Below are 70,080 nucleotides of genomic sequence, written 5' to 3'. Positions count from 1 at the left end.
CATTGTTTTAACTGAAGGCCAAACTCGTAACTAAGATACTCTTCTCCACGATCAAATCGTAGAAACTTTATTTTCTTGTTACGATGATTTTCGCTTCACTCTGAAATTATATGAACTTTTCAAATGTTTCAGACTTCTGTTTCATTAAGTAGATATACCCATATCTGCTCAAATCATCTGTGAAGGTCAGAAAATAATGATACCTGCTACGAGCCTCAATATTCATCGGACCACATACATCCGTATGTATGATTTCCAACAAATCTGTTGCTCTCTCCATAGTTCCGGAGAACGGCGTTTTAGTCATCTTGCCCATGAGGCACGGTTCGCAAGCATCAAGTGATTCATAATCAAGTGATTCCAAAATCCCATCAGTATGGAGTTTCTTCATGCGCTTTACACCAATATGACCTAAACGGCAGTGCCACAAATAAGTTGCACTATCATTATTAACTTTGCATCTTTTGGCTTCAATATTATGAATGTGTGTATCACTACGATCGAGATCCAACAAACCATTTTCGTTGGTGTGTATGACCATAGAAGGTTTTATTCATGTAAACAGAACAACAATTGTTCTCTAACTTAAATGAATAACCGTATTGCAATAAACATGATCAAATCATATTCATGCTCAACGCAAACACCAAATAACACTTATTTAGTTTCAACACTAATCCCGAAAGTATAGGGAGTGTGCGATGATGATCATATCAATCTTGGAACTACTTCCAACACACATCGTCACCTCGCCTTTTACTAGTCTCTGTTTATTCTGCAACTCCGTTTTTCGAGTTACTACTCTTTAGCAACTGAACCAGTATCAAATACTGAGGGGTTGCTATAAACACTAGTAAGTACACATCAATAACATGTATATCCAATATACCTTTGTTCACTTTGCCATCCTTCTTATCCACCAAATACTTGGGGCAGTTCCGCCTCCAGTGACCAGTTCCTTTGCAGTAGAAGCACTTAGTCTCAGGCTTAGGACCAGACTTAGGCTTCTTCACTTGAGCAGCAACTTGCTTGCGGTTCTACTTGAAGTTCCCCTTCTATCCCTTTGCCCTTTTCTTGAAACTAGTGGTCTTGTTAACCATCAACACTTGATGTTTTTCTTGATTTCTACCTTCGTCGATTTCAGCATCACGAAGAGCTTGGGAATTACTTTCGTCATCCCTTGCATACTATAGTTCATCACGAAGTTCTACTAACTTGGTGATGGTGACTAGAGAATTCTGTCAATCACTATTTTATCTGGAAGATTAACTCCCACTTGATTCAAGCGATTGTAGTACCCAGACAATCTGAGCACATGCTCACTAGTTGAGCGATTCTCCTCCATCTTTTAGCTATAGAACTTGTTGGAGACTTCATATCTCTCAACTCGGGTATTTGCTTGAAATATTAACTTCAACTCCTGGAACATCTCATATGGTCCATGACGTTCAAAACGTCTTTGAAGTCCCGATTCTAAGCCGTTAAGCATGGTGCACTAAACTATCAAGTAGTCATCATATTGAGCTAGCCAAACGTTCATAACGTCTGCATCTGCTCCTGCAATAGGTCTGTCACCTAGCGGTGCATCAAGGACATAATTTTTCTGTGCAGCAATGAGGATAATCCTCAGATCACGGATCCAATCCGCATCTTTGCTACTAACATCTTTCAACATAATTTTTCTCTAGGAACATATCAGAAATAAACAGGGAAGCAACAACGCGAGCTATTGATCTACAACATAATTTGCAAAATACTATCAGGACTAAGTTCATGATAAATTTAAGTTCAATTAATCATATTACTTAAGAACTCCCACTTAGATAGACATCTCTCTAATCATCTAAGTGATTACGTGATCCAAAGCAACTAAACCATGTCCGATTAACACGTGAGATGGAGTAGTTTCAATGGTGAACATCATTATGTTGATCATATCTACTATATGATTCACGCTCGAACTTTCGGTCTCTGTGTTCCGAGGCCATATCTGTATATGCTAGGCTCATCAAGTTTAACCCGAGTATTCCGCGTGTGCAACTGTTTTGCACCCGTTGTATTTGAACATAGAGCCTATCACACCCGATTAACACGTGGTGTCTCAGCACGAAGAACTTTTGCAACGGTGCATACTCAGGGAGAACACTTTTATCTTGAAATTTTAGTGAGAGATCATCTTATAATGCTACCGTCAATCAAAGCAAGATAAGATGCATAAAGGATTAACATCACATGCAATCATTATAAGTGATATGATATGGCCATCATCATCTTGTGCTTGTGATCTCCATCTCCGAAGCACCATGCTTGTGATCTCTATCTCCGAAGCACCGTGCTTGTGATCTCCATCTCCGAAGCACCGTCATGATCGCCATCGTCACCGGCGCGACACCTTGATATCCATCGTAGCATCGTTGTCGTCTCGCCAACTTATTACTTTTACGACTATCGCTACCGCTTAGTGATAAAGTAAAACTATTACATGGCGATTGCATCTCATACAATAAAGCGACAACCATATGGCTCCTGCCAGTTGCCGATAACTCGGTTACAAAACATGATCATCTCATACAACACATTATATCACATCATGTCTTGACCATATCACATCACAACATGCCCTGCAAAAACAAGTTAGACGTCCTCTACTTTGTTGTTGCAAGTTTTACGTGGCTGCTACGGGCTTAGCAAGAACCGTTCTTACCTACGCATCAAAACCACAACGATAGTTTGTCAAGTTGGTGCTGTTTTAACCTTCGCAAGGACCGGGCGTAGCCACACTCGGTTCAACTAAAGTGAGAGAGACAGACACCCGCCAGTCACCTTTAAGCAACGAGTGCTCCGAACGGTGAAACCAGTCTCGCGTAAGCGTACGCGTAATGTCGGTCCGGGCCGCTTCATCTCACAATACCGCTGAACCAAAGTATGACATGCTGGTAAGCAGTATGACTTATATCGCCCACAACTCACTTGTGTTCTACTCGTGCATAGCATCAACGCATAAAACCAGGCTCGGATGCCACTGTTGGGGAACGTAGTAATTTCAAAAATTTCCTGCGCACACACAAGATCATGGTGATGCATAGCAACGAGAGGGGAAAGTGTTGTCCATGTACCCTCGTAGACCGACAGCGGAAGCGTTATCACAACGCGGTTGATGTAGTCGTACGTCTTCACGATCCGACCGATCAAGTACCGAACGCACGGCACCTCCGAGTTCTACACACGTTCAGCTCGATGACGTCCCTCGAACTCCGATCCAGCCGAGTGTTGAGGGAGAGTTTCGTCAGCACGACGGCGTGGTGACGATGATGATGTTCCACCGACGCAGGGCTTCGCCTAAGCTCCGCAATGGTATTATCGAGGTGTAATATGGTGGAGGGGGGCACCGCACACGGCTAAGAGATCTCAAGGGTCAATTGTTGTGTCTATGGGGTGCCCCCCTGCCCCCGTATATAAAGGAGCAAGGAGGAGGCAGCCGGCCAAGGGAGAGGCGCGCCAAAGGGGGGAGTCCTACTCCCACCGGGAGTAGGACTCCTCCTTTCCTTGTGGGAGTAGGAGAAGGGAAGGGGGAAGGAGAAAGAAGGAAGGGGGCGCCCCCCCTCCCTAGTCCAATTCGGACTAGCCCATGGGGAGGGGTGCGGCCACCCTTTGGGGTCTTTCTCTCCTTTCCCGTATGGCCCATTAAGGCCCAATACGAATTCCCGTAACTCTCCGGTACTCCGAAAAATACCCGAATCACTCGGAACCTTTCCGAAGTCCGAATATAGTCGTCCAATATATCGATCTTTACGTCTCGGCCATTTCGAGACTCCTCGTCATGTCCCCGATCTCATCCGGGACTCCGAACTCCTTCGGTACATCAAAACTCAATAAAACTGTCATCGTAACGTTAAGCGTGCGGACCCTTCGGGTTCGAGAACTATGTAGACATGACCGAGACACCTCTCCGGTCAATAACCAATAGCGGGACCTGGATGCCCATATTGGCTCCCACATATTCTACGAAGATCTTTATCGGTCAGACCGCATAACAACATACGTTGTTCCCTTTGTCATCGGTATGTTACTTGCCCGAGATTCGATCGTCGGTATCTCGATACCTAGTTCAATCTCGTTACCGGCAAGTCTCTTTACTCGTTCCGTAATACATCATCCCGTAACTAACTCATTAGTCACAATGCTTGCAAGGCTTATAGTGATGTGCATTACCGAGTGGGCCCAGAGATACCTCTCCGACAATCGGAGTGACAAATCCTAATCTCGAAATACGCCAACCCAACAAGTACCTTTGGAGACACCTATAGAGCACCTTTATAATCACCCAGTTACGTTGTGACGTTTGGTAGCACACAAAGTGTTCCTCCGGTAAACGGGAGTTGCATAATCTCATAGTCATAGGAACATGTATAAGTCATGAAGAAAGCAATAGCAACATACTAAACGATCGGGTGCTAAGCTAATGTAATGGGTCATGTCAATCACGTCATTCTCCTAATGAGGTGATCCCGTTAATCAAATGACAACTCATGTCTATGGCTAGGAAACATAACCATCTTTGATTAACGAGCTAGTCAAGTAGAGGCATACTAGTGACACTTTGTTTGTCTATGTATTCACACATGTATTATGTTTCCGGTTAATACAATTCTAGCATGAATAATAAACATTTATCATGATATAAGGAAATATATAATACTTTATTATTGCCTCTAGGGCATATTTCCTTCAGTCGGTGGAGCAACATGGGGCCCACGAGGGTGGAGGGTGCGCCTGGGGGGGGGGGGGTAGGCGCGCCCCCTACCTTGTGGCTTCCTGGTTGATGTCTTGACGTAGGGTCCAAGTCCTCTAGATCACGTTCGTTCTGAAAATCACGTTCCCAAAGGTTTCATTCCGTTTGGACTCCGTTTAATATTCTTTTTCTGCGAAACTCTGAAATAGGCAAAAAACAGCAATTTTGGGCTGGGCCTCCGGTTAATAGGTTAGTCCCAAAAATAATATAAAAGTGTATAATAAAGCCCAATAATGTCCAAAACAGAATATAATATAGCATGGAGCAATAAAAAATTATAGATACGTTGGAGATGTATCACGCCTGCTGATACCTTGCCGCCCGCAGTGCAGCTTCGCGGCGGCGTTCCTCCCCCAGCACGAGGTCCATCCCCCGCATGGCGTCCTGCTGCGTTTCATCAAACGCCAGGACCTGTGTGGAGCGATGCTTGACCTCATGAGGGAGGACCGCTTCTGCTCCATAGACGAGGAAGAACTGGGTCTCGCCCGTTGGCTTGGTGGCGGTGGTGTGGATGGACCGCAACACGGACTGGAGCTCATCGTACCAGCCCCTGCCGCAGGCCTCGAGCTTCTTCTTGAAGGTCCTGGTCTTGAGGCCCCTCAGGACCTCTGCGTTGGCGCATTCGGCCTGTCCATTGCTCCGGGGGTGCGCCACCGAAGCGTAGCAGATCTGCGTTCCAAGGTTAGCACAATATGTCCTGAAGAGATTACTAGTGAACTGGGAGTCGTTATCAGTGATGATGCGGTTGGGGACCCCGAAACGGCTCACGAGACCCTTGGTGAACTTGACCGCGGAGCCAGCTGGGATGGTGCGGACGGCTTCTATCTCCGCCCACTTGGTGAACTTGTCGATGGCGACGTAGAGGTAGCGGTAGCCCCCGGGCGCTCGAGGGAACGGGCCCAAGATATCCAGCCCCCAGACCGCGAACGGACATGTGAGTGGGATGGTCTGGAGGCCCTGAGCCGGCTGATGAATCTGCTTGGCGTGGAACTGGCAGGCCTCGCATGACTTCACCAGTTCAGTCACGTCGTTGAGTGTCGTGGGCCAGTAGAATCCACTGCGAAACGCCTTGCCGATGAGGGTTTGTGATGACGAGTGGTGCCCGCAGTCCCGGCCGTGTATGCCGGCCAGCAGCTCTCTTCCTTGCTCCCTGGAGATGCAACGTAGGGAAACATCATTTGGCCGCTTCCTGTATAACTCACCGTCATGGATGCAATATGCCGTGGCTTGTCGGGCCACACGCTCCATGTCTTCCTCCTCTTCCGGCAGTGTCCCTTGCGTCAGGTATTCCTTGAATTCCTTGATCCAACATCTCTCCTGAGGTTCGAGCGCCAAGAGCAAGCGCGCTCCCGAGGCCGGGCCGCAGGCCGGGGCTCCTGAGGCAGGTGGTTGAGGGAGCTCCTCGCGAGGCAGCGCTGTTCTTGAGAGCGGTGGCGTTGTTGATGGCTTGAAGAGCCGCTCCTCAAAGACGCCAGGCTCTTGGGGTAGCCGCTTGGATGCTCTTCTGGCGATGTCGTCAGCTTCCTTGTTGGTGCCACGGGGCACATGCTGTAACTCCAGACCCGAGAACTGCTTCTCCATCTTGCGCACCTCCGCGAGGTATGCCTCCATGTGCTCGTCCTTTGGATCATAAACCTTGTTGGAGAAGTTGTCGAGGAGCTGCGAGTCGCCCTTGATGGTGAGACGCCTCACCCCCAGGGCCACCGCAGCCCTGAGGCCAGCTATGAGGCCTTCGTACTCTGCTATGTTGTTGGAGACCTTCTCGCCCTGCTGGAAGCAGAGCTGCACGACGTAGTAGAGCTTGTCCTGGGTGGACGAGATGAGCACCGCTCTAGCCCCCGCGCCCTGGCGTGAGAATGCGCCGTTGAAGTACATGACCCAGCCATCCGGTGCTTCGCTTCCCGGAGATAGGGATTGGTCCTCACCTGCTTCGAGTTCTGGTGCGTCGGTCCATTCAGCCACAAAGTCTGCGAGCGTGGCCCCCTTGATGACCCTGGTTGTGCTGAACTCCAAGTCGAACGCTTGCAGCTCGATGTTCCATTCAGCGACTCGCCCGGCAGCATTGGGGCTCCTGAGCACTCTTTCCAGTGGGTAAGCCGAGACGACCTTGATGGGGTGACCCTGGAAGTAGTGGCGTAGCTTGCGCGAGGCCACCAGGAGCGCGAGCAGGATCTTCTGAGGCATGGGGTACCGTGCCCTCGCATCCCGCAGCATTGTGCTGATGAAGTACACCGGGTGCTCGACGAGGGCGGGAGAGCTGACGAAGTCTTCGGCTTTCGGGAGCTGAGGTGTCTCTGCGAGGGCTTTGGCTTCAGGGGCATGGTGGTCCACTGAAGCAGCTGCTGCTTCAGGAGCTTCGCCTTGGTGTCGCGCCGCTTCGCCCGGCCTGGTGGTTCCCCCTGGCGGGTCCTTGATCTGGCGCTCTTCTCTGAGGGCCACCAGCGCTGCGCTGGCGGAGTGGGGTGTGGCAGACAGGTAGAGCATCAAGGGCTAGAGGGGTCGAGGCGCCACCATCACTGGCGGGCTGGTCAGGTATCTCTTGAGGTCTTGAAACGCTTGGTCGGCTTCCGGAGTCCACTCGAATGGGCCCTTTTTCTTCATCAGCTTGAAGAACGGTAGGGCACGCTCTCCCAGCTTGGAGATAAAGCGGCCCAACGCAGTCACACGACCAGTAAGCTTCTGCATCTCCTTGAGGGTCTGTGGCGGGCTCATCTCTTCGATTGCCTTGACCTTCTCTGGGTTCGCCTCGATCCCTCTGTGGGATACGAGGAAACCCAGCAGCTTGCCGGAAGGGACACCAAACACGCACTTCTCCGGGTTGAGCCGTAAGTTCACCTGGCGTAGGCTTGCAAAAGTCTCCTCCAGATCTTGGATCAAGGTTCTCGCCTCCCGAGACTTCACCACGATGTCGTCGACGTAGGCCTCCGCGTTTCTCCCGAGTTGCCACCCTAAGGCAATGTGCATCAGCCGCTGAAAGGTCGCGCCCGCGTTGCGCAGTCCGAAAGGCATGCAAGTATAGCAGTACACCCCACATGGGGTCAGGAAGGCGGTCTTCTCCACATCTTCTACCGCCATCTTGATCTGGTGGTAGCCCGAGAACGCATCTAGGAAGCACAGCAAATCGCACTATGCGGTAGTGTCGATGATCTGGTCGATGCGTGGAAGCGGGAACGGATCTTGGGGGCAGGCTTTGTTGAGGTTGGTGAAGTCGACACACATGCGCTCCTTCCCGCCTTTCTTCGGCACAACAACGGGGTTTGCCAGCCACTCAGGGTACCGAACTTCGCGAATGGCACCCGCCGCCTCTAGCTTGCGGGTTTCTTGGACGATGAAGGTCTGCTTCTCCGTGGACTGTCGTCTCGCCCGCTGCTTCATAGGGCGTACATTGGGGCACACCCTTAAGTGATGCTGAATCACCTCTCTCGGGACCCCCACCAGCTGCTTGGGTTCCCATGCGAATATCTCCTTGTTTGCACGCAAGAACTTCACCAACGCTTCCTCTTGGTCAGGGTCGAGGTCGGCACCTATGGTAAAGGTGGCTCCTGAGGACCCGTCCTCATCGATGGGCACCTGCTTGGTTTCTGCCTTGTCTTGGGTGAACATCTGCTTCCTTTTGGTTGGTGCGGCTCCCTTGGCCTCGGAGGCGCCTGCGCAGGCGGGCCGCGCCACCACGGTGGTCTTCAAAGCAAGCTTGAGCGCCAGCAGAGCCTCCTTGGTGTCCCCCTCGACGGTGAGGACGCCCTTGCTCCCAGGCATCTTGTAAGCCGGATGGGTTGCTGCCATAAACTGGGCCAGAGCTGGGTACCCGAGGATGGCGTTGTACGGGAGGCCGATGCGGGCGATGTCGAAGTCGACCAGCTCGGTGCGGTAATTGTCACGTGTGCCGAAGGTGACAGGAAGGCAGATCTGCCCCAGGGAGTGGGCCGTGTCGCCGCCAACTCCTGAGAAGGGCTTGCTGAGGCGGAGCCGCTCGAGTGGTACGTGAAGGAGGCCGAAGGCTTCCACAGAGAGCACGTTGAGGCCGGCGCCGCCATCGATGAGGGTCTTGGTGACGGCCACTTTGCAGATGGTGGGAGTGCAAAGCATTGGGAGCATACCCGAGCTGGCGGTGGAGACGGGATGATCCCTTGAGTCGAAGGTGAGGTCGGCCTCAGGCGCGGCCCAGCCTGGCGGGGTCCCCGGGCGCTTGGAAGCAGCGCCGATCTGGCGAAGGAACGACTTGATGTGACGGTCTGAGGGCGGCGCTTGCGAGCCGCCGAGGAGGGCCGCGACCGCCTGGGGTGCCGGTGCCGCGAAGCGCGCGACGAAGAGATCGCGCAGCTCCTCCCAAGATGCCACTGTGGATCTGGGGCGGTTGAGCAGCCAGGCGCGCGGCACACCGGTCAGGGCCATGGGAAGCCAGTTGGCCATGACCTTGTCGTTGCCTCTGGCCTCGAGGACGGCTTCCTCGTACGCTAGCAGGAAGGCCACCGGATCCGCCACGCCGTCGTAGCGCTGCAGCATCTCCGGCTTGAACTTGGATGGCCATTGCACCCGCCGCAAGGCGGGAGCAAGGGCTCGGAGCCCCCTGGCCCCGTCGCCGGCATCGGTCGCCGGAGCGGGAAGCGCTGCGCTCGCCATGGGGGCGGAGCACGGTGGCAGCATGGAGCAGATCAACGGAAGGAAAACTCCGGCGCACCCCTACCTCGCGCGCCAAATGTTGGATCCCAGGTTCCGGCAAAACCCTTAAGGTTCGAACTCTAGGGTGCGCGCGAAGATCTCCCCCTCGCAGATCACGCCCTCTCATGCTTCGCGATTCCTAGGCTAGCTCGACGAACTCGCAACACAAGGGACACAAGATTTATACTGGTTCGGGCCACCGTTGTGATGTAATACCCTACTCCAGTGTGTGGTGGTGGATTGCCTCTTGGGCTGAGGATGAACAGTACAAGGGAAAGAACAGCCTCCTGAGGAGAGGTGTTCTTGTGCTTGGTGAACTTGTGTGGGTGAGGATGATCTGAATCAGTTGCCTCCTATGGTGGTGGCTAGTCCTATTTATAGAGGCCCCGGTCCTCTTCCCAAATATTGAGCGGGAAGGGATCCCACAATGGCCAATTTGAAAGGGGACAACTAGTACAGCTTATCCTGACAAAAGCAGTCTTCGCCTGCCAAAGGCTCTGGTGGTGACGCCGTCTTGGGCTCCACGGTGACCTCCGTCCTGTTGTCCTGCTGGTCTTGGTCTCGTTGCACCGATAGGGAAACCTTTGCTTGATGCCTCGGTACTCCTCGCCTGCGCTTGCCCCCTTAGCACCAAAGAGGAAACAAGGACACTCTGCATGCTGGCGCCCGCCTGGCCTCGCTCGTCATGGCTCACGTCACTGGAACCTCGCGAGGTTTGCCTTGCCTTGATCTCTCCGCCCCTCACGAGCCAGCCTGGTGAGGCCGCTCCCGAGGAGGTCTTGTGTCGTGCCTCTCGCGAGGCTTGGCCCCTCGCGAGGGTCTTGAAAGCTTGTTGGTGAAGATGGGCCGTACGGGCCCGCTCGCAGATCCACGCCGTGGGCCGCAGGCAGGCAAGTCTGGGGACCCCCGTTCCCAGAACGCCGACATGGTTGTATGTTCAAAACATCAAGGCTACCATTCTGATACATCAAATGAGGCACACAAGCCATCGGGGTTCTCTGTTGAAAACATAGTAATAACTTCATAGTTAGCAATGATGTACTAGTTTTAGAAGTATGCAAAAGATGCACGGACGTCGTAATAGTAAAACATCTTACCAGGGCATCTCCATGGAAGTTACCGTAGTTCAACACGTGCACTAGTGGCACGTATTGACCATAATGTTGACGAGTTTGATTGTAGATATTGTAATTCTCAAGATCAGTACAAAATGCGATCAGATGATTTTTCTCCTGATAAGTTAATTCGGAGCCTTCGGTGTAGCAGGTTCTGTCTACCATCTTCCGCACATTCTTTGAAGAATGAAAATAAGCTGTCAATGGAAATAAGCTGTCAACTATTTTGAAATAAACAATATAAATTAGCTAATAACTATGTTTGAGAAACTCACATAGCGGTAGAATTGGAGGCGTATCAACAAGGACCCAAATGTCCATATTGTCTTGCTCGATTTCAGGATCGCCAAGATCCATGGTGACAAGAATGCCCGTCCCTGCATATTATTGAGTCCCCTCCAAGCGTGCCTTTTCCAGTCAGTCTCCCCTCATACCGCGATATAGGGAGACCTATCTTCTTAAGGCCAGGAATGAAGTCAACACAAAACCCAATGACATCCTCTGTTTGATGGCCCATGGAGATGCTTCCTTCTGGCCTAGCACGGTTACGGACATATTTCTTTAGGACTCCCATGAACCTCTCAAAGGGGAACATATTGTGTAGAAATACAGGGCCCAGAATGACAATCTCGTCGACTAGATGAACTAGGACATGCGTCATGATATTGAAGAAGGATGGTGGGAACACCAACTCGAAACTGGCAAGACATTGCGCCACATCACTCCTTAGCCTTGGTATGATTTCTGGATCGATCACCTTCTGAGAGATTGCATTGAGGAATGCACATAGCTTCACAATGGCTAATCAGACGTTTTCCGGTAGAAGCCCCCTCAATGCAACCGGGAGCAGTTGCGTCATAATCACGTGGCAGTCATGAGACTTTAGGTTCTGGAACTTTTTCTCTGGCATATTTATTATTCCCTTTATATTCGACGAGAAGCCAGTCGGGACCTTCATACCGAGCAGGCATTCAAAGAAGATTTCCTCTCTTCTTTGGTAAGAGCGTAGCTGGCAGGACCTTCATACTGCTTTGGAGGCATGCTGTCTTTTTCGTGCAAACATTGCAGGTCCTCCCGTGCCTCAGGTGTATCTTTTGTCTTCCCATACACGCCCAAGAAGCCTAGCAGGTTCACACAAAGGTTCTTCGTCACGTGCATCACGTCGATTGAAGAGCGGACCTCTAGGTCTTTCCAGTAGGGTAGGTCCCAAAATATAGATTTCTTCTTCCACATGGGTGCGCGTCCCTCAGCGTCATTCGGAACAGCTAGTCCGCCGGGACCCTTTCCAAAGATTACGTGTAAATCATTGACCATAGCAAGTACGTGATCACCGGTACGCATGGCGGGCTTCTTTCGGTGATCTGCCTCGCCTTTGAAATGCTTGCCTTTCTTTCGACATTGATGGTTGGTCGGAAGAAATCGACGATGGCCTAGGTACACATTCTTCCTACATTTGTCCAGGTATATACTTTCAGTGTCATCTAAACAGTGCGTGCATGCGTGGTATCCCTTGTTTGTCTGTCCTGAAAGGTTACTGAGAGCGGATCAATCGTTGATGGTTACAAACAGCAACGCGTGCAGGTTAAATTCCTCCTGTTTGTGCTCATCCCACACAGGTACACCGTTTCCATTCCACAGCTGTAAAAGTTCTTCAACTAATGGCCTTAGGTACACATCAATGTCGTTGCCGGGTTTCTTAGGGCCTTGGATGAGAACTGGCATCACAATGAACTTCCGCTTCATGCACATCCAAGAAGGAAGGTTATACATACATAGAGTCACGGGCCAGGTGCTGTGATTGTTGCTCTGCTCCCCGAAAGGATTAATGCCATCCGCGCTTAAACCAAACCATACGTTCCTTGGGTCACCTGCAAACTCAGCCCAGTACTTTCTCTCGATTTTTCTCCACTGTGACCCGTCAGCGGGTGCTCTCAACTTCCCATCTTTCTTACGGCCCTCTCTGTGCCATCGCATCAACTTGGCATGCTCTTCATTTCTGAACAGACATTTCAACCGTGGTATTATAGGAGCATACCACATCACCTTCGCGGGAACCCTCTTCCTGGGGGGCTCGCCGTCAACATCACCAGGGTCATCTCGTCTGATCTTATACCGCAATGCATCGCATACCGGGCATGCGTTCAAATCCTCGTACGCACCACGGTAGAGGATGCAGTCATCAGGGCATGCATGTATCTTCTGCACCTCCAATCCTAGAGGGCATACGACCTTCTTTGCTACGTACGTACTGTCGGGCAATTCGTTATCCTTTGGAAGCTTCTTCTTCAATATTTTCAGTAGCTTCTCAAATCCTTTGTCAGGCACAGCATTCTCTGCCTTCCACTGCAGCAATTCTAGTACGGTACCAAGCTTTGTGTTGCCATCTTCGCAATTGGGGTATAACCCTTTTTGTGATCCTCTAACATGCGATCGAACTTCAGCTTCTCCTTTTGACTTTCGCATTGTGTCATTGCATCGACAATGACCCGGCGGAGATCATCATCATCGGGCACATCGTCTGGTTCCTCTTGATCTTCAGCAGCTTCCCTCGTTGCAGCATCACGTATTCAGGGGCACATAGTTGTCATCGTCCTCTTCTTCTTCGCTGTCTTCCATCATAACCCCTATTTCTCCGTGCCTCGTCCAAACATTATAGTGTGGCATGAAACCCTTATAAAGCAGGTGGGTGTGAAGGATTTTCCGGTCAGAGTAAGACTTCGTATTCCCACAATTAGGGCATGGACAACACATAAAATCATTCTGCTTGTTTGCCTCAGCCACTTCGAGGAAATTATGCACGCCCTTAATGTACTCAGAGGTGTGTCTGTCACCGTACATCCATTGCCGGTTCATCTGCGTGCATTATATATAATTATGTGTGTCAAAAGTAAGAAAATTAGACAAGTATCTATCTAAAGTAAGAATTTTTTTTCTTTCAGAAAGAAGATAAGAACAAGAGGCTCACCACGGTGCCGGCGACGAGATCGGCGCGTGCGATCGACGACGCTGAAGACGGGGACGGGGCGTGACGGACCGCTAAACCTAGACAAATCTCGGGAAAAATGGAGCTCGGAGGTCGAGCTTCGAGAGGAGAAAACTTAACTAGTGTGGCTCGGGCATTCCATCAAACACCTCATGTGCATAGGAGGTGAGCTAGAGCACCCAAATGCCCTCCCCTCGCCGGCCAGAAAAAACAAAGCACTGTGGAGTGCTCTGCTGCGGTGATGTGGTATATATAGGCAACTTATTTGTCCCGGTTCGTGGCTGGAACCGGGACTAAAGCTCCCCCTTCTGTCCCGGTTTTAGGCACGAACCGGAACAAATGGCTGTGGGCCAAGAGCGGGGACTATTTGTCCCGGTTCGTGCCCAGAACCGGGACAAATGGGTCCAGACGAACCGGGACCAATGCCCACGAGGCCCCGACCGGCCCCCTGGGCTCACGAACCGGGACTAATGCCCCCCATGGGTTCCGGTTCGTGTAGAACCGGGACTAATGGGCTGGGTAGGCCCGAACCAAAGCCCTGGATCATACTCATTTACATCATATTCATGTTAGTGGCACTCACAACCAAAAATCACTTTGTTGTCATCTACCTACTTGAGAGTGAGCAGGGATTAAACTTGGGGATGTTTATACTCCCCAAACATATTTATAACTTTTGCTTGTTCCATGTCATATTTTTGCTCAAATATCTGTCCAAATACAACAAACAAAAAAAACCATTTTAATCTAGTATATTTTTTGTGTACATCACATATGAACATATATATTCATGAAATTTTGTACATGTATATATATACACTACAAATATATGCTTATGTGTGTGTATTTATTTATTTATTTGACTTTTTAGTATGGAAATAGTACTTTTGCTGAAAAATAAATGAAGGGATCCCGGAAGCTCGGCCTCCATACGGACTTTTCGGTGATCATGCTGCACGCGCTCGGTTCTTGAAACGCACGCGGAGCCCGCCCTTCATCTTCAGTGTCACCGCCATCTCGTGCTCCGGTGCCATGTCCATGCTCCCGGCAGGCACCAGTACTTCAACGGTGAACCTCCTAACCACGGCTGCCGCGACGACTTTCATCTGCAGGTACGACATCTCCTTTCCGAGACACGCGCGCGGCCCCGCGTTGAACACCGGGTACCGTGCCGCCTCCGCCGACACGAACCGGCCGCGTCCGTCGAGCCACCGTTCCGGGCGGAACACGCGGCAGTCGTCGCCCCACACCCTCGCCGACCTGCCCATCGCGTACGCTGAGTAGTCGGCGAACCACCCGGCGCGCACGACCGTGCCATCCGGCAGCACGTCATCGTGGACGGCCACGCGGGAGACCATGGGCACCGGGGGGTACAGCCGCATAGTCTCCGTGATCGCCGCGTGCAGGTAGTGCATTCCTTTTAGCTCGTCGTACCCGTCTTCGCTCTCGACGTCGCCATCGGCGAGGCGGCCCACGTCGGCGTCGGCTTCTCTTGACGGCGCCAGCGCCAGCGACGTGACCTCCTCGTAGACGCGGCGCTCGCAACGCGGGTTGGCGGCAAGGAACCAGAAGAACCACGTGAGAGCGGAGGACGTGGTGTCCTTCCCGGCGAGGACGAAGGTCACGACGGTGTCCCGCAGGAACCGGCGCTTCGCTTCCGGCGAGGCAAAGATTCGGCCGAGCTCACTGGCTTCGTCTTCCTCCATCGCTGCCTTGAAGCGCGATAGCAAGTCCGGTTCGTCCTCACTATTTCCACTCTGACGCTGCTGCTTCGACTGCAGTATCGCCGTCACGTACTCGTCCACGACGGCGATTGCCAGGCGGAGCCGCCGCTCGCTGCCGACATCGAGCAGCTTCATGACCCTCCACCCGAGGGTCGTGGGGTGTAATATACGGCCGAAGGAGATATCGACGGCATCATCGAACGCGGCGAAGAAGGCCCCGTGCCGGTGATCATCCAGCAGCGCCGACGACCTATCGTCGTCCACGCCGAACGCGACGCTGCAGATGTTATCGAACGTGAAGCGTCTGAGCACGTCCTGCAGGTCAACAGCCTCGCCGGAGTCGGCAGCGGCAGCGAGAAACGGGACAAGGCGGCGGTGGATGTGGTCCCTGAGGACGCGACTAGAGAATCGGCGGAGCAGACGGGAGGAGAAGGAGTAGGAGGCGAGCTTGCGCTGGAGGGTCCAGAGGCGGCCGTTGGCGAGGAAGAGGCCGTCGCCGAGGAGGTCCGCGAACGCCGCCCGGATGCGCGCGCCCTTGACGTAGCTGGGGAAGTTGGCGCGCACGATGTGGTCGATGACCTCCGGGTTGGCCGTGTCGACGCCGCAGTAGCCGAGGCCGCCGAGTGGGCCGAGCACCTGCATGGTGGAGGCCGGGGCGGCGGCGAGGAGGTCGGCTGTCCAGTCGAGGAAGCGGTGGCCGTTGCGCAGGAAAGCGACGAGGTTGCCAAGAACGGGGTTCGATTGCGGGCGGTGGTTGCCGGGCCCGGTCGCTCCGTTCGCGGCAACCTGGAGGCTTCGCCTTCGCCGGTGATGTCGGAGGAAAAGGACGACGGAGACGAGGAGGAGGAGGAGAAGGTTGTAGGAGTAGAAGTGGAGAAGCGGTGGGTCAACCGCGTCGATGTCCATGCATGCATGCAAGAGAAGGTAAACTTTCTTTTCCTTTTTTGAGATGAGAAAAAAAGAGGTCAGCTTAGTTTATGGTGCACCCGATGTTTTGCCTTGCTTTTATGGTGCTCGCGAGTTAACTATGCATACACGTTGAAAGAATTGAGTAGACTCTTGACGTACGCAGCCGGAAGGAGCTGACAAGTTTTGCATGTTTTGTTTTCAAAAAGAGTTGTACACGTTGCCTCTGAATTGTAAGGGCATCTCTAGCGCGTGATCCGCAAATTTTTCTCCTGCATTCTGTTCGCACAGGGATCGATCCACGGACACGGATGCGGGAGGTCGCCAGCCTACATACATTTTAAACACTTTGGTAACAAATCGAACAAAATTCGTGCAAACACAACGGATTTCATATATACCAGATTACATTCATGCAAACACGGCGGATTTATGTTAGATTTCAAACATTTAGAACAAAAAAATTGTTTTGACCCGACCCTAAACCTATTTTATGGCGGTGGCCGGCGTCCAAGACCTTGTAGTCCACCGTCCGCCATCTTTATGACCACCGGCGATAATACCGATGAAGTGAAGTTGCGGTCTCCGGCGAGGAAGAGTAGAACACGGGCGACGGACCGGCCCACATGGGACATAAGGCCCTACCGCCCCCCGTGCCCTACTCATCATCAGAGGAGTCCACGCCTTGTCCGTCGCCAGTGGACATGAGGTCCAGGATGAAAATGGCGGCGTCCGCGCTGTCATCATCCCACAGGGCCGCCTAATGGTCGTCGGCGACGCGTAGGAGGGGCAGCTCGCGTTGTTCTCGTACGCGATCACCTGTAGATGCGCCTCCGCGGCGGCTGCTTCCTGGCGTTCGGGGATTGGGTGCGACATATGCCAAAGGATGGCTTATCATGATGGGAGCGAGTAGAACGTCGTCGGTGCCTGGAAGCGGGATGAGGCGTAGACACGTACGTCGGCGAACTTTACCCAGGTTCGGGGCTCTCCGTGGAGATAACACCCCTAGTCCTGCTCTGCGGGGTCGCCGCATGATCACTAAGGCACTAGTAGTACAATGGTGCTCCTTGAGCTGTTTGGTAGAGGTGGAAGAAGGCAAGCACGCTCTCTCCTCCTCTAGGTGTGAGTCTAGTTCTAACAGGTTGGAACCCTTTGCATGGGTGCCCTGGGGGGTTTATATAGGCCTACCCCGCAGGGGTACATTGATAATCTGCCGGGTGCAGGACCCGGCTGTAAGTGTCTCTGGCCGCCGGCTTCTCCGCCGGCTGCTGGGGCCCGCCGCCTGGTGGGCCGACGGGTCTGGTACGGAGCCGACAGGCCGCTCCCGCCGCTCGCGGGTCTTGTCGGCTGCTGATCACTGTAGCCGTGATGCTAATGACGCAGGCTTGGTCGGGGAGCGTGGCTACAGTCCCGCCGCCTGGCGGGCGATTACTGTAGCCACACCGCGTCTCATCTGGTTCATGGCGCACGGGGCCCGAGGGAGGGATAAGCCGCCTGCTGGAAGCCGGCTTCCCTCGGGTCCGGCTGCCCTGGCTTCCTCCATCTTCAGGGCTCTCACTGCCTGGTAGGGCCCGCCGCCTGCAAGCCGTACCGACAGGCCGTCATGGGAATAGGGCTCCGCCTGTCAGGAGTGACGTTTAGGGGGGAGAGGCAACAGTGTCGCGTCTTGCGGAGATCTCCGCCTGTACGGGGCACTGTGGCCATGCCCGGCCCTGGATTCGGGGGGATAGGCTACGCTGTAGCCATACCCTGTCTTGTCTCCTTGATGAGGGCGCAGACTTTAAGGGCGCCACGGGCCGACTGCTAGGGGCCGGCCTCTCTGGAGGCTGCCTACTAGGAGTCGGCCTGTTGTGATGCCATCTTCTGGAACTCGGCCGCCTTCTGACAGTCGGCCGTTCGGCCAACCGGCCGCGGGAAGGCCGGGATCCATCTTGACGTCTTGAGGGCGCAGCCGGCCCTGATGTCTTGAAAGGTTCGGGGGCTCGGGTTAGGCTACCCGTGGCCCATTACTCCGACAGTAGTCCCCGAAGCTGGTGAGGGGCCACGGTTGAGGAGCCGGGGAGCCTCAACAGTTTCCTCCTCCGGGTGCTCCGAAGGAAGCTCCATCCGACTTCTGGGGAGCCGGTCGGCAGGAGTCGGGTACGTCTAGCCGGATCCTTCTGGAATTTCGAATGCATCGGCAGGAACCAGGTGGCGTGCTTGCTAAGCTTCTCGGCCCGCCGCCCGTCGTGGGCGTGCCACATGGCACCAGCCAGCCGGGTCGGCCTGCCAGCCCACGCGCGTGACGGGACGCGGCCGCAGGCCGGGCCCGCCACCATCGGATCTCGGCCTGCGAGCGGATCCGCTGCGGCCGAGGCGGGCGGTTGGGTTTCCCCGCGGAGTTACTGCGCGCAGTAACCCGCGCGGTAAAGGCGGGAGCGTGGGGTCGTGGGCACAGTTAATCCCACGATCCCACGCCCACCCCCTCGGCTTCGTAGCCCGTAGGCTATAAGTAGGGAGAGGAGAGGGAGCGGCGAAGCACGCGCGCCCCTCCACCCCACTCTCCCTTCTTCTTCTTCCTCTCGCCACAGCGCCCCGAGCCCCGCCGAAGCGCTGCCGCAGTTCGTCTCCGTCGAGTCCGTCCGTCAACCTCTCGCCCCCATGGCACGCTCCGGAGCCTGGGACGGCTCCACAGTCCACGAAGATCACATCGACTTCCTCCGCCAGACACGGCGGCTGCCCGGCAAGGACTACGTGAGGGTTCGCCTCGCGCCGGAGGGGGAGATCTCGCCGGCGCCGGAGGAGGGCGAGCGGGTCGTCTTCCGCTCGCACTGCCTGCGCGGCCTCGGCCTGCCGGCGAGTGGCTTCTTCCGGGCCTTCCTCGAATTCTACAATATCCAGCCGCACCACCTCACCCCGAACACGGTGGTGCTGCTGTCCGCCTTCGTCACTCTGTGTGAAGGCTTCCTCGGTGTCATCCCCACTATCGAGCTTTGGGGGGAGTTTTTCTACACCAAGCTTGGCACCGTCGTTGCGGGCGTGCCGGCTCAGTGCGGCGCCTTCATCGCGGTGCGGAGGCCGGGAGGCGACAATCCATTTCCTCCCATCACGTTGATCCAGTCGGTGAAGATGTGGCAGCAGTCGTACTTCTACGTGAAGAGCATCTTCGCGGAGGGTGACTGGGCCAACCTGCCGGCTTACGCTGCCGGCCCGCCAGCCGGAAGGCGGCCCAACTGGTCGTACCAGGCCAAGACACTGTCGCCTTCTGGAGCCGCCGCCATCGCGCGGCTCTGGGTGCTGGTACAGTCGGAGGGCCTGACCGGGCCCAACTTACTGTCTGCCTTCGTGGCGCGCCGGGTGCTCCCGCTCCAGGGCCGCCCTCACATGATCTGTCAGATGAGCGGGCATCGGGACCCAAGCCGGCTGTGCACCAAGGAGATGCCTCACGCAGAGGTAGCTCATATGGTGAACTACCTTGCGAACTGCAAGCTCACGGAAGAGTGGCGGTTCGGCAAGGAGCCGTATTCTCGCGCCGACCCCCCGCCTATGGTAATTACCTTTCCTTCTCTCTCTCTTCTTTTTGCCGAGTTCCGTTTGTCCAACCTGACCAACCGGCTCTTCGAGCAGAGCTCCCTCCTCCAGCCGGCAGCCGGCGCCGCGGGGCCGAAGCGTCAATTTCTCCCCGACCGGGTGGAGAGTGATGTGGATGACCCCGACTTGGGGGCGGCGGCCTTGGAGGACGACGCCGAGGGAGGGGGTGGCACAGCAGGCGGCTCAGGGCTCGGAGCCGGCCTCGAGGACTGGCCAGACGACGACACGGGGGAAGTCGTCCCGCACTGCCAGCTGGGGTCCGACCAGCTGGACGCGAGCTCGTGTGACGCGTCGGCAGCCCGAGGTGGCGCGAAAAAGCGCAGGGCCGCGCCGAGCCTGTTCAGCAGCCGACCGAAGAAGCCCAAGGGCTCGGCCGCGGCGACCAAGCGGGATGAAGCGGCCGCGAAAGCCATCCGCTTCCGCAAGGCGGTGAAGGAGCCGCAGCTGGTTTCCGCGTAAATACTGTCTTCCTCTCGTACTTTCTCCTTCCTTGTTGATCTCGTCTGAGTTTCTTCGCTTCGCTTCCCTTGATCTAGGGCCCCGCTCTCTCTTGAGAAGTTGGCCGCCGCCTCCATCGTGGGGTCGGCGGAGACTTCCACCACCACCCGGCGGATCGATCCGGCCGCCGACCTCCGGGAGGCGACGGAGCAGAACGCGCGGGAGGCACGCGAGGAGCAGGAAGCCGCCCGCTTGGAGAAGGCGGAGGCAGACAGGGCGGAGGCCGCCGCTTTGAAGAGGCTGGCAGAGGCCGAGGCCGCCACCGCGGCGAAGAAGCAGGCCGAGGAAGCCGCACGCCGTCAGTCGGCGATGTTTGTCACCCCCCTGAACTCTGCGCCGCCACCACCGGAGTTCGTGGCGCAGACTGGGGAAGCCGGCGGCGAGCACCCTATCATGGAGAGGGACAGCGGCGACGTCGCCATGCCGGACTTAATTGTGCCCTCGCCACCACCTTCTGAGGAGGCGCGAGACAAGCAGCCGGCCGACCCGCCGGCGCCACCAGCCGGAAACGAGATGGTGACGGGCCCTACTCCCAGGGTCCGCACACCCTTACGCCGCCGGCTCGCGAAGGCGGCCTCGGCGCCATGCCCGCTGGAGACCGGCGCCGCAAGCTCCTCGATCCCGGACACCGAGGCGACCAGCGCCGCACCCACTGGGTGGGTGCAGGGAGGCAGGACGGGCCCTCTGAACAAGGCGATCCTGGACGTTCAAGCCAAACTCCGCGCCGAGGCCGACACTCTCAAGCACTGCAACAAGGCATTCCTGGAATCGCGAGAGGCCATCCGGGTACGCTTCTTGCTTCTTCGTTTTTAATTCTTGTATTGCTTCATGGGGGCGCGCCGGCGCACCCACTGGGTGTAGTCCCCGAGTTTCGGGTCGGCTGCTGAGCAGGCAGCTCGGAACTTTAATTAGCAAGCTCCGAGTACTAATGTCTTTGCTGTAGGATTATCATAACCTCCGTGCGCCTTCAACTCCAAAGTCCAGGAGTTGGATCAACGTGCCGTTCACTTGTCGGAGAGCCGGAGTAAGTCTTCTTCTTTCTCTGCGGGGGCGCGCTGGTGCACCCGCGGCTGTAGTCCCCGAGATTCGGGCCGACTGCTGAGCAGTCGGGCCGGATCTTCCTGGCAACTTCATCTTTCTTCGCTGATTGTTGACGTCCTTTCTTCTCTTCTTTTGCAGAAGCGAACGCCATCCTGCAGCAGCAGCTGGGAGAAGCCAACACTACGTTGCGCGCCAAGGAGGCGGACTGCAACAAGCTGGCCGAGGAGCGTGACCGGCTGGTCACGCAGCTGGCAGAGCAGGCGGAGCTTCTCAAGAAGGCCCAGAAGGAGGCGGAAGACAAAGAGACCGGCCTCCTTGCTGAGTTCGCGGCCGAACGCTCCGCCTGGACCGACAAGGAGGCGATGCTGACTGCCAGCCTCGGCGAGGTTGAAGACATGGTCGACGGTAGGCTGCCTTCTTTACTCTTTCTTCAAACTGCTGGCCTCTGATCAAGCCGACTTCTTGTTTCTGATCTATTCTTAGCTTTTTTGTCCGAGCAGACTTCTTCCCGAGTCACTCTGGCGCTGCTAACCAGGCTATCGAGGCCGACCGTGAACGACGGAGGGCAGAAGGCGAGCAGATCGCTGCCAACGCCCCCCGTACTTTTGGCGAGCAACTTCTCAGCATCCAGGCTCGTCTTCGGCCGGCTCATCGGATGTTGCGCCGCCTTCAGCGTGTCGGCGCCCAGGCGATCGCCGCCCTGTGGCCAGACATGCCGGCTCCACGCACACCCAGCCGGACTGCCGACTGGCTGGAGGTGGCGGCCGGCCGTCTTGAGGCGTGGAAGGGCTCCTCGCCCGGGCCGGAGCGCGCCGGGCCTTGGAGTTCGTCAAGGCGTGGTACCCTGGGCTAGATCTAGCCCAGTTGACCACATTTCGACTAGAAGCCCAGGAGGAGCTGGTGGCGGTGGAGGATGACCTTGTCAAGCGAGCGGCGGCAATCGCTGAGTACACCAACACCAGCATCTTCGTCCCGGAGCTGACCGAGAACGGTGCCGAGGCGCCACCGGAGTGGTTTGGGCTGAACCCGGAGGATGGCGAGGACTCGGCCGAGGTGATCGACTCCAGCGACGAGGGAGAAGATGAAGAGGAGGAGGAAGGTGAAGAGGAGGCAACAGAGGTCGGAGCGGACGGCCAGCCTCAATTCGACCGCGCTCCAGCAACGAGCCGCGCCCGAGCGAGCCGACTGCTGCTGAGGGCGACCAAGCGGAGACCGACCAGCTGGCCACCCAAACAGCCGGCACCACCGACTCCACCATTCCGCCGACTCCGTCTGCTGCTTCCTAGGCTGCCATTTACCTTTGCTTCTTCCTGCTTATCGGTCTCAACAACTTTGTTAATTTCGCACAATTCCACCCGCGGGGTGTATTTCAAACTCCTGTTGAATATCGGCCAAGGGCCTTTTGATGTGTAAATATCTTATCCGAGTTCTATCTTTCCTTGCTTTCTGCTCTTTTGGCTTTTTTTTCTTTGCCGCCTTCCCTTGGTTGTCGTCTTGCCAGCCGAACAGCCGCTCTGCGGACTGTGGCTGGGTCAAGTACTTAGCCACTTTCGGGAAGGCAAGTACTTAGCCAGCTAGAGTTTTCTGGCAAGTTAAGTAGAAGCCGGCCGGCCGGCTGCTCGGCAGCTGGTCGGTGAGGCGAGAAGCCGGCTTGGACTATGTGTATGCTTTAGGTCCTTAGCCATTTTTATGCAGACACCCTTTTCGCCTTAGCTCCTGCCGACCGAACAGTCGCTCTGCGAGCTGCGGCCTCTGGCAGGAGAAAGCTAAGGTGCCAACACACTACTTGTCCGGCTGCAGGAAGCATTTCATAGTACAAAGCGGCAAGTCCCCGGGTCGACTGGTCGAACCCGGTGCCAGACGGTCTAATGGGATAACACAAATGACACGCGTAATACTTATCATATAGATAAAAGAGGGCAGTCCCCGAGCTCTTCTCGGGGGTCCCGGAGTCTTCGTACTTAATACAAAAGTTGGCGTGGTACATACTGCTTTTAACTGTAAAACCTTCGAAGGAGATTCACATTCCATGGTCGCTCCGTCTCCTTGCCGGAGTCATCTCTTTTGCGTGCTCGAGGCTTCTGAGCGTCGATGAGGTAGTAGGAGTCGTTGCCCAACACCTTGCTGATGATGAAGGGGCCTTCCCAAGGTGCCGAGAGCTTGTGCTGGCCGGCTGTTCGCTGGATCAGCCGGAGCACAAGGTCTTCTTCTTGGAAGGATCTTGGCTTGACCTTTCGGTTGTAGTATCGGCGCAGACTCTGCTGGTAGATGGTGGACCGGCTGAGTGCCAACAGCCATCCCTCTTCCAGCAGATCGACGTCGTCTTGTCGTGCTTCTTCTGCCTCCTCTTCGGTATACATGGTGACTCGAGGGGAGTCGAATTCTATGTCTGTCGGGATGACGGCTTCGGCACCGTAGACGAGGAAGAAAGGAGTGAAGCCGGTTGTCTTGTTCGGGGTTGTGCGCAGACTCCGGAGGACGGCCGGCAGCTCGTCGAGCCAGCAGCCGGCCGAACGCTCCAGAGGCTCGACCAGTCGGGGCTTGATGCCGGACAAAATAAGGCCGTTTGCTCGCTCCACTTGGTTGTTTGACTGCGGATGGGCTACAGATGCTAAGTCCAGTCGGATGCCCTGCGTCGCACAGAAACGGGCCAAGGCGCCTTTGGCGAAGTTTGTGGCATTGTCGGTGATGATGCTGTGTGGTATGCCATACCAGATGGTGATGTCGGAGATGAAAGTCACAACAGTCGGACCATTCAATTTCTTGATTGGTTTTGCTTCTATCCACTTGGTGAACTTGTCCACCGCGACAAGCAGATGAGTCATGCCACCTCGTGCTGCTTTGAATGGTCCCACCATGTCCAGGCCCCAGACAGCAAAGGGCCAGACAATGGGGATAGTCTTGAGTGCAGAAGCCGGCTGATGAGGCTTGGAGCGGAACTTCTGGCACCCTTTGCACTTCTGGACCAAGTCTTTGGCATCTTCTAGAGCAGTCGGCCAGAAAAAACCGTGGCGGAAAGCTTTGGCAACAAGTGCTCTTGAAGCCGCGTGGTGACCACACTCGCCTTGATGGATATCTTTGAGGATTGCTTGGCCTTGCTCCGGCTCCACGCAGCGCTGGTAAACACTAGTGACGCTGCGCCTCACAAGTTCTCTGTTGACGATGGTGTATGCTGCTGCCCGGCGTTGCACTTGTCGGGCCGAGATCTCGTCAGTCGGCAACTCTTTTTTCACCAGAAAATTGAGGATGGGCTGAGCCCAGGAAGGTGCTGCAACTTCTTCGACTGCTAGGACTGCTACTTGCACGAGGGCGGTTGGGCTGGGAGGCGGTGGGTTGGAGTCGGCCGCCGCTTGCTGAATTGATGAAGTCCCCGGGCCGACTGCTGCAGTCCCGGGGTCGGGCTCTGAGGTCCCAGGGCCAGGTGCGACTGTTGGAGTCCCCGGGCCGCCTGCCGAAGTTCCCGTGCCGGCTGCTGGGGCTCTCAAGTCGGATCCGACTGCTTCAGGAGGAGCCGGCACAAAGATGGAATCCGACTCTGGCGATGGTTTAACAGACGGCTTGAGGAGGCGTTGTAGGGCAACGCCGGCTGGTATTGCTTGCCGGGTGGAGCCAATTCGTGCCAAGGCGTCGGCCTGCTCATTGTCATTTCTTGGCATGTGGAGGAACTCGCACCCTTCAAAGTATCCACTGAGTTGCTGTACGAGGAGCGGTAGCTGGCCATATTTGCATCCTTGGCGTCCCAGTCGCCCGATGACTGCTGGACCACCAAGTCGGAGTCTCCATAGCACAGGATCCGGCGAATGCCGAGTTCCTTGGCAAGCCGGAACCTGTGTATGAGCGCTTCTTATTCGGCTACGTTGTTGGAGGCGGCAAAATGAATTTGCAGCACATATCTGAGCTTGTCGCCTTTGGGAGAGGTGAGGACGATGCCAACTCCCAAACCGGTGCGCATTTTTGAACCATCAAAATGCATTTGCCAATGGGTGGAATCTGGCGCTGGCGGCAGGTACTGGGTCTCGGCCCAGTCGACGAGGAATTCGGCCAGTGCTTGTGACTTGATGGCGGTGCGAGGCTGGTAGTAGATGGTGTAGGGGGCCAAATCTATGGCCCATTTGGCCACACGGCCCGAGGCATCTCGGCTTCCAATGATCTCGGCGAGCGGAGCTGTGCAGACCACAATGATTGGGTGCTCTTGGAAGTATGGCTTCAGCTTCTTGGCAGCAAAGTGCACGCCATAACACATCTTCTGGTAGTGGGGATAGTTCTGCTTGGAAGCGGATAGTACTTCGCTCAGGTAATACACCGGCCTTTGGACTGGTAGGGCTTTGCCTTCTTCCTTGCGTTCCACCACTATGACTGCGCTGACCACCTGGCTGGTAGCGGCGATGTAGAGGAGCACGGGCTCCTTAGGAGTCGGGGCCGCCAGGACAGGCGGAGTGGTCAACATTTTCTTGAGCTGGAGAAAAGCTTCATTCGCCTTGTCGTTCCACTCGAAAAAAGTGGTCTTCTTCATGAGCTGATACAGGGGAAGAGCCTTCTCACCCAGCCGACTGATGAAACGGCTGATGGATGCCAAGCAGCCGGTGAATTTCTGCACGTCCAGCAGTCGGGTGGGCACCTCCATCCTCTCGATGGCCTTGATCTTCACAGGGTTGCACTCTATGCCGCGTTCTGAGACCAAGAAGCCAAGAAGCTGGCCGGCTGGTACTCCAAAGACGCATTTCTCCGGGTTGAGCTTGATCTGAAATCGGCGCAACTTCTCAAAGGTCTCCTTGAGATCTTCTAGCAGCGTTCCACGCTTCTCCGTCTTCACCACCACATCGTCCACATAGACATGGGTGTTTCTGCCGAGTTGCTTGAGGAGACACTTATGCATGCATCGTTGAAACGTGGCGCCCGCGTTTCTCAAGCCGAACGTCATGGTCAGGTAACAGAAGGCTCCGAATGGCGTGATGAAGGCGGTCTTCAGCCTGTCGGCCGGGTTCAACTTGATCTGGTGATACCTGGAGTATGCATCCAAAAAACTCAACAGCTCGCATCCGGCTGTAGAGTCAATCACTTGGTCGATTCTTGGTAGAGCAAATGGGTCTTTGGGGCATGCCTTGTTGAGGCTGGTATAATCAATACACATGCGCCACTGCTTGTTCTTCTTCGGCATTAGGACCGGGTTGGCTAACCACTCTGGAAAGAACACCTCCATGATGAAGCCGGCTGCCAGAAGCCGGGCTATCTCTTCTCCAACAACTCTTCTTTTCTCTTCTGACAGGCGGCGCAAGGGCTGCCGGACTGGCTTGGCATCAGGTCGGACGTGTAGCTTGTGCTCGGCGAAATCCGTCGGAACACCCGACATGTCCTTGGGGGACCATGCGAAGGTGTCCCGATTCTCATGGAGGAAATCGACGAGCTCGCCTTCCTATTTGCTGTCAAGGTTCGCACCCATGACAGCGTACCTCTCTGGGTGCTCCGGGTCCAAGGGTACCTTCTTTGTTTCTTTGGCCGGCTTGAACGAGCCCTCGGCTTCCGACTCCTTAGGGTTGGGTGACATTTCCGGCTGCTTGCCTGCCATTGCCACAACCCGGTCAAGGAGCCGCTTCTCTGCTGCGATCGCGAGGGACTCGGCCAACCGGCTGCTCTCTGCGGTGCAGGCAGACGACTTCTTGTAGTCTCCTGCTATGGTCAGGATCCCTTTGGAGCTCGGCATCTTCATCTTTAGGTAAGCATAGTGGGGAACCGCCATGAACTTGGCCAGGGCAGGCCAGCCAAGTAATGCATGATAAGGGCTCTCAAGGTCCACCACTTCAAACCAGACTGGCTCTCGGCGGAAATGATTTTTGTCCCCGAAGAGGACATCTATCTGAGTCTTGCCGATTGGTGAGCAGGAAAGGCTAGGAACTATGCCATGAAAAACAGTCCGGCTGGGCTGAAGATGTCTCTGCTTGATCCCCAACTTCTCCATGGTATCTTTGTACAGAATGTTGATGCTGCTGCCGCCATCTATCAGGACTCGGGAGAAGCGAGAAGCTCGCCTCTCGGTGGCAAACGTGGCATCCAACACCAAGGCATAAGAGTCGGGATTTGGCATCACCTCCGGGTGGTCAGCTCTGCTCCAGCTGATGGGCTTCTCCGACCAATGCATGAACTCGGGGGTCTCTGATGCTACTGCATTCACTTCTAGTTGCTGCTGCCGTCTGCTGCGCCTGTCGTCGGCCACGCTGGTGAACACGACGTAGGCCCCATGCTCCTTGGGATAATCATCTTGTATGGCACCAACTGGCTGGGCCGCCGGCTGCTGAGGAGGAGGAGGCGGCGGGCTGGCTGGCGGAGGAGGCTGGAGTCCGTCGCCCTTGGCGATCCTGGTGAGCTAGTGGCACTTCCGAGTAGTGTGATTGGACGGCTTCACACCGCTATGGAACTTGCAAGGTGCATCAAGAGTCTGTTCGTACGAGAAAGCGGGCAGCCAGTTGGGCTTGCCGCCCTTCTGGCGCTTGGGAGGAGGCGGCCCTTCTGGCTGCTGATCTTCAATTGTCGGCACCTGTCAGCTCATGGAAGCCGGCTGCATGGCCTTGCGCTTGTTGTCGTTCGGTTGCTGTCGCTGACTGGAGTCACCAGCCGGGGTCCGAGGAGCTTGAGGGGCCACCTTGCCCGACACGTTGACTTGAATCTCCGCCTTCATGGAGGAGTCAGCCGTGGCGTACTTGTCTGCTATGATTAGCAGTTCGTCGAGGGTCGCCGGCTCGTCGCAGAGAAGCTTGTGCTTGAGGAGGGTGCCCTCTCGGCACCCGGTAGTGAAGTACTCAATGGCCTGCACCTCGTGCACACCCTCGCACGAGTTGCGCAACTCGGCCCAGCGCGTAAGATAGTCGCGAGTCGACTCATTGGGGCCTTGGACGCATAAGGAGAGTTGGCGGGACTTGGGCGGCCGCTTGTACGTGCTGGTGAAGTTGCGGATGAATGCTTCGGTGAAATCAACCCAGCTGTTGATGCTGCGGGGCTTCAGGCTGTTCAACCACGTCCGGGCTGTGCCCTGGAGCATGAGCGGGACGTACTTCACGGCAACGCGCTTGTTGCCGTTGGTGATGCTGACAGCTGTGGAGTAGTCGACGAGCCAGTCCTCCGGCTTCACGGAGCCGGTGCACTTGAGTGTGTCTCTCGGGAGAGTGAATCCTTTAGGGAAGGGCTCATCTCGGATGCGGGGGCCAAAACAAGGCGGACCGAGCTCATCTTCCTCTTCTAGCGCCAGGGATCGATTGAGGCGATCGATACGGTGGCGGGCATCATTTTCTCCGATTCCTTCTCGGCGGCCAAGGCGGTCGCCGAGTGATGGGTGATCAACAGGCGGCGGGGAAATGCGCCTCTCCCTGCGGGGAGGAGGAGGCGGACAGTCGTCTCGCCGTTGTACTGCTCTTGGGCGACCGTCTTGGTCACGCTCGATGGTGATGTGAGTCCGGCTGCGGCTGGCAGCCGGCTCCTTGTCTCTTCTGTCGCGGACACCACCAGTCGGCGTCCGGGATGTCACGCCTTGGTCTCGTCGAGGAGGCGGATCATCGTTTCGCCGGTTGGGCGCTTCAGTCCGGCACCCGGCATCTTGCTGCTCAGCAGCCGCGTCGAGGAGCTGCTGAACTCGCTCCGTCATGTGGCAACGCTCGTCGCCCTCGAGTTTGTCTAACTCGTCTGCTGCCGCCTGGGCAGCTCGTATGTTCTCCGCAGGCGTGGCGTAGACGGGACGATCTGTCCCGAACATGCTGGCGATGGTCGCGCCACGCTGCCGGATCAAGCCAATACGGCTAGGCCCACCAGGAGCCGGCGTGCCGCCGACGGCACGGTCCATTTCCCGCTGGTAGGCGTCCGAAAGGCGTCTCATGCTGGCCAGCCGGTTGGCGCTCTCGACGAGCTGGACGCGGTGCGCTTCCAGCGTCTCGGCGTCGCCGTCTTCCGGGATAGGCGCAGCCAGGTCTTGCATTGCCGCCTGCAACGGGTCCTGGCCACCTCCGCCAGAGTGCTCGCCGTGGCTGATGACGAGCACCTCCATGACGGTGCTGCCGCCGCTGTCCGCGCGAGGAAGCGGCTCATCGTAGACCACCACGTTGGAGGGGAACGCGTCGAGCGACGCCGTGTCGGAGTTGACCAACATCGGGTCGGTGGAGCCAACCGACTCCAAGTGAGGAGCAGGCTCGCTGGCAACGTGGAGCTGATCGAGGAGGCTCACGAGGCGACTCTCAGGGCCATCGGTGCCCGCATCAGACGCGGGCTCGTCGGAGAGGCGAATCTCGCCAAGAAGATCGGCGAGGCAGCTCGCTGCGCAGGCGACCTCCGCGCCGCGCAGTGCGTTGGTGCAGACGCCGTCTGGCGTGCCGGGCTGGCTGCGCTCGCCAGGAAGGAACAAGGTTCCCGTTCAGAGCAGGTCTCCGGGAGACGGTGCACCTCGCCCCATGGTGGGCACCAAATGTCGGGGGTTGGGTGCGACATATGCCAAAGGATGGCTTATCATGGTGGGAGCGAGTAGAACGTCGCCGGTGCCTGGAAGCGGGATGAGGCATAGACACGTACGTCGACAAACTTTACCCATGTTCGGGGCTCTCCGTGGAGATAACACCCCTAGTCCTGCTCTGCGGGGTCTCCGCATGATCACTAAGGCACTAGTGGTACAATGGTGCTCCTTGAGCTGTTTGCTAGAGGTGGAAGAAGGCAGGCACGCTCTCTCCTCCTCTAGGTGTGAGTCTAGTTCTAACAGGTTGGAACCCTTTGCATGGGTGCCCTGGGGGGTTTAGATAGGCCTACCCCCAGGGGTACATTGGTAATCTGTCGGGTGCAGGACCCGGCTGTCAGTGTCTCTGGCTGCCGGCTTCTCCGCTGGCTGCTGGGGCCCGCCGCTTGGTCTGGTACGGAGCCGACAGGCCGCTCTCGCCGCTCGCGGGTCTTGTCGGCTGCTGATCGCTGTAGCCGTGATGCTAATGATGCAGGCTTGGTCGGGGGAGCGTGGCTACAGTCTCGCCGCCTGGCGGGCGATTACTGTAGCCACACCGCGTCTCATCTGGTTGATGGCGCACCGGGCCCGAGGGAGGGATAAGCCGCATGCTGGAAGCCGGCTTCCCTCAGGTCCGACTGCCCTGGCTTCCTCCGTCTTTAGGGCTCTCACTGCCTGGTAGGGCCCGCCGCCTGCAAGCCGTACCGACAGGCCGTCGTGGGAACAGGGCTCCGCTTGTCAGGAGTGACGTTTAGGGGAGAGAGGCAACAATGCCGCGTCGTGCGGAGATCTACGCCTGTACGGGGCACTGTGGCCACGCCCGCCCCTGGTTCGGGGGGGATGGGCTACGCTGTAGCCATACCCTGTCTTGTCTCCTTGATGAGGGCGCAGACTTTGAGGGCGCCACGGGCCGACTGCTAGGGGCCGGCCTCTCTGGAGGCCGCCTACTAGGAGTCGGCCTGTTGTGATGCCGTCTTCTGGAACTCGGCCGCCTTCTGACAGTCGGCCGTTCGGCCAACCGGCCGCCGAAAGGCAGGGATCCATCTTGACATCTTGAGGGCGCAGCCGGCCCTGATGTCTTGAAAGGTTCGGGGGCTCGGGTTAGGCTACCCGTGGCCCATTACTCCGACATGGCGAGCGGCGGTTTGAGCAAGGACGGCCTAGTAGATCGCACGCTGCTCCGTGACAAACTTGGGGTTCGCTCGCGCGTTCGCCGTTGGTATGGCCCTCCGCCAGCCGATGTTGCTCTAGGAAGAAGAAGTTGTACCGTTATTTACCCAGCACACGTGTCACATTCCAAGAGTTGTATTTTTTTTCAAAAAGCCAGGAAAAAGAATCCCTTGCAGGCATAGTCTTCTGGTTAGAGCATCTCCAATAAAAGATGCAAATTTTGGAGATGTAAATAGGAGATGTAAAAATTTACATCTTCAAGAAGTGTTTTTTGCATCTCCAAAAAAGTGCCAACTCCAACAGACCATGCAAAACGGAGATGTAAAACAGCTACTCCAATAGAAGATGCAAACTAGAGATGTAAACCGGCCGTTGGTCGCGCAACTGCTATTCAGCCACTGCACAGCCGCATTTGCATATTGGATTTTCATAATTCTAGCAACAAAAGTGCATCATCAACCATAGTTTTAAATCCTACAAGCAAAAGTCAGTTGTCTCAAACAAAGTTGTTGGTCCAACACATAAAAATGCACATAGGCATCACTCAATTTGTGTTATCTCCGTTGTCACTAGTGCCATTGTGGACGGTGGTATGATCATCATCAATGGCATCTTTGTCGACGTTTTCTTGTGTCGAAGTCTTGCTACCGCGAACTCCACCGGAAGCACCTTCATTGCCACCTCCCATGTCGTTCATTTTGCCACCGAAGCCACCTCCCATGCCACTCATCATGTTGCTGCCAAAGCCACCTCCCATGTCACTCAACGTGTTGAGATGTCATCACCACATTGTGGAGTTTCATATTCTTGCGATGCATATTCATGTCAATAATCATCATTTGTCACATTTGTCGCGCGCATGAAAGCTTCATCATCGAGACTACAAAAGAACGTACACGCAATGAACTTCATGTTCTATTGGAATTAACAATTGAAACACCGAAGGAATGCACAAAAAAACCTTTTTACCTTTGCGACATATCATCGAACACGTTGGATGCGGTCGCGGTCGGCATGGACACACCATCCTCCATGGCCGCCGGCGGTGGCGGAGGAGGTGGATAAGGAGCTCCGTAGCCGGAGGAAGACACCATGGTCGGCGGCGACTGCAAATCGCCTGTCGTAGTCGCGTCCGGCTTCGAGATTTTTCGCCGGCCAAGGTTGGATCCCCGCCGGGTTGCGGTCCCGCGTCGTCGGCCGCTTCACGCCTCCACCGTGAGGCTTGGCGGCCCCCTTCTTCTTTGTAGCCTCCGGCGCGACGACGACCGGCCACGGCAGGGCAAATCTAGGGCAGCAGCATGGCGGCGACATGGAGGCGGAGGCGGCTCCACCGGGGAAAGCTGGCGCGGAGGCGGCAACCGCGATAAGGTGGGTCAGGGCACCGGCGGGGTCATCGGCATCGGCCATGGCGGCAGCGGGAGGGAGGCGGACGGGCGGGAATCGGGCGGCGGCTGGTCGCGCGGAAGGTAGTTTTTACATCTCCGCGAGGCGGAGATGTAATTATTTTTTGCATATACACCATCTGTTGGAGAGGTGTTTTTGGGTTTTTAGATGCAAAAGCATATACATCTCCAATACTAGGAGATGCTCTTATGATTCAGCACCAGGCAATAATAAATCCACCTGTCAGTGACCCGACACGAGCAGATTCCAGAGTCTCCGTCCCACTCCACCTCTTTCTCCACGCCAAAACTAAACTAAAGAAGATTCATCCTCACCTAATCTCTCCCTCCCCCCTCCACCCACCCCCAGCCGGAAACCCTAGCCCGCCGTCGCCGCCGGCGATGGCCGCATGAGCGATGCCCCTCCGACGAAGCGCCCACCAGCCAGCTCCGTAGCTCTAGCCGCCGCCGCCGCCGTCGTAGCCGCCCTCGCGTCCTCCTTCGTCGCCCTGTCCCCTCGCTGCGCTCCGGCCGCCGCGGGATCCAGGCCCAGTATGTCGAAGGCGAGGGTCTACACCGACGTCAACGTGGTGCGCCCCAAGGAGTACTGGGACTACGAGGCGCTCACCGTGCAGTGGGGGTAAGGCGCTGACGTCACGTCCTAATCATCAGCCATAGCTAATTTCTGTGTTCACTTTGCTGATGGCTTGTATGCTTGTAAATTTCGGTTAGTGCTGGGTGTGGTTTATTCGTTGTGGCTGCAAAGTTAGGCGTGTTAAGTGAAATTTACCGAGGTTCGGGGATTTTTCTTCATCCCCGTCAATTGCAGCTTGTGATTACGGAATTGCGGAATATGAGCAAAATAGTACTGTTCTGATAAAACGTGTGTTAAATGTTGCCTTGGTAGCTTTGGCATAAAGCTTATGAAATTAAGAAGTTACTTTGAGCAAATAGCTTTGAGTTAAAGATTGGTGTTTGATTTCCCATGTCCATATTCAGAAATATATATAGATTGAAGGATGGGGGTTTTCTTTCCAGTATAGTGCTTTTGACCTTGTCTAGCATTATGTTTCACCCAATATATTGTTAAATATTCTACTTAATGTTCGGTAATTGTGCTACATTTGTTCTTTCTCTCACCATGGAAATATGCAATTTTTTCCACCTAATTCATTTGGACATGCCGCTGTTCTTACTAATCCACTTCTTCCAGTAACCGTTGTGGTTCTTCCAGTATACTTGAAATTTGTGCTGCAAGCCTGCGGTAGCTCCAAGCAACCACCATAATGTACTTATATTGTCCATCCTATTGAGATCATTAAAATACTTTCTTAATGAATAGACAGAGGTCCTGCTGGTTTCTCGGAAAAATAAAATTCATTATACTTGATGTACATCATGTGATACCAATTGTATATTTGAACCTTCGGAGGAATGTGTTTGTTCAGTGGATATACCAGCAAGTGTATTCATTGTATTCTCTTTCTCTGCATCAACTTATTTTGACTATTGTCAGTTATTTTAATTGTATATTTAAGTGTGAAAAAACGTCGTGATTAATTGTAGTTGATTCGTTGGCTCTCCTTGTTCCATCTGAACTTCATAAGATTGTCAGGAAAAAGTGTGAATGCTTTCTACAACATGGTGATATGAACGTCTTTCTAAGAATACCTGTCTTCTCCTTGCGACTTCTAATCAGTAACGATTTACTCCCTCTGTGAACTAATATAAGAGTGTTTAGATTACTAAAGTAGTGATCTAAACGCTCTTATATTAGTTTACGGAGGGAGTACTTTATAAATTAACTCTTAAGATTTATCCTCATTATCCCTTTTTCTGTTAGTTCAATTCTTTTTGGCGAAAGGTAATTGGAACCCTAGCCTCTTATGCTTTTCATGTTTCCACTGAACTAATACCGTGCTAACCATTGCTACATCTCTAACCAGTGAGCAGGATGACTATGAAGTTGTCAGGAAAGTTGGAAGAGGTAAATATAGTGAAGTGTTTGAAGGCTTCAGTGTTAACAATAGCGAGAAATGTGTCATTAAGATACTCAAGCCCGTAAAGAAAAAGAAGGTACTATATGAAGCTTTGTAACTTATATTGAGATGTGAACTACTCATTTGCATGTTGAACTGTAGATTTTTTTTTGGATCCAGTAAGAATCCTTTTATGGATTATACAGAACCAAAAAGATTTCCATCAAGAGTAGAGCGTGCAACCGAGAAAATACAGGATATAGGAACATAAAATAAATTGAGTAAACAGTAGTAAAAAATTAGAACTTCTCTAAAACTTACAGAATTTGCTTGAGTGCCAGGTCAGTAGTGTCCAGAAACTCTTTTAGTGTGAGGCCAGAAGTGTCTCATTCTTTCTCTTAGCATCCTCAACAAGTATCAGCATTGTCTTTTGACCGCTCTTAGCTGCTTCTTCGTCACTTTGTGATGGAGACTTGCGAGTTGCGAGTGTGTCATCATACCTGCCATGTCTCAAAAAGACACATAAGATGCTTGGCATCTTGGTTGCAAAATTTATCTGTTCAGGCAATGTAACAAAGTGACTTGTTTTTAAGGGGAAGAAAATAAGAGAACTCACAAACACCCGCACTGACCCCCTTTACCCACTCTCCTGGCTAAATCTCGTAGGGCAACATCTGCAAAGGAAAGGGACACTACCTCCTGCAAAGTAACATGTTTTGTTGAGAAGAGCCAATAGGAAAACGATCAGATCCATGAAATGGAAAATATGATTGATGCCAGTCTTGTTTGATCATAAATCTGGATCTATTTTAATGATTAGAATAATCATCTGTTTGTTCATAAATTCACAGAAAAGAGAAGATTAAGTCCATAGTTAATGCCCACACATGCATCATTCTTACCATGTCATGCCTTGCACTTCCATTAAATAAAAATGCCTTTCTTGGTGATTTAGGTCTTAACCTACTTGTCATATGTTTATACAGATTAAAAGGGAGATAAAAATACTTCAGAACCTCTGTGGAGGTCCAAATATCATCAAGCTGCTCGATATTGTCAGGGATCAACATTCGAAAACTCCCAGCTTGATCTTCGAATATGTCAACAACACAGATTTTAAAGTGCTCTATCCCACGTTGACAGATTATGATATTCGCTACTACTTATATGAGCTACTAAAGGTTTTGTTTACCATCCTAACTTATTTTGCTGTGATATTCAACAAAATGCTTTGTCCTCTGGATCGGCAGAAATATTTGTGGAATGCCTTTAGATATCAGGAATATTGTTCTTCTGGAAATGTTGAAATTACATATTAGTTTATTTATTTATGTTCCAGTTACACCTGGTGTTCTAGATCAGTATCATTAATTCTAAGTCTCAACTTCTTGAAAGGTTCTCTGTGTAGCAAGCTCAAATGCATTAGCAACTAAAGTTCAGAATTAACGTCTGATAAAATAGTTGGCCCTGAATTTTATTGTGCTTTATGATCTAGGATTTAGTGAAACACCGTTTTATCAAGTTCTAGTATTCTTAAAAGTGCTGGTTTCAAGATATCAGTGATTGTTGAGCATTTTTGTGTGCAATATAAGTGCTAGGTCTCTGCTGTATATTTTGATGCCAAAGTCATGGTTTCAAACATGCAGGTAGTTGCTTATTTGTGACACATTTCCTTTTTTGTTTATATGGTTATACCATTCCAGGCATTAGATCACTGCCATTCACAAGGCATTATGCATCGAGATGTCAAGCCGCATAATGTTATGATTGATCATGATCTCCGGAAACTTCGCTTGATAGACTGGGGCCTGGCGGAGTTTTACCATCCAGGCAAGGAATACAATGTCCGTGTTGCTTCAAGGTTTGTGTAGATACAGTAAACTACTTGGTTGGTTATGTTATGTCTTACTACCCATAAAAAAATATACTCCCTCCAATCCAAATTAATTGACTGAAGTTGTACTCCCTCCTTCCTGAATTACTTGTCGTAGAAATGGATGTATCTAGAACTAAAATACATCTAGGTACATCTATTTCCACGACAGATAATTCCGCACAGAGGGTAAGTGTGCGTCAATTAATATGGATTGGAGGGAGTACCATTTTTCTTGCTCCACAACTTATTTGGATTGAACCCTTTTGATCGTTTGTATTGCGCGAGGATGGCAATTTAAGAATATGACTTATTGTTGGAAATTGGCTCCAGAAGCAACATATGAGCAGATAAATTTACTCGATTTGAACCCTGTATTCCTGTTTGAGCTGCCTAATGTACTTCTTTCGGTGATGTATCCATGCTCTAAAATTTAAGCGATGAAGTAGTTCAATCATTATAATTATATGTAGAAATCTGAGCAAATTACATAAAAAAACATGTTCTATCACTACAAAACAATTTGTTTTATCACTACAACATACTCCCTCCGTCTGGAAATACTTGTCGGAGAAATGCATAAAAATGGATGTATCTAGAATTAAAATACGTCTAGATACATCCATTCCTCCGACAAGTATTTCCGGACGGAGGGAGTATTATTCATGTTAGCATGTTTTATTGCTTATTAGTCCATGCCGCATGTTCTGATTTTCATTTATATTTCCTTACGCATGCTTTTTAATATCTGAGCATAGCATTTTTTTCCCCATTTAATCCAGGTATTTCAAGGGACCTGAACTTCTAGTTGATTTGCAAGATTACGATTATTCTCTGGACATGTGGAGCCTTGGGTGCATGTTTGCTGGGATGGTATGTATGGATTATGAATACCCATATATGTATCCTGGACTTAATGGTGTATTGACATTAGGTCCGTAACTGACTCATTTGCTACTTGTTTTCATGGCTGCAGATCTTCCGCAAGGAGCCATTCTTCTATGGCCATGATAACCACGACCAACTCGTGAAAATTGCAAAGGTGAGCCCCAGTATGATCCTGGCATCTCCCATATCTCTGGTAATAGAAGGCTTGTACTTCTTGCTAAATGTCTTTTAGTGATGCAACCCATGGTTTGGCCTTTTTGCTAAAAACCTTTCCATTACAAAACCTGTTTTCTGTAGCATGCAGTGGGCACCATGTTCTTGAGTTCAGTTAGGGTTAAGATTGCTCAATCTGATTGTATCAGATTGTATTGTAAGAAAGACCTACTCCTCTATCACAGTTAAGGCAGTTTGCTCAATAATCAAGGAATAAGTAACCCCTCATCTTCCTTTCCACGGTGGCTCCTTTCTGTTGAATTAGGGCTATGACTGACTGCCCACTCCCAAATTTAAAATGCTCTGTACAGGACCCAATTTGAAGGGGAGCCTTGGCGCAGTGGTAAAGCTGCTGCCTTGTGACCATGAGGTCACGGGTTCAAGTCCTGGAAACAGTCTCTTACAGAAATGTAGGGAAAGGCTGCGTACAATAGGCCCTAAGTGGTCAGACCCTTCCCCGGATCCTGCGCAAGCGGGAGCTACATGCACCGGGGTCCGGGCTGCCCTTTACAGGACACAATTTGCTGTTGAGATGGCACTAAACCCAACAACCAGATAACATACGTACAGTGCTATTATTTGTCCTAAGGAGCTTTGCCTATGTTACACGTACCTTGCCCATTGTGTTCATAGAAATTTTTCCATTGAGTCTAGGCTAATGTTTTCTTAACTTTGAAATGTGAAGGATTGATTCCTATCCTACATAGGAATAGGAATTCATTCCTACAAACCAAAGGGCTCCAAAGGAAGAGTTCCTACAAAATTCCTATAAACCAAAGGAGGCCTTACCCTGAATACATGGATACTTTGTCCAGCATAGTAGTGTCTTATTCGTGCCACTTACCATTATTTTCAGGTACTTGGAACAGACAGCCTGAATGCTTACTTAAAGAAGTACCACCTTGAGCTTGACCCTCAGCTTGAACATCTTGTTGGAAGGTAAGCTGCATGCTTGGGGATGTCGATACCTTCCTCCTTTGTGTTTGAAGACTAAGAATTCTGACCTTTCCATCATTCCATGTATGTCATGTGCAGGCACAGTAGAAAACCCGGGTCAAAGTTCATTAATGCTGACAACCAGCATCTAGTATCTCCCGAGGTTAGTTAATGGCACTTGTATAACCAGTATATGTTTGATCATGAGTTCTCCGCTTGACTGCATGATTTCATGTGTATTTGTAGGCCATAGATTTTCTCGATAAGCTTCTTCGCTATGATCACCAAGATAGGCTCACTGCCCGTGAAGCTATGGTAAGTCAAAAACCGGTAAACTTTGTTACAGTTCAAGACGATACTATAGTTTTGTTTCCTGGACCTGTCTTAATGAAGTTGCTCAGCCGCACATGTTGCATGCTTTTGACCATATGTTGAGTGTTGCCTATCTGTTTTGAGTTCCAATAAAATATTTTCACACATCGAAGGTTCAATAACTGACCACTGATCAGTAACAATCATTTACTCTTGTAGGCGCATCCGTACTTCCTTCAAGTGAGAGCAGCGGAGAACAGCAGGGCACGGCCACAATGACATTCAGTGTGAACCGTGTAAAGTGGAGCGCAGTTGCTGATTGTTACTGATCATCACATGATGGAACTGTTACAATGGCAACTTGGTTCAACTAGCCGTCCTACGACTGAGATGACGGTCTGAGTCGCTGTGCGCGGACAACCCAGAATGAGCTTGTAACCTTGTATTTGTAAACTTAAGAGTATACTGTTTATACTCGACTGATAGTGGTTGATGAATGTGGCGACATGCATATCACCATTTCTGTAACAGGGTAAGTGAATTGTCTACATTGGGCAGTCCTAAGATCCAACAGTAGTAGAGTTGCATCAGTGAAATGTATGGGTTATTTTTGTTGGGATTAATCTGTATGGTTTTTGAAATACAAATGTGTAACATTAAAGATGAGTGTTTATTTGGAATATCTTACAAAATTTCTCTGAGTTGTGCCTGCACATGACATAACGAGAAACCCGTATGCACTTAGAAAAATTGTTGGACTGTTCACAGAACCCGTCCGGGTGTCTGACCATGCGACCCTTATGTGCAGAGTGATAATGAGGCATCACGGAACAGCACAGTTCATATCTTTGCTGTACTGCCATAGGGATTAAATCTGCGATGGTACCACCTCTGTTCTTACTAAATCAAACATCTTACAAGTTTGAGAGATAATCAAATTTGTAGAAAAACATGCTCCTTCTGATCCAAAATAAGTGTCGTTGGTTTTAGTTCAAATTAGGACCATTATCTGCAACATAATATTGATTTCTTTAGATTCACCATAAAACATATTTTTGTAATATAGTTAGTCAAACAGACATGTTTGACTTAGCACAAAGCTATAAGTTCAGGTATACTTTGGAACCGAGGAAGTAGAAAAGAAGAGATACATGGCCCAGCCACCAAGATTAGACTAACACGTCTGTCAAATTAGCAGATGGAAACTGCAAGTTGTTCCCCCCCCTACCTCACTGGTTCATGAAGGCCGATGGAAATTGAATAAATGTAATGTACAGGTACATGATCGTGTAGAAAAAAAAATGATTACTATGTATGTGTGGATCTATTTAGGACGTGGAGCCTCTGTTTGTTAGCCTCATTTACACCGTCTTGTCTCTAATCCATTTCGTGGCGACCCATTTCTCTCCTTTGATCACTGGGCAGCTTCCATGAAGTGAAGTCTGCAGCAGCACATCCACAATAGAGTTAGAAATCCAGACATATTTGGCTGTGGGCCCATATGGCACCGATATCAGAACAGCATGTACTTTGAATGAAAATTTGTGATAGGAAAAGCCAGGCGAACTTGAGTGCCAAGAACGTACCGGATCAATGGTACCATTTACCATAAGGGAGTAAAACAAGAGGCCATCGCCCTTCCTCGGTTTTACCTTTAAGCCGATGCACTGTTCATAGTCGTAGCCTATGTTCATATTGTCCCCATTCTGTAAATCAACAAAGACTTCATTACAGTTCTACTGAAACAACGCGTAGCAAAATTTCCTAAATGCCCACCTCATACGGGAACATGGTTTCTCCACCTTCCTCGACATCCGTGAGATAGAGCAAGAAAGATGCCACCTGTGGAAATGCAGTTCAATGGTTTCTTAAACTACATTCATCAATTGAATCAAGTAACTGAAGTCCCTTTTGTTCACTGTTCAATCAAATAGACCACGGACCAAAATATTTCTTAAAAGGACTGATGCAGAGTGAGTCGCAGTTTTGGAAAACCAAAACCAAGGAGACAAACAGAAAGGAACGCAGAGGACAGACTACTGAGATAAAACTTGTTATGTCAGATGTAGGGTTGTATGAAAAAAATATACATGTGTAATATACAGCTGTAAGCTTGGTGAATTTTTTTTATCTCAAGTTGTAAAAAGAATTCAACATAGAGCTCCAATTTAGGCAGAGTGCAAGTGAAACTAGAAGATACCCTTTGGCTTTTCTGTGGACCATATTGAGCCGGGTCAAATGCATCATAGTGTGAAGCATACTTCTGTCCAATCTCATACCGAAGGACATTAAAGGGCTGCAACATATGACAAACGTAACCAGATAATCATTGAGATACTGTAACAGTGTTTTCTTAAATCAAATAAACTTATCCCAAGGCTACATGGCACTATACAAACCTGGATGTTCAATGAGGATGAAAGCCGGCAATTTAACACAAGAAATAATCAATAGATCAATGCGAGAAAAAAGTTCAAGAAAAGGGGAACAACCAGGTAAATGTAGAAAACTTTAAAGCCACAACACCGTGCAAGCTTCCCGCTAATCCAACCACGCAGAGAGTAAATTTATCTTTACATTATCATTTCATATGATGAAGACAATGATTTCATTCTTTACACAGAAACTAGCCATACGCCAGCATCATGTTCAGAAGTCATTAAAAGTGCAAAACTATGTTTAATTTTTTAGACCAAGGTGCAATAATCTGGTCCAATAGGAAAGGCTGACAATAAATGAACTAGAATGTGGTATGCAATCACTACTTACAGAATAGTACCTCTCCATGACTTCTCGGCATCATGGTAGCCTTTGCAATCTTCGTTTCAATTTCTGCAAGGGCTCCAGTTGGATCTTCTTCGGCGCTAAGGAATGTGCCTGAGCTGTTTGGCAATATGATACAACCATTAGCTCATTGCAGAATTAGATAAGGTTGTAAGCATTTAGTTTTTGTAACAACAAGAGGCATAAATTACTATAGATCAGGATAGTAAATCCCAAACAAGAGTAGTACTTCTGTACAAGAGTTTGAGCTTTTGTAAAATGGTAGCTATTTCACGGGTTGAAATAGGACCAAAACCGTGATGGAAGACCCCTAATAAGAATGTCAAAATGAAGTATACGCTCAGCACTCCTATATGTCAACACTCACTCTAGTAAACCGCGTGGGTTTTACACCACACATCGTTTTGTCCCCTTCCCCATTTTTTGACGCCTAGGTGGCCAATATCAAACCGACACATCACCAGCTTTGTCAGATTTTCTATGTGCCCTGCAAAACCTCACATGGACCCAGGTAAACCTAGCTCCCAGATCTTGTAATGCCTGTTTTCCCTCTTTTCTTTGCAACCAGGGTCTCCCAATGTCGAGTTCTGGTGCCTACTCTCCCCATATGTTCAACCTCAAATATCAAAGTTATCTGCTAAGGGTAATCATGAACTTACAGTAACAAATAAGATTGGAGATTTGGTACAAAAATATATAAGAAAAATATCCCATCTTATCAAGCCCATTGAAAACAAAGCACAGATCTGATATCGCTGTGTATTTGGCACCTCACAATCCCTAATAAAACGTTTCGAAATATCTAAATCATATAGAGACTAGGAGGTGAGTATTTGCACAACAGGTCAAGGGTTGACGTTAGTAGTTGAGAGACAGCCTCAGTATTAAGAGAAGTAAACAATTACTCCCTCCCGTCCCAAAATATAAGAATGTTTTTGACACTATGCTAGTGTCAAAAACGTTCCCAAAATATAAGAATGTTTTTGACACTATGCTAGTGTCAAAAACGTTCTTATATTTTGGGACGGAGGGAGTACTAGATACCAGAACCGGACCAATTTTGTTTGCTTAAAATTTATATCTTACACTTATATTAAACCATGCGATTTAAAATAGTAATAGTTACCTGCTGGTCTCTAACAGTCTAACTCACCGGTCCAATTAGCTAACCTTTATGGTGAATGCTCTGGGACTGTAAGAAGTGTAAGTAAGAGTTACCTTGTCCTTATTCCTTTTGTAGTCTCCTCGCTTTCTCCTTTCCTTAAGGCCAATGTTGATGGCCTAAGCCATGCCTTCGCAGTTTTTACCACATTCTCACACTGTTCTGCTGTTGCAAATTGTGGAAAATATAATGCACGAGGTTGCCAGCTCAAAATCTGTTCAAGAGGATGAGAGTTACATTACTAAAGCAACATTGAGCAGATTCCCGAAGAAACTAAGAAGGGGTAAAGGCAGCATTGATTTATGTAGGTGAAATTGTGGTACAGGAAAAAGGAAATATACCAATCGCAACAAGAAGGCTCAGTGCAACTTTTCAAAAGAATTTAGTGTTGCCGTTCTTAAGGGCTAGTATAGTAGGTACCGAAGTTAGGAGCTGAACATGAGATTAAAATCCACACAGCACGACATAAGAGTCCTGAAGACTCGCGCAACAGGCGGAAATGCGGGGGGTTACAGATGCTATGTAGTGCTCACAGAATCCACATGTCTTGCATTTGCTGGTAGTGTCATCAGGCGCAAAGATTGTGATATTCCACATGCGCAACGATATTCAGTTAGGCATGTAACGTACACCCAAGACCATGATAATTGCATGGGAGCTAGACTAACAACCGCCAGTTGAGTTGCCCACAAGAATGCTAGTACGTATCAAACTATTCACACTGAATCCGTTGTACAGACAGTAGATTCTAAATCGGAGGTACTTTGCACCGACAAATTACTCAACTGCAGTCTGCAAGTGACCGTCAGAACAGACGACCGTAGCAGATTGTAGATTGTACTACGTCGCCACCAAGTGCAGCGCGCATCCTCACCAAAAATTTCAGGAACGCCATCTTCCATCGTCCCCAATGCTAATCAGTGGTCACCGACACCGCAAAGCCTAAGCTGAATCCCCGAAGAACAAAATGGCAATGCGACGAAGGGAATCGGGACGAGGCGTGACCTGGTAAGGGATCAAGGAGGGCGCGGGCTCGCCGGACTCCCCGTACGCCATCTCCGGCCAGACCGCCTCCATGAGCCGCTCCCTCCGCAGCGGCCGCTCCACGTCCTCCTGCCCCTGCGGATCCTGCCACGGAACAACCGCCAGAGCCACCCCAGATCAGAGGCCCGCGCGTGCGCGCGACGAAACGAATCTGCGGGCCGGGCCGGGCCGCGTTAGTTACCTGGGTGAAGAGGAGGGAGCCGAGGAAGCCGGCGAGGAAGAAGAGGGAGCAGGAGAGGAGCACCACGGGGAGCCGCAGCCGCGTCCGCATCAGCCCGCCGCCTCCCCCGCCGCCCTTCATGGCTCGCCGATGCCGCTCCGACGCCTGGCGAAGCGTGTCTGCGTGTCAACGTGTTGGTTGGGTGGGGGGAAGCGGGAGAAGGAGACGACGAGGACGGAGAGGGAGCTCGGGGAGGAGGCGGGTCTTCTCTGGGCGGTCGTGGAATGGCTACTGAAATTGACGAGGAGCGAGCGAGCGAGCGTGCGATTGGTTTGTTACACGGGTCGCCGTGCGCTGATCTCAGACGCGTGCATGCGAGTCAGTCAAGTGTGGCAGTAATTAAATTTACATCATTAATTTAGAGCAGCCGTCATGGGGAATTCCGGACCATCAAACGCCCACGGACGTGTTCGCGGACACTGATCTGTCACACTTCAAATATTTAATTCTAAACCTGACATCTTAAATTAGAACCCTCAAATCCATATTATTAGATGCAACGTAACCTAAACCGGAACTCGCCCGATTCTGCCGTGGCCATGTCCGGCGGACGGCTGCGCTCCCCAGAGGGTTGGTCCGGTCATCGGCAAGGTAGAGTATGGCATGGGACACGAGCCGACTCACGAGACTCAAGGCGCCGCCGTCTCCTATCCCCTACTCTTCCTCGCCGGAGCCCGTAACCCGAACGGTGCCGGTGGACGTCAAATCGATGATGGATCCGTCCTGGGATGAGCCAGCGACGTCCACCACGATGCGGTTGCGGCGGCACCATACAGGGCGCCGGAGAATGCGACCCCGCCTCGCCGACGTCCACCACCGCGAGGGCTTCCGCCGTCTCCCGCGCCCGTTGCCTGGCACGGTGTGTGCTCGTCGTGCCATGTTCTCGTCGGAAGGCCCATGGTGCGCCCCGATGCTCGGCGCGCCGATGGAGGGGTTGCGCGTCCGCCACCACGCTCGGACGCCAGATAGACCGCACCGCCTCCGGCGAGGCAGCCGTCCGCTGGATCCATGCGCCATTTGGGCGAACGCAATGGATTCCCGACGGAAGGTGTCCGACTGCTGCCATGCACGGGCATCCTTCCGGGCGTGGCGGAGCGCAATCCGAACGACCATCTCCTCTTCGGGGCCGCGTGGGATGAGCTCGTGGTCGACAGATCTGGAGATGAAGGACTCAGATCCAGTGTCCACCATGCCGGAGACAGACAAACGGCGACAGGGACGAGCTTGGGTGGCGGAGGGGAGTGGAGTTGAGTGGAGTGAAGTGGCTAGGGTTTGGTCTAGCGAGTAGATGGGGAGGAATATATGTGGGTCGGGTGGGCCAGGCCCGACGTGGAGGGCGTGCCCGGGCGCCCCCATATCTGCTCCATATTTGGACTGGATATGAGGGGTGTCAGTGAGCCCGGGCGTTTGAGGCCCGTTTGAGGGGCTGTCTGGGTCGAAAAATCGTGACCGGGCAGCCTGCCCGGGCATTTGAGGAGGGTTTGGGGGTGCCCGGCTATAGATGCTCTTACATCTTAAAAATACTAGTCAAGTTCAACAAATAATGTATATTTGTGATGTAAAAACTTCAACTCCAATAGATGATGTATATTTATGATGTAAAAACTAGCAAATTCAACTACTACTTCAATTGAAACATAATTCAAACATAGCAAGTTCAACTAGTACTTCATTTGAAACATAATTAAACATGGTTCGAATTAAAACATAATTAAATGACTACCACTACCAATTCAAACTACTACACCCATCAAATTACAACTACTCCAAGGACTACTACTAACCGAAACAACTACTTGAACTACATCGAAGATGAAACTACTCCTCATTGGAGCTCTTGAACTGCTCCTAGAACTCATCCTTGTCCGGGTCGTCGCACCCCTCGCCCTCCTCCGAGTCACCCCAGTCCCCCAACTCAGACTCGACGGGGACCGCCGTCGAGGGGTCGGCCACGTCCTCATTCTTCACCCCCTTCTTCTTCTGCTCGGCCTCGTGCTTCCAGTAGAACTCGCGCTCAGCCTAGAGATGCTCCCACACAAACCTCACCATCACCGCCTCATCGCTATCGCCGGGAGCAACACGAACTTCATCATCATCATCATCATCATCTCCTCCACCTAAATCCGTCCGGCATGAGGAACTCCACAGCTGCCCAGGTCTCAATCTCCGGGAAGTTGAGCTCCATCCTTGGCCTCCCGGCACGCCACGCTGCCACTTCGTATGCATGCGCGGCCTCGTCGACGGTGGGGTACGTGACGAGCCAGAAGCGGCGACACTCGTCGTAGAGTTCGACGTTGAAGTTGCCAGACGGCCTCGCCCGCACACTGATGAGACTCGTCTTGCTCTTCGGGTCCTTCTTTAGCGGCATGGTAGCGGTGGTTGTGCGCCCTTCGTATCGGGCGGCGGCGGTGCGACGCGATTCAGCCGGTTTGGTGGCGGGCGGCGGCGATGGTGGCAGGACAGGGGCTTGGTGGTGGCGAATCAGGAGGCGACGGTGGCAAATCGGGCCGGATTCGAGGAGTGCGGCGACGGACGGCGATGGGGTCAGCGCGGGGCGGGGCTTTGGCGGTGGCGAAGCGGGCGACGGCGGCAGTGGCGAATCAGGCCTAATTCGAGGCGGGCGACGGCGGGCGGCGACGGAGGAGTAGTTGAACCAGCGGCGGGGGTGGTTGGTGGCCGGATCTAGCACGGGGCGACAACGGCGTGGTGCGGTGGGCGGGTGGGCGACGGCGGCAGTGCGATGGGCGGAGTGAGGAAGACGACGCGTGGTGGGAGGAAAGAAATGAAAGGCAGTTGGGCGTTGGCGAGTGACCAGCCGTTTTACATCACCAGGGAGGTGGAGATGCAAAGTTGCATCTCCAGGTGTTGTGTTTTACATCACTTGGGCCGGGTGATGTAATTTTTTGCATCTACATCATCTGTTGAAGGTGAGTTTTCGGGCCCCGGAGATGCAAAAGTTAGTTATTTTTGCATTTATATTTTTTATTGGAGATGCTCTTACCCTTTACCAAAAAAATAATATCAGAAAATTGTTAACACAAACAATCAGAACCAACTGCAGGAGCCTTTTTTAAATACTTCTGACCTATTCCTATTCATCTTCAATCATAACAGTACAATGAACACCAGAAATAATAAATACATCCAGATTCGTAGACCACCTAGCGACGACTATAAGCACTGAAGCTAGGCGAAGGCGCGCCGCCGCCATTGCCCCTCCCTTGCCGGAGCTGGGCAAAACTTGTTGTAGTAGACCGTCGAGAAGTCGTCGTGCTATGCCCTCATAGGACCAGCGCACTAGAACAACAACGGTCTCCGATGAAGAGTAGCGTAGATTGAAAGGATCCACCTGAAAACACACGAACGTAGACGAACGAAGAACAGATCCGAACAAATCCACCAAAGACAGATCCGCTAGAGACACACCTCCATACGCCCACCGACGATGCTATTTCAACCCTAGCCGCCACCGCCAAGTTTCTCCCAAACGCCGCCGCATTAGCCCTCCTCCTTTGTCTCCATCTGGTGGTCTCGTCGACAGCAAGAGGAGTGGGGACCCGTTCGTCCATTCATTTTTTCTCCTTAGACATTGTTTCCCCAACGACATCATCGAGGTGGTGGCGGCGATGTCGTATTGGAATAAGGTCTCAAGTATCAGGTGCCGATAAAAGGGCATGTGAGAGTTCGTGTTCCTAGATTTGTGGCTCTCTTTAGATCTTAGCAGTTGGTGTGTCCTTCCAGGAGAGTGATTGGTTGGCCATTGGTATGACGACTTTCACATCTTCTTCGGTGTTGTTCTGCGCATGATCTAGATTCTCCAACCCTTTGGACGAGTGGTGATGGATTGCAAACCTGTTTTCAGGTGGGGTGATGCGCCAATAGATGCTTCTTCAGTGACTTTTAGATCTCGCCTCAAGGGTGAGTGGTTGTTGTGATCTTTAAAGCTTGGTATAGTGAGGGCGTTTGCAGGTATTTTTTTATTGGTTTAGTGCGATTTAAATCTCTAGTGCATGACGTATGAAGAAGAAGGCTGGTATGTTTTGCAATATAATTTTATTTTCTAATTTGTACTCATCGGTCGGTGTCCAGTTGTCCTTTTCATTATACTGACTTTTGTTTTTCATGATAAATATCAGATATAAGATTTCCTTTGGGTGTCTCTAAAAAAATACAAACACACACAACCACCTTGGGGTGTATCAGCATCGGGAAAGAGCCCCCTATCCAAAACCAGAAGAGCCACCATCGCCCCTCTCCTCGACCCTCCCCTCCCCCCCCCCCCCGATCGCCTCCCCCTCACTCTAGAGTTTTGAGCCGCCGTCTCCCCTCTCCTCGCCATTGCCAGAGCCCATGTAGGGGATGATGGTGGCGACGAGGCCTTCCTCCGCAGCGGCTCCGGGATGCGGTTGCGGTGGAGATCTGTGCGGGTGTTCTGGACGTGTGCGTCATCCGTCATCGGCAACACGGTGGTGAGGGCCCCCTCCATCGTCGATGACTCACCCAGGCGGGGCGGCGGTTCCAGGCCGTGGTGCGCTCCGATCGTGCGGTTACCCTGCAGCATACGTCACCCATGGGCGTGTTGGATGACAGAGGAGGTCGATTTGGTGGTCCAGCTGGGGATGAGCGCGAATTTGCTAGCGAAGGCTTGTTTGGCCTCGGACAGAACCGTCACCGGCGACGCCAACAGGTGTTGTACCTTGTTGGGGGCGTTGTGGGGCGATTCGCGTTCCCTGTATGCCCTAGGGGAAACCCAAGATTCGGGCTTTTTCCAGATCAGATGATGGCAAGGTTCCTGCGTTGCCATCCCCATGGGGGTATCATCTTTATGGTGGTAACATCGGCTGGAGGGACAAATGTTTGATTTGGTGGTTGGGCGCAGGTCTCCATATGCTTCTCGTGCAGTGACCAAGGTGGGACGGCGTGCATCCATAGTATTGATGACAACAAGTCTTGGCGGTAAGGTGCAGCTGGGTCTCGACACTGGATACCGTTTGATGGGCATGCGCACAGGAGGCTGGCACTGTCCGGCGTCGTGTTGGCGTCGATGGCAGGAAGGTCTGGCAAGTATACTGCATTGATTGTTCCTGGAGATGGAAGGCGCCGGCGGATTCTACGTCGTGCGCATGTGCTGCACGCTGAGGTTTTGCTAGACCGATTGGTGCTCTCAGCTAGCATGCGAGCGGGTCTGGTGAGGCCACCAGATTTTTTGGTGTGCGTGCCGCAAGGTCAGAGCACATCATCAATCTTGTAGGTAGGGCGACAATTTTCGCTAGTAAGGTGTCTTTGGGTTGATCTATGTATTTATTTTTGTAAAACCTTGTTGAATAATGCAATAAAGATGATTGTGTGCATCGTTCGATGCAGAGACTAGGGGTAATCCTCCTTTCCGAAAAAGAAATCAGCATTGGGAAAGTATTTGATGCACCAGGAGAAATCAACATCTTTAGTGTTTTAGAAAAATCGTAGGAAAAACTAGAACATATACACAGGAACCTACGATCTTACATAAATGCAAGTCTATAATTGAAACATAACAGTTGTCTTTTAGAGGTCACTCTCTCAGTGCATCGTCTCTTACCATTGTCTTCTAGAGCACAATAAATTCTTAAGTATAGTATCTAAATAGGCTTTCATTTAGTTTGTTATGGGATCGGTATTTGTAATACACATTATAGCCCACACTCCACATTATAGCCTATTTGAGTGATCTATTCATGCGGATCGACAATGTGGAGTGCAAAAGAGTTAAGTTGTGAAGTTTTAAAATTGTCGAAGTCGAACCTGGATTTTGATATCCGGTGGCCAAAGTTTCTACGGTAGAAAGCCAAAAACCCACCCATAGGCCATAATCTGTTTACAGACTCCTCCTCCTAAATTGTACTCTCTCCGTCCCAAAATAAATGTTTTAACTTTAGTATACAACTTTGTACTAAAGTTGAGACACTTATTTTGGAACGGAGGGAGTACTAGCTATTCTAAATTAATGGAAGTTCTATCTTTGTCTTCAAGTCATTCCTCTGCAAGTTGGACTAAGTTTACAAAAAAGTACATCAACATTCACAATATCAAGTTAGTTCCATTAAATTGATTATAAAATATACTTTTGTACTATATCTATTTGATGTCGTAGACATTAGCATACTTTTCCTATATGCTTGGTCAAATACAGATAGGTTTGACTTAGGACAAAGTTGGAATTTCAATTCATTTTGAACAGATGGAATACATTTCATATGGAACAAGTCCATATCAGAGCTGGCCAACATATATTAACCATTTACTGTATTAGAAAAAGTGTAAGATCTGCAGACAGTTAAAAGCCCGTGGGAGATTTCAGCCGTTCAAATGCTTGTAAGGGCTTCGCAGTTCCATCTTCGTCCATGATACCTGACAGCTCTCAAGTCAGTATATTTCAGATTGAACGGTTTGTACACTTGTCCCCCAAGAGGCTGAAACCACAACTTGGAGCACTAAAGCCAGAGTCCACTTAGGTGATGTAGGGTGTTGAATACAAAGCACAAACCAAGGACCTAATCACACTTGCTGCCCGTTCATTGCATTTTTCAAACTCCAACTGTGGAGTATAATTGAAGGAAGAGGACGACCATTATGATTTTTTATGTACTTTTATCCATTATGATTTGTGATGTAATTTTATTCATTATTGGTCGTTTCCTGCCATGTTGTCTTTCCATTGTACTTTGAACTAAAACCAGACAAGAATTATGGAGCAGAGGGAGTAATGTCTATTGTTTTACTTGATAATTATCAGATATAAGCTGCCCTTTGGGTGCCTTTTCTACCCCCAAAAAAGCGCCTGATCACACTTCATAAACTTACAACTGTCAGTTCACTCCTGATGGAATTCACAAGACTTTCCCTGGGAACAGCACTTGCCATCAGACATATTACTTTATGTACTCATTATACTTTGAATCCACCCTTTGTCGAAAAAAAAACTCATTATACTTTGGGAAACAGATAAACCTTTTTTTTGCGGGAAGGGAAATAGATAAACCTAACCCTAGGCACTCCAGAAATGCTAAAAACCAAACTTTTATAGCAGCGGAGAATGCAATGACTTTCGAAGTGGCATACTACCTTAGGATGTTAATAATAGCTCAGCCAGCTTTGCCTTGTCTTGCCGAATATAGCACAGCCAGCAAGTGCCACCACCTGTTGTCTACTGCTCTAGTGGTAAAATTAATATGCCATTAAACTGGCACCTCACTTTCTTCGCCAGGCGCCACGCCAGAATATGATGAAAGAGCATGGCTGTAGGATATTCCACATAAGTTCGGATTGACATGCTTATGAACATACATACGCATGTGCAGTAATACAAGTATGTAACATGTGCACAATGTTGACACCAATACTATGAAAAAACTACATGCCACTGCAAAATCAGCATACAAATGGCCAATTCCCGCATGCCACTGTTAACTCTGTTAGACATGCAACTAAAATGCATAGATATGCAACAGCCAAATTCAAAGAAAATTTTATGCCACTGTGGAATTAACACATAAAATGTGTTTTGAACAATTGTAGTGACATGTCAGCAATTATATGTTTCGTGGAAACATATCCATAAACACAAACATTTCCAGCAACATATAATTGATTTTCCCAGTTTAAGATTAAAGGGCAAAGTGACCAAATTTCACACCAAGGTTCAGGGAAGTGTCCCTGGAGATCAGATTAACTTGCGCACTATGAAAATGGCAGGTGGAGATGCTTACATAAATTTAGACTATAGTTCTTTCACCTTTGAACATATCATTTTCGATTCAGGGTTCTTAGTTGTATAGTGTCGGGTACTCTTCTAAAGAATACATTATTCGCTAGTTCAAGCAAGGAACAAAGAACATGATGCAAGAATGTCAAGGGTATAGCTAGCTTACCATCGTAAGATCATCTATTTCATGGAAATCGGTTTGTAATTCCAGACATCAGACATCAGCATGGTTTACGTCATCCATGCAGAATAGTGAACAGCTTGAGAAAGTTTTAGTGATCACAAAGATATTGTCAAACAAGAACATTGAATTCCTGAAACTGCTGCTCGTTTCTCATGGTACTCCCATATCAACTCCATTTTTACCACTAAAGATTTTTTTGCTTAACTGACGAATATGAGACAACTGCAGCTCTAGGAAACTCCTAAAGCTCCATTTTCTTCTTTGAGCATCCTCAAGATCTAAAGATCTGTATGCCAGAGCCACCAGATACAGTGCTGGATGCAATCTCCTGCCATTTCGGTTTTAAGTGCATAATGACGCAACAAATGAATAGATAGAATCAACAAAGTGACACATGCAAATTTTAACATAAAATAATTAATAAGCATCTACTTTACATAAAGTAACATAAGTCATGATCTGCAGCCCTTGCAACTCAAGCTTCCATAAAAGAGAAGTTCTGGAAGCAAGAGTTTCAACATATTTTCATGTGAATGCATCCTATGAGGTTTTGTGCGAACTAAATCTGGAAAGACATGTACCATACTCCCTCCGTTCCTAAATATAAGTCTTTGTAGAGATTTCACTATGACCACATACGGATGTATATAGATGCTTTTAGAGTGTAGATTCCTTCATCTTGCTCCGTATGTAGTCCATAATGGAATCTCTACAAAGACTTATATTTAGGAACGGAGGGAGTATTATACAAGAGGCTGGCTAGACAATAAAATATTGGACAGTAAGCTTGACTATAAAACTGCAGAGCTAGGAAATTACCAACATGGGTGAGATTATTATGTTTCGTCTTTTTACGCAGATGTAAGTATGTAACTAGAAAAAAGGAAGATCAACCAAACAATCAAACCTAGGCAATAAGAGACCTTATGAAGCTTACTTTTCAGAATGTTCATTGACACCATGCCAATGTCTCGGCGATGGAGTTGTCCTCCCTTTCTTGTCTCTCCCAAATGTCTCGATGTACCAACCGCCAGTGTCATGCATATAACACCGTGGCTCAAAAAGCCAAAACCTGTAAACAAAGAACTTCATAGGTGAATATGCACTGAATACATTTTGTTGAACAATTTACTTGTGAAAATTAATTAAAAAAAAGTACACTTGTTGAGTAGTAGTAGTACAATTCTTTAACACACTACTGATTCTTTATCTTCTTTGCGCAAGAAGACCCTTAACTGACAAGACGTGTTTCACTTGGATGCTGCTGCTATGCTCCTATTCACTTTCAGAGAGCATTCTGAGTTTGCTAATTTTGCGGCAATTCTTTCACTAAGAATATTTTCACCACTAAACAAATGGGATGAGAGAAAGAATTGCCTTAAGGTGGAGTACAGTAGTGAACATGCATATCATTCCAACAATAGTAACTGTGAACTGAACACCTATGTAAGATTATCTATCCAGTCTTTTCACCAAGACAGTTGATGCATGGAACAAATCTCATGGTTCCATAAATATGCAGCATGACTGCCTGAGTACAACCCAACATAGAAAGGAACACATACCTGCTGGGTGGCAACCGAGCCCTGCTACATCGACACTCGCAGGGTGAAACTTCATCTCCAAATTGATACCAGTGCATGTGTTTAACCTACAACATACACATTTGCAGCAATATTCCACACTGAACCATACATATACTTGATCTAATAGAATGTGGGAAAGGTATGCATACCATCAGTGTCCTGTGCTTAACAATTACATGGGTCTTTATTCCATGGCCATCATAGACACAGCAAGATCCTTCCTCTCCACTGGTGTCTAACCCAGTGATTGTTCCAAGGAGGAGATGCTCTTGCATCACATCAGGTGCAACCACCTCATTTGGAACAAGAAATACATGTATGTGATCTTCCATGTCTGAATTGTCAATGCAATTGCACTTGAGCCTCCTATTTGCAGTGGCCACTACTCTCCCACATATCTGCAATTCAATGTCCTTGTAGGCATCTGATGGGATACTGTCACTATCCTCATTCTCTTGCTTGTGAATATCTGCATGCCTAGGTATTGAACATTTCTCCCCGTTTACTGCAACATTTGGACTAACGCCGCAGGTTGCAGAACCAGAATGTGTCAGCTTCTCACGACAAGCATCAGACCGCTCTCGGACGCTATCGACTAGACTGACAATACCAAGCAGATCACGGCCAGATACAAGGTGCAATAGCTCAGATGTCTCATACACAGACCTCTCCTCGGCTTCAAAGCAATCAGGAAGGAGATCCATGGACTCAACCTCGGGGCCATAGTATGCAGCATGGACTGCAGAGTACAGTTCACTCTCAAGTCTATCGAAATAACCTGAACCCGTCGCGATTCTCTTTTTTGTAACAATGTCATCAACAGTAAGCCTGTACCATTTAAGCCACTCGACAACATTACTTTCTCTAGGCATCACAATGCCTGAACTATATGGATATGGATATACATATTGCGATGGCCTGGGATGCTTCTGTATAACTAGCCTCTGCGAGCGCAGGAAGCTATCATAGTGCGCCCTTCGCTGGGAATCGGATAGGATCTGCAGCATCGCAGAAAGGCTCATGAGTAATATGCAAAATACTACATTCTGGGCTTCTAATTGATTGCTTCTCGGCGTTGTAGTGAAGTGACCTATGCTATGCAAATAGTACCAAATTAGCACTGACGCAATTTCCAACTCCCAAATGAACAATTCACTTGGGCGTATCCACAACCGGTGGCAAAATTAGAATCCACACGGTCTGATATTGACTAGTACCACATCATATATTCATACTAGAGCAATCGAACTGAACAGATACCTCGTAGGCCGCGAGGATCTGAAGGAACCGTCGGGAACCGGCGGCGGCAGCGACGTCGGGGTGGGTCTCCTTGGCGAGGCGGTGGAAGGAGGCCTTGATCTCCGCGGAGGAGCTCGTCTCTCCCACCCCGAGCACGTCGTAGGCGTTGCCCCCTGCTCCCTCGTCGTCACGGGCGGCCGTGCTCGCCGGCCGGCAGCGCGACGCGAGCGGGAGCGGGAGGACCGCCCCGCCGCGGAGGAGGAGGAGTCGCCGGAGCTCCGCCGCGCGAAGCGCCATTATTAACCTGCTGCCGGTGATGTCTCTGTCGAATGGGGCCGGAGTGGCGGAGTGACACCGATGGCCGCTGGCCGCCTAGCAGACGTGATGGGATTCACTCAGTTGTAACGTTTTTTTAGAACACACTCCGTTTTTTATTTTTTGAGGGGAGAACACACACTCAGTTGTAAGTAAACCTGTTCATGGACAACCCCGGCCTTGGGCTCCAGTTTCTCGCCCGAAGCCCGGCCTGAAAGCCCGAAATGACTATATATATTATTTTTATTTGAAATATAGGTATAATAAATTAATATAAGATCCCAAATATAATTAATTTAATTAAAAACGACACTGTTCATGTGCTTCGGGCCGGCCCGGGCAGGGCTCGGGCTTGGGATTTTTTCATCGGGCTTTGCCAAGCCCAGCCCGAACCTGACCCGGCCCGGAGAATGATCAGGTTTAGTTGTAAGGCCAGCTCCAACGCGTTACCGGTCCGTCCCTAGTCGTTTCGGTCCATTTTCAGCCCAAATTTGGTATGTGTTTGCGCCGACGGACATACACACCATGTCCTTTCCTGGCCCGCCCGTCAGGGACACAACCCTCCCATTTTCCCATTCTCTCACAAAAACCATCCCTCCCGCCCGCCCTTCCACCCGCTCCTCCATGGCCACCGCCCCACAGAACCCCTTTGCCGCCATCCAGGCCGCCACCTCTGCCCATCCCGTAGCCCCGAAGAAGAAGAAACCGAAGACGGAGCTCTCGCCGGCTGACCTCGCCTGAGAAACGACCAAGAGGATAGGTCGGAGGGCCGCTGTTGTGGAGAGGAAAGCCGCCGCCCATGTCGCCCTCGCCACCGCCGCGCAACACAAGGCCGCCGTTGAGGACAACGAGGCCCTCGTCGCCAAGGCCACGCGGGCAGCGACGACCCACGCTTTCCTCGTGCTAGGATTTAGCCGACCCGCGCGGGCCAATCTTTCTGCCGCCGCCATGGCCGCGACAAGCACATGTTTGTCGGCCATTTGCCTCCTACATGGCCAGTCACCGAGCTCATCCACAACACTGCAAACGGGCGGTCTTCATCCGGTGCACGAGCATGCTACGACCCGCTTCTCCACGTCACCGGACGATAGCGTGATCGCTCCGACCACCTCCGCCCCTCGCCCGCCATTGACCTCAACATCACGCTTGGGTCCGGGGGCGTCGGTCAGTCGGCCACTGGGATGCAAAGTAGGCAGCCGCATGCAACTTGGGCAATCGAAGCAGTTTCTACGGGTTGCAGAACAGTTTCAGTGGTAGTGGTCCTTTGCCCAATTAGTCCGCCCGCATCAACGTCCTGTGTAGGCGCAACAGTTCCTTCAGCGACGCATGCACCATCTGTAGCAGATGTGCGAGATTGCTCCTTCTCTCTACTAGGCTCTGCACCATCCACTTCAACACTGGCTGAATGACCAGCCGGTAGCTTGGCAACATCTCTCATTGAAAAAAGAGTCGGGACAACCTCTGCAGTCCTTGCAGATATGGATTCATCACTACCCGTCATATCGTTGCCGCCAGTTGCGGTATGCACATCTGCAATAGGTGGAGACGGCTACTTCTATGCAGTCGTTTGTAGTTCCATGATCCCATATCATCACATAGGCTAAACCATGTCAATGCCTTTCCCTTCAAAGATAAAGGGAAGACCTTCTTCTTGATAACATCCTCGGGCATACCTACAAGCTTAAATAATCCACAAACATCATCCACATAGATTAGGTGCAAATCGGGATGTAATGTTCCATCACCTGTAAAAGGATTAGCTAGCAGTTTCTCTATCATACCCGAAGGAATTTCAAAGTAAACATTTTCAGTAGGTTCAGTAGGTTGAGGAGCAACTCTTTGCTCTACTGGTCGGGGTGAAGATACCCCGAACAAGCCCCTCAAAGGATTATGTTCCATAGTAACAAGTGACAGTAAATTTCAGCACACTATATAAATTTTTTCTTACTAAATTCCACTTACCAAAGGCGCTTCACTCCCCGGCAACGGCGCCAGAAAAGAGTCTCGGTGACCCACAAGTGTAGGGGATCTATCGTAGTCCTTTCGATAAGTAAGAGTGTCGAACCCAACGAGGAGCAGAAGGAAATGATAGGCAATTTTCAGTAAGGTATTCTCTGCAAGCACTGAAATTGTCGGTAACAGATAGTTTTGTGATAAAGTAATTTGTAACGAGCAAAGTAAATAAGGTGCAGCAAGATGGCCCAATCCTTTTTGTAGCAAAGGACAAGCCTGGACAAACTCTTATATAAAGGAAAACGCTCCCGAGGACACATGGGAATTATTGTCAAGCTAGTTTTCATCACGCTCATATGATTCGCGTTCGTTACTTTGATAATTTGATATGTGGGTGGACCGGTGCTTGGGTACTGCCCTTCCTTGGACAAGCATCCCACTTATGATTAACCCCTATTGCAAGCATCCGCAACTACAAAAGAAGTATTAAGGTAAACCTAACCATAGCATGAAACATATGGATCCAAATCAGCCCCTTACGTAGCAACACATAAACTAGGGTTTAAGCTTCTGTCACTCTAGCAACCCATCATCTACTTATTACTTCCCAATGCCTTCCTCTAGGCCCAAACAATGGTGAAGTGTCATGTAGTCGATGTTCACATAACACCACTAGAGGAAAGACAACATACATCTCATCAAAATATCGAACGAATACCAAATTCACATGACTACTTATAGCAAGACTTCTCCCATGTCCTCAGGAACAAACGTAACTACTCACAAATCATATTCATGTTCATAATCAGAGGGGTATTAATATGCATAAAGGATCTGAACATATGATCTTCCATCGAATAAACCAACTAGCATCAACTACAAGGAGTAATCAACACTACTAGCAACCTACAGGTACCAATCTGAGGCTTTGAGACAAAGATCGGATACAAGAGATGAACTAGGGTTTGAGAGGAGATGGTGCTGGTGAAGATGCTGATGGAGATTGACCCCCTCCCGATGAGAGGATCGTTGGTGATGACGATGGTGATGATTTCCCCCTCCCGGAGGGAAGTTTCCCCGGCAGAACAGCTCTGCTGGAGCCCTAGATTGGTTCCGCCAAGGTTCCGCCTCGTGGCGGCTGTGTTTCTTCCCGAAAGCTTGCTTATGATTTTTTCTCGGACGAAAGACTTCATATAGCAGAAGATGGGCACCGGAGGCCTGCCAGGGGGCCCATGAGGCAGGGGGCGCGCCCAGAGGGGTAGGGCGCGCCCCCACCCTCGTGGCCAGGGTGTGGGCCCCCTCTGGTTGATTCTTTCGCCAGTATTTTCCATATATTCCAAAACGTGCTCCCGTGAAGTTTCAGGACTTTTGGAGTTGTGCAGAATAGGTCTCTAATATTTGCTCCTTTTCCAGCCCAGAATTCCAGCTGCCGGCATTCTCCCTCTTCATGTAAACCTTGTAAAATAAGAGAGAATAGGCATAAGTATTGTGACATAGTGTGTAATAACAGCCCCTAATGCAATAAATATCGATATAAAAGCATGATGCAAAATGGACGTATCAGGCAACTGGTGGCTCGTTTTCAGCCGCATTGGCTAATGAACCAAGCTTGGAATGGATGCGATCGAGTGGGTATTTCGTGTTGGGATTCCCCCTGCAGACAACAGTCTTCTTTCCCCTAAACATGGCACAATAAACATAGAATAAAGTAACAAACATTACAGTCTGCACACAAGTCATACAAAACAAATAGAATTAGCAGAAAATAGTGATGTAAGGAAAATATATTATCACTAGCATGATTAGCATGGCAATTGATCGGTTTCTGGTGCATAAGTAGTTGCCATGTGTTGTTGTTCAAATAAATTGCAAATAAGAGAAATGTTGTACACATCGTCCAACTGATTTTGAAACCCTGATTTACTTGATTTGCCATGTCGGGTCTATTTGATTTGCCATATGTAGAATGCTAGATTATCGTTGATAACAGTAATAGCAAAGGAAGAAGAATTTTCTTGCTCAATGTTAACAATTGCCATGTGATGTGAATAGGTTTTGCCATGACCAACATGCATGAGTTGCCACATAACATATATTAAAGTTGGCATATGAATTGTTAACAAAGATTGCCATGTGTTGCGTAACTGATTGAGCTGTCAGTCTAACGAGAAAAGAAGAGATATCTCCTGGTATTTTTCCTCGCGTCCTCCAGAATAATAGGATCTCTAGTGTTGGACGATGCTATACGAGGTGACGAGCATCTGGACGTAATGCCAACAGGAGGAGCAGTGCCTAATCCAGTGGAGGGCCCCTTCTTCAACCGGGCAGAAGCGGGAGACGGCGTATCCACATGTTTCTGCTTAGATGATCTACCCCCAACGGTCGCCTTGCTGAGCGCACAGAAAACACATGCAAAAAAGAGTGAGAACAGAGACGTGTGGCCTATAACGAATGGAAAACTTTGGGAAATGATGAAACCATGCCAAGAAGGAACGAAAAACAAGACCTCCTCCTAGCCGTGATAGGATCGGTCCGAACCCTCTTGCCGGAAGGAACCATGGCAGCATCCTCTGGCACCCTTCCCCTTACGAAGCAGAAACGCTAATGTCGCTCGCGATGGAAGAAGCATTTTTTTCCTCTGTTGCTGCAACAACCGGTGAAGCCTGGTCAATGGCAGCCCCATCCTGAACTTCTCGTTATTCATCGTCGTCACTGTCCTGGTTCACATTCTCCATATCATTGCCTCCATCCTTGTCAACACCAGCACCATCACCACCAAACCAGCTCTGAACAACTCCTCTTGGGTATCGGGGATCTCCTGGGAACTGTTACGGTCGTACCAGACAATGTGTGCGTTCGCCAACGAACGAAGCGAAATGTTTGGCAACTGCATCGCCATCAGAACCAGACAATGCTGTCCAGCCCTCAACCAACTTCCCAAGCAGGTTGCTCATGCGAGATGCAAACTCCCGACTAGAGGCTCGACAGGAGCCCTCACCTGATTTGGACAAACAAAAACAAATGCACACATTGTGTAGAGAGGGGGACGAAGAAGGAATCAAAGAGTGACAGTTGGGAATGGGTCATGTAACAAAGAATGCGTGGAAAAGGGCGTGTTGAATTACCCCAAGGGAACAAGATGGAGCTAAATGCACATCCAGCCATTTGCTGAAATTGTGTGGGCCACCAAAGAAACTGTAGTCAATGGAATGCTTGGCCATCAGTTGCATACATCGGAGAGAGGTCAGTGGTACGAAAGTAGATAATAGAAACTTATAAAAGGTAAATACAAGTTTCCTAAACTTTGACAACAAAGATGGATCACACGTATGAGGGAACATGGAATGCTATCTGAAAGAGTTCGGTATTTTCCCATGTGTGTGCTTGCATTGTTGGCATGTGGTTTGTTTACAAGCCGGAGTTGTCACATGCAATTTTCAATTTGGTGTGAGGGATACACAAATTTTCCATGCCCCAACTAGACACCAAATGTTTGAAAGGAAAAATTCATTGATTTCAAATTGTCATGCATGCTCTGTATGATTTGTTGTGGTTTATTTGTGGAGGAATTAAACTGTCTACGAAAGTGACATATGTAAGAGGAAAACGATAAACTAACCTGCAGTTTGCCAAATTTTTTGTCATATGTCCTATCTGCAAAACGTCATAATTCCAAGCAGATACGACAAAACTTATGTGGAGGAGGTGGGCCTCCCAGCGGAAGGAGATCGACAGTGGAGATGTGAAGACTATCAGCATACATGAGCTGGAAAACACATAAATGTCAGGGTATATGAAAGGAGCTAGAAAAATGTCAGTTGGACTTGTGTCAGTGGAATTAGAAAATATTTGCCATGAGAGAGTGATATTTTTGCCATGTATAAATTATTTTGATTGCTTCTCTGACATGCTACTTTTCCATGTATGTAAAATTGTATTTGCCATGGGCAGTGCTATAATAACCAGGTGGATGTTTAAAAAAATAATTGCCGTGCGGAAGGTGGTTTGTACGACATGTGCACACGACCGAAGATTTCATAATTACGAACTAATGAATTTGCCACAAATGTAGTTGCCACTTGTGATGAATTGTGATTGCCATGTGTAATGTATTCCAGCTGCCTTGTGTGAGCAATAGTTGCCATGTGTTAACAACTTCAGTTGCCATGTATCATCAATTATAGTTGCCATGTGTCATTAATTATAGTTGCCACGTGTGGTCAATCATAGTTGCCATGTGTCATGAACTGTAGTTTCCATGTGTGTACAACTGTAGTTGCCATGTATCATTAACTATACTTGACATGTGTGATCAACTATTGTTAACATGTGTGGAAGACTATATTTGCCATATGTGATGAAGTATAATTGCCACTTATTTACTTCAACACAAGTTTTGGGAAACTAGGTTTGCCAGGTTGAATACGCTATACTAAGCATGTCAGATTCGCTAGATTGCAAAAAGGTAAAAAAGCTACCATGAGTAAGCATTTCCGAAAAGATTTACCATTAGGTGAAGGCGAAAGCCCTTCTGGTACATCTTTTTTGCAAAGGAATCATGAAGGAAGTCACCAATAAACTTGCACCATTTCATACTTTTAACATCTTCCAGTTTGTCCTGCGAAAATTGAAAAAATGGACACATGTGAACAGTTAAAAACAAAGATTGGAAAAGCATGCTAGTACAAGACAACAAAAAAGAAGATAGCAAAATGGAAAAAAAATAAAAGAAAGTGCACCAGGATGGGAAAGCATCTATTGCTTGGGAAAAGGGACGTGGTAGGTGCAAACACAAACGAGATTAGGTACATGAGCAGCTTAATCTTGAACACGTCACCATGGGTTTTCATAGCAGCCAACGAACTTGCGAGAGCAGTCGTGTTAGGCATGGATCCCTCCCCATAGAACAGCCGGGGGGGGGGGGGGACGTTCGTCAACATTGTTGTCCACCCTGTAAGGCACCTCCATTCCGCCATGGGGGACACTCAGCATGGAGAAAATAGAGTCCTCATCCAGAGGGAGCCTTCCGTCCTGGAATGAAAAATTCCCTTGACGCAGGGTCATAAATCTCCCTGAGCCAACCACACACGATGTTCACTAAGTTTGTGCATCGCACATCCATCAGTGCCTGCATCCCCATCTCCGCAACAGGTGCCTTTTGATCTTCGCGGAATCCCTTGTTCAGTTTAGTAAGATATTCTTGCAAAGCCCTATTGTGGGGTTTCTTCTTCTGGAAACAGTTGACCAAAGAGTACAGAAATGAAGGGCATCAGAGAAGGGAAGCATGTATGTGCATTTGAAAAAGGAATTATACTATATGTTCCAACATGAGTACAGAAAATGAAAGCGGAGTGGTTGTTTCAGAAAATAATGTGGTTTCTGCGTTTGACATGTACCGTGAGCTGGAATTGCCGTGTAAAGAGTAAGGTATTAACCAGGTGCAAACTACTAAAAATTGCCATGTGGCAGATACTGTAACAAGAAAGCATGAAGTGTGCACAAGGTAGTTGCCGTGTAAGTTGTGTTGTAGGTGCCATGTGGAATAAAGGAATGTTGCCATGTTAAATCTGATAAAAAGTTCCATAATGCACGAATGAACTATCAGGAAGATGATGAAAAGTAAGAGTAAAGAACCTCTTTCTCGTCTTTCTTGCCACCAGCTGCATCATTCCATGGCGGCGGCTCCACGAAGTCATTGTCCTCATCTTCCTGGTGATTGCGAACCATGATGCTGCAAAAAGATCAAGTGCACAAAAAAGCAAAAAGATGTAAGTCAATAGTGTAGCAATGTAAAAATGTTTGATCGGGAGTTGCCATGTTCTTACAATAGGTTGTGAGGGATCTAAAAATAGAAGAAAAATGCCGGTAGTGTGGCATGCCCAACACAAGTTCATATGATGGTAATTTTGTTGAAAACAAATATGTGTATTGTTGGGGAAAAAAGAGTAATGTAGCAAAATGCAAAAATGTGCCAATTATAGTTGCCATGTTGTCCGAACACAAGGGATCTATGGCAAATTTCTGTTTGGCATAGCAGCTGATGAAAGTTGCCATGCTTCTGTTCCCCTGGCATGACAAATAATTCATTACTGGTACACATAAAAATATGTCATGTACTCGATGCATTAGTACGACAAGTGTTTATGATATGGCACGTGTAGAGTAGCAAAAAGTTGCCATGTTCATTGCAAGGCAGTTGATGTATACTGGTCCAAAGAAAATTGTCATGTTTTATTGCTGCGAGGTAATGAGTAGTAATGAAAATTGACATGAGTACATTTTGTATAGTGGCAACTGATACAATTGTGGGTTGGATAAAACTGCCATGTTTACTAGTCACATGTATGGCAAAATGTCTGTTTGTTTTCAAGTTCTGACACATGATTAGTTGTCATGTTGCATTGCAGTAGAATGACAATTAAGGTGTTGTGAAACAGGAGGAGGTTGCCATGTTTTAATTAAGCAGAATGGCAAAATGTTAAGATTCTCATTCAGAGGGAGTTACCATGTTAGCATGAAAAAAAACAGGGATCACTATAAAATAAAAGTAAAAAATGCAGGAAATGTGGCATCCATAACAGAAGTGCAAAACATGGTAAGTTAGTTGAAACACACATGGGGACCGTTGCCATTTTTGCATTTAAAAACAAGGCAATTAACATGGCAAATGGGTAAGCTGATGGTACACATGGAGATGCCATGTTTGCATTTAACAAAAAGGCAAATTAAATAGTTGCCATGTAGCCCCGCAGAAGCATGATAAGGAGCGGGTTGTTCATAGGAGGAAGTTGCCCATCTGCTAACTAATTGGTATGGAAATTGGTAAGCTGATGGTACAAATGGAGTTGCCATGTTTGCATTTAACAACAAAGCAACTAAACAGTTTCCATGTAGCCCTGCAGAAGCATGGCAATGAGTGGGTTGTGCATAGAAGGAAGTTGTCATCTATTATCTAATCAGTATGGCAAAATGTCAAGCTGTTGGTACAAATGGAGTTGCCTTGTTTGCATTCAACAACATGCTAATTAAATGGGTTTTGTGACGGGGAACGTTGCATGGAAAACAAAAAAAATTCTACAAACACGCAAGATCTATCCATGGAGATGCATAGCTATGAGAGGGGGAGAGCATCTTCATACCCTTGAAGATCACTAACCGGAAGCGTTTATCGACGCGGTTGATGTAGTCGTACAGCTTCACGATCTGTCCCGATCAAGTACCGAACGTACGGCACCTCCGCGTTGAACACACGTTCAACTCGGTGACGTCCTCGCCTTCTTGATCCAGCAAGAGGGGCGAAGTAGTAGATGAGTTCCGGCAGCACGACGGCGTGGTGACGGTGGTAGTGAAGAACAATCTTCGCAGGGCTTCGCCAAGCACAATGGAAAATATGACGGAGGATAAACTAGAGGGGGCAGTGTTGCCGACACACGGCTTGGTGAATCTTCATGTGTTCCGGGTGCTAGACTTGCCCTTCTATTTATATGTTGAGCCCTGGGGTCGTTTCTTGGAGAAAGAGCCTCCTCAAAGTCGGTTTAGCCCGCAAGGCAAGAGTCCTTCTCGGACTCCAGGACCAGACGCCAGGGTCCCTGGCGTCTGGCCCCTTGGCCTCCACAGAACTGCCTTTTTGCACCTTCCTAAAGCCCCGTGGGCTTTACTCCTTGGCCCAAATAAAGTGTTCTCGTACCCCAACATTTCGGGAAACATCCGAAACCCCTTCCGGTGAATTCCGGAACCCTTCCGGAGACCAAACACTATTATCCCATGTATCAATTTTTACCTCAGGACTATTCCGGAGCTCCTCGTCATGTCCGTGATCTCATCCAGGACTCCAAACAACATTCGGTCACCAACATACATAACTCATATAATACTATATCGTCAATGAACCTTAAGCATGATTGATGTAGACATGACCGAGACGCTTCTCTGGTCAATAGCCAATAGCGGGACCTGGATGGCCCTATGGGTTCGAGAATGATGTAGACATGACCGAGACGCTTCTCTGGTCAATAGCCAATAGCGGGACCTAGATGCCCATATTGGTTGGTACATATTCTACGAGGATCTTTATTGGTTGAACCTTTATGACAACATATGTAGTTCCTTTTGTCCGTCGGTATGTTACTTGCCCGAGATTCGATCGTTAGTATCTCCATACCTAGTTCAATCTCGTTACTGGTAAGTCTCTTTACACATTCCGTAATACATCATGCTATAACTAACTCCTTAGTCACTTTGCTTGCAAGCTTCTTTTGATGTTGTATTATCGAGAGGGCCCAGAGATGCCTCTCCATTATACGGAATGACAAATCCGAGTCTCGATCCATGCCAACCCAACAAACACCTTCGGAGATACCTGTAGAGCACCTTTATGATGACCCAGTTACGTTGTGACGTTTGATGGCACACAAGGCATTCCTCCGGAGTCCGGGAGTTGCATGATCTCATGGTCGAAGAAACATGTATTTGACATTTAAGAAAGCAGTAGCAATAAACTGTGCTATGCTAACGGTTGGGTATTGTCCATCACATCATTCTCCTAATGATGTGACCCCGTTATCAAATGACAACTCATGTCTATGGTTAGGAAACCTTAACCATCTCTGATCAATGAGCTAGTCTAGTAGAGGCTCACTAGGGACACAGTTTGTTTATGTATCCACACATGTATTTAAGTTTCCGGTCAATACAATTCTAGCAAGAATAATAAACCGTTTATCATGAATAAGGAAATATAATAATAACAACTTTATTATTGCCTCTATGGCATATTTCCATCAGTCTCCCACTTGCACTAGAGTCAATAATCTAGATTACATTGTAATGAATCTAACACCCATGGAGTCCTGGTGCTGATCATGTTTTGCTCACGTAAGAGGTTTAGTCAATAATCTGCCACATTCAGATCCGTATGTATTTTGCAAATTTCTATGTCTCCATCCTTGAACTTTTCACGAATGGAGTTGAAGCGTCTCTTGATGTGTTTGGTTCTCTTGTGAAACCTGGATTCCTTCGCTAAGGCAATTTCTCTAGTGTTGTCTGATAACCCACAAGTATAGGGGATCACAACAGTTTTCGAGGGTAGAGTATTCAACCCGAATTTATAGATTCGACACAAGGGGAGCCAAAGAATATTTGCAAGTATTAGCAGCTGAGTTGTCAATTCAACCACACCTGGAGATTGATTATCTACATCAATATGATTAGTAGCACAATAGTATGATAATTTTGATAGTAGTAGTAACAGTAACAATAACAGTAACAGTGATAGAAATGATTCTGTAGCGAGTGTAACAGTAGCAATAGCAATAGTAACTTAGCAAGAATAATATGTGAAAAACTCGTTGGCATTGGATCGGTGAACTTGTTGGATGATATTCATCATATAGCAGTCATAACCTACGGCGATACGACACTAGCTCCAGTTCATAAATATAATGTAGGCATGTATTCCGTAAATAGTCATACATGCTTATGGAAAGAACTTGCATGACATCTTTTGTCCTACCCTCCCATGGCAGCGGGGTCCATAAGGAAACTAAGGGATATTAAGGCCTCCTTTTAATAGAGAACCAGAACAAAGCATTAGCGCATAATGAATACATGAACTCCTAAAACTACGGTCATCACCGGAAAGTATCCTGACTATTGTCACTCTGGGGTTTGCAGATCATAACACGTAATAGGTGACTATAACTTGCAAGATCGGATCTAGAACATGAATATAACGGTGATAACATAAACGGTTCAGATCTGAAATCATGGCACCCGGGCCCAAAGTGACAAGCATTAAGCATGGCAAAGTCAGAGCAACATCAATCTCAGAACATAATGGATACTATGGATCAGGCCCTAACAAAACTAACTTGATTACATGATGAATCTCATCCAACTCCCTCATCGACCAGCGAGCCTACAAAGGAATTACTCACTCCCGGTGGGGAGCATCATGGAATTGGCGATGGAGAAGGGTTGGTGACGACGAAGATCGAAGATTCCCCTCTCCGGAGCCCCAAACAGACTCCAGATCTGGCCTCCCAATGAAGAACATGAGGCGGTGACGGCTTCGTCTCGTGAAACGCAATAATTCTTCCTCCTTTATTTTTTCTTCGAAAATAGGATTTTATTGTGTCGAAGATAGGGTCAGCGGGGCCACCAAGTGGGCACAACCCACCTGGGCACGCCAGGAGGGGGGTGCGCCCTGGTGGGTTGTGCTCACCCAGGGGGCCCCTCTGGTGGTTCTTGGCTCCCGTATTTTTCTTTTATTCCATAAAAAACTCCAAAAAGTTTTGTTCCATTCCGAGAACTTTTATTTCTGCACAAAAACAACACCATGGTAGTTCTGCTGAAAACAACGTCAGTCCGGGTTAGTTTCATTCAAATCATGCAAATTAGAGTCCAAAACAAGAGTAAAAGCGTTAAGAAAAGTAGATACGACGGAGACATGTCAACTCCCCCAAGCTTAAACCTTTGCTTGTCCTCAAGCAATTCAGTTGATAAACTGAAAGTGAAAAATAAACTTTGACGAACTCTTTTGCTCTTGTTTACATACAGAAGCTTAAGTAGCACCCAGGTTTTCAACAAAGATTATGACTAACCATGTCGACAATAACTCTTAAAAATTATATTAACTCATATCAATGGCATAATCAACTAGCGAGCAATAATAAGATATCTCAAATGACAACACTTTGTCAAAACAATCATGATATAATATGACAACAGTGGTATCTGACTAGCCCTTTCTGAGACTGCAAAACATAAATGCAGAGCACCTCCAAAGTTCAAGCAGTGACTAAACATTATAATTCATGGTAGAAAAGATCCAGTCATGATGCATCCAACATTAGCTACACATAATGCATGATGATGACAATAGTGCTCTCAGATCTGGCGCTAATTTGAGAAGGTGATGACACAACATAAAATTAAATAGATAGGCCCTTCGCAGAGGGAAGCGGTGATTTGCAGCGGTGCCAGAGCTCATATTTTAAAACAGAGATAATTGAAATTTTGAGAAATGCACCCTTCCAGTTTACTTCGTGACCATTGTTTATCGATATCTTCCATGCTAAACACATTAGTGGCGGTTCACAAGCGATAAAGCTAAAGGTTTACTCCCCCTCCACCAACAAACACACTCCATGGCTAGCCGAATCCACGGGTACCGTCCATACCAACATCATTCCTGGGGGAGTTTTGTTTAATTATTTGCAATTTGAATTCGGGACTGGGAATTCCTATTTCTGCCCGTCTCGTGCAAGGACGAGTGAATAACCACTCATCATGAGAATAACCCACTTAGCATGGAAGATATTGACTACCTCCTGTCACTCTATGAACAATCCAGGCACACAAAATGGATGTTTATTTGAAGTTTTAGAGGTGGCACATGCAAATTTACTTAGGACGGCGGGGTAATACCACATATAGGTAGGTATGGTGGACTCATCTGGAATAACTTGGGTTTTAGGATTTTGATGCACAAGCAGTATTCCCGCTTAGCACAGGCGAAGGCTAGCAAATAGGTTGAGAAGCGGCCAGCTAGAGAGCGAAAATGGTCATGAACATGCATTATGCATAACTAACATTGGATACTAGCATGAGTAGGATGTGAACACCATGAACATAAATATCATAGAAGCTATGCTGGTTTTGATTCAACTACATGCATGAACATGTGACAAGTCAAGCCACTCGAACATTCAGAGGAGGATACCATATCATCATACCACATCACAATCATTTTAATGCATGTTGACATCCAAGATAAATCATTATCCACTCCTAGCTACTTAAGCATGGAATGAGAAACTATAATCTCTAATTGTCATTGCAAACATGTTTGATCATAATAGGCTGAATCATGGATACTAGGTTAAACATATTTACAAAAACAAAACATGTTGAGTTCATACCCGTTTCTCTTTGCCACAGCCAGTTCATCAAATATCGTCATTTTTGCCTTTCACTTGCACGACCGAATGATATGAAAATAATAATAGTGCAAGAGTGCCGTGGACTAAGCTGGAATCTGCAAACATTTTATTCAAGAGGAGAAGACAAGGCAATTTGAGCTCTTTGTTAGATCAACAATAATGCAAATGAGAGCCACTCAACATTTTCATCGTGGTCTTCTCCTCGGTATGACACGATAAAAGGAAAGGAATTTCAGAGAAACACACTGAAATATTTTTGGAGTTTTTAGTTTTTCTTGAGCAAAGAAAATTAAAAAGAAAAACAAAAACGAGAAAAAACTATTTACACGGGAAAGCTCCCAACGGACAAAAGAAGAACAAGGAAATCTTTTTGGGTTTTCTTTCAAATACTACAACTAATTAAAGTAGAAAGAAAAACTGAAAAGAAATAAGAAATATATTTTTAGATTTTCTCAAAGTTTTTCAAAGACACAAGAAGAAAGCGAGAAAATAAATCTAATATGGATAATACAATGAAAAAGTGTGAACACCGACAACTGGAATGAAATGTGTGAACATGAATGTAATGTCGGTGGAAATACATACTCCCCCAAGCTTAGGCTTTTGGCCTAACTTGGTAATCACCACTCGTAGTAACCCTCGGGTCCCACGTTGAAGTGTTGTGGAGCGGGCACTTGGGGGTCCCACTCCTGAGGCTCCTCCTCAGCTGCTGCCTGGTTGTTCCGATAGGCGACGAGGTCCTCCGGCATGATCGTGTATCCTCTCCTGGCAATAAAGTCGAACAAAGCAGGTGCAGGCAACGGGATAATATCATGGGTATTCTCACTGAAAACCAGGTTGTAAGGAATATGAATAGCAGTGTTCTCGCCATCAATAAATTGATGGGCAGCCATAGCCTGGCGATCTAAATAAACCTTGGTTAAACGTTAATCACGCTGGCGAAACTGAACATTGAAATGACTCGCTAAGCGAGTAGCGTAAATACCACCATTAATTTTACCCTTGGTCCTGTTAAGGTGCAAACGGCGTGCAATAATAGCCCCAAGGTTGTAGCTGTTATCGCCGAAAAGTGCACGGCGTAAGACATTGAAATGGGGGGCACTAAGTGCACCAACATCCTCTCTAGCAAGTAAACACCTCGCGATAAATAGAGCAAAATAGTGCACAGAAGGAAAATGCAAGCTAGTGGCTGTGACACTCGAAACCCCTCTCTCATCTCCCACTGACAGTGTACGATAAAACCCTCAAACTCTGTAGGCCTAGGCTCCCTTATTTCCCCATCAGAAGGGATCAAGCAAATGTCACAAAATTCAGTAAGTGGTATCTGATGGGTTTCAGCATATAAATTAAACTGCACCTAAGGAGGGTTATTCCTACTCAGAAAATGAAAACTTTGCACAAAGGA

General features: G+C 49.5%; 5 protein-coding genes across 8 annotated transcripts; 1 reads left to right on the top strand and 4 right to left on the bottom strand.

The window, feature by feature from the left end:
* Positions 1-14,496: 14,496 nt before the first annotated feature.
* On the bottom strand, positions 14,497-16,179 carry LOC109765973 (cytochrome P450 CYP94D108-like). The gene has a single exon (XM_020324741.1). The coding sequence runs from the start codon at positions 16,177-16,179 to the stop codon at positions 14,497-14,499; it is 1,683 nt and encodes a 560-aa protein (XP_020180330.1).
* A 16,364-nt stretch (positions 16,180-32,543) lies between these two features.
* LOC109765969 (casein kinase II subunit alpha-2) lies at positions 32,544-39,197 on the top strand. The gene is made up of 10 exons (XM_020324738.4): positions 32,544-32,944; positions 34,251-34,380; positions 35,270-35,464; positions 35,987-36,144; positions 36,939-37,029; positions 37,133-37,198; positions 38,114-38,196; positions 38,293-38,356; positions 38,440-38,508; positions 38,725-39,197. Exons 1-10 carry the CDS (start codon positions 32,715-32,717, stop codon positions 38,782-38,784), a joined length of 1,146 nt encoding a protein of 381 aa, XP_020180327.1. The 5' UTR covers positions 32,544-32,714; the 3' UTR covers positions 38,785-39,197.
* A 344-nt stretch (positions 39,198-39,541) lies between these two features.
* LOC109765968 (probable prolyl 4-hydroxylase 9) lies at positions 39,542-43,964 on the bottom strand. 2 transcript variants are annotated; one of them, XM_020324737.4, is made up of 8 exons: positions 43,677-43,964; positions 43,457-43,579; positions 42,508-42,665; positions 41,285-41,387; positions 40,706-40,801; positions 40,282-40,347; positions 40,092-40,211; positions 39,542-39,947 (listed from the first exon to the last, which is right to left on the bottom strand). In XM_020324737.4, exons 1-8 carry the CDS (start codon positions 43,794-43,796, stop codon positions 39,867-39,869), a joined length of 867 nt encoding a protein of 288 aa, XP_020180326.1. In that variant the 5' UTR covers positions 43,797-43,964; the 3' UTR covers positions 39,542-39,866. The 2 variants fall into 2 exon arrangements, with proteins under 2 accessions (XP_020180326.1, XP_040246857.1); XM_040390923.3 differs by lacking the exon at positions 40,706-40,801 and having other exon boundaries at positions 43,677-43,957.
* A 1,599-nt stretch (positions 43,965-45,563) lies between these two features.
* LOC109765971 (ethylene-responsive transcription factor ERF071-like) lies at positions 45,564-46,083 on the bottom strand. The gene is made up of 2 exons (XM_020324740.1): positions 45,862-46,083; positions 45,564-45,734 (listed from the first exon to the last, which is right to left on the bottom strand). The coding sequence occupies exons 1-2, from the start codon at positions 46,081-46,083 to the stop codon at positions 45,564-45,566; spliced, it is 393 nt and encodes a 130-aa protein (XP_020180329.1).
* Positions 46,084-49,774: 3,691 nt separating this feature from the next.
* LOC109765967 (uncharacterized) lies at positions 49,775-54,930 on the bottom strand. Of its 3 annotated transcripts, XR_006664588.2 has the most exons (6): positions 54,487-54,860; positions 53,376-54,224; positions 53,206-53,291; positions 52,578-52,712; positions 50,817-50,990; positions 49,775-50,102 (listed from the first exon to the last, which is right to left on the bottom strand). XR_006664588.2 is itself a non-coding variant. In XM_040390921.3 (5 exons), the coding sequence occupies exons 1-5, from the start codon at positions 54,760-54,762 to the stop codon at positions 50,930-50,932; spliced, it is 1,407 nt and encodes a 468-aa protein (XP_040246855.1). In that variant the 5' UTR covers positions 54,763-54,860; the 3' UTR covers positions 50,547-50,929. The 3 variants fall into 3 exon arrangements, 2 of the variants coding, with proteins under 2 accessions (XP_040246855.1, XP_045085138.1); XM_040390921.3 differs by lacking the exon at positions 49,775-50,102 and having other exon boundaries at positions 50,547-50,990; XM_045229203.2 differs by lacking the exons at positions 49,775-50,102; positions 50,817-50,990 and adding an exon at positions 51,640-51,968 and having other exon boundaries at positions 54,487-54,930.
* Between the last annotated feature and the right edge of the window lie 15,150 nt (positions 54,931-70,080).

Source organism: Aegilops tauschii, chromosome 5 (genome assembly GCF_002575655.3).
Source record: "Aegilops tauschii subsp. strangulata cultivar AL8/78 chromosome 5, Aet v6.0, whole genome shotgun sequence".
NCBI classification, from domain to species: Eukaryota; Viridiplantae; Streptophyta; class Magnoliopsida; order Poales; family Poaceae; genus Aegilops; species Aegilops tauschii.
The sequence above is the reverse complement of the archived record's forward strand: the minus strand, read 5'-3'. Positions and strand labels throughout refer to the sequence as shown.

Coding starts and splice junctions, on each gene's coding strand:
- LOC109765971 (XM_020324740.1), bottom strand. CDS start 46,083: ATGCCGCTAAAGAAGGACCCGAAGAGCAAGACGAGTCTCATCAGTGTG. Junction 45,735..45,861: donor AGATTGAGACCTGGGCAGCT/GTGGAGTTCCTC, acceptor GAGCATCTCTAG/GCTGAGCGCGAGTTCTACTG.
- LOC109765969 (XM_020324738.4), top strand. CDS start 32,715: ATGAGCGATGCCCCTCCGACGAAGCGCCCACCAGCCAGCTCCGTAGCT. Junction 35,465..35,986: donor ACTTATATGAGCTACTAAAG/GTTTTGTTTACC, acceptor ATACCATTCCAG/GCATTAGATCACTGCCATTC. Junction 38,357..38,439: donor AGCATCTAGTATCTCCCGAG/GTTAGTTAATGG, acceptor GTGTATTTGTAG/GCCATAGATTTTCTCGATAA.
- LOC109765973 (XM_020324741.1), bottom strand. CDS start 16,179: ATGGACATCGACGCGGTTGACCCACCGCTTCTCCACTTCTACTCCTAC.
- LOC109765967 (XM_045229203.2), bottom strand. CDS start 54,762: ATGGCGCTTCGCGCGGCGGAGCTCCGGCGACTCCTCCTCCTCCGCGGC. Junction 53,292..53,375: donor TTAAGCACAGGACACTGATG/GTATGCATACCT, acceptor TGTATGTTGTAG/GTTAAACACATGCACTGGTA. Junction 52,713..53,205: donor GCTCGGTTGCCACCCAGCAG/GTATGTGTTCCT, acceptor CTTTGTTTACAG/GTTTTGGCTTTTTGAGCCAC.
- LOC109765968 (XM_020324737.4), bottom strand. CDS start 43,796: ATGAAGGGCGGCGGGGGAGGCGGCGGGCTGATGCGGACGCGGCTGCGG. Junction 42,666..43,456: donor CCTCCTTGATCCCTTACCAG/GTCACGCCTCGT, acceptor CCTCTTGAACAG/ATTTTGAGCTGGCAACCTCG. Junction 40,348..40,705: donor GTCCACAGAAAAGCCAAAGG/GTATCTTCTAGT, acceptor GCATTTCCACAG/GTGGCATCTTTCTTGCTCTA.